This window comes from Symsagittifera roscoffensis, chromosome 4, assembly GCF_963678635.1.
Source record: "Symsagittifera roscoffensis chromosome 4, txSymRosc1.1, whole genome shotgun sequence".
NCBI lineage: Eukaryota > Metazoa > Xenacoelomorpha > Acoela > Convolutidae > Symsagittifera > Symsagittifera roscoffensis.
In genome coordinates, this window is record NC_087065.1 from 78,606,076 (window position 1) to 78,678,164 (window position 72,089).

A 72,089-nucleotide genomic window follows, 5' to 3' on the forward strand; every position below is an offset into this window, starting at 1 on the left:
TCAGAAATTGATAGAAAACGTTTAAATTACAATGAAAACTTGAAATTTATGCCATTTGGGGAAAATTTCCAATTTTATGCCATTCGGGAATTTTGCCATTTGGGAAGTTACCGTTGAGATTATTCTACAAAAATCATCTCAGGTTTTCCACAGTTTTATAAATAATCGCACTCGCATTTAACCCTAGTCTTTTTTCCGACCATTGAAAATGAGAGGAACTTCGTAATTGGACAGGTATTGTTTCTTTTTGAGAAAAAAAGGTGCTACAAATGTTAATCAAACAAGATAACTCTCAATCCTGATTCGATAATTTTTGAAAAATTTTCAACAATTATCGTTTAGAAAAACTTTTATCGAGAAATATTGGTTTGACAATTAGGACTTTTTTTGAGCGAAAAAATGAAATATGCAACCTTTTTATAGGTTCCTTAGGCGGATGCAATTTTTTAAAAACTGAAAAAATAGATTTTTCTCCATCACAACTAGTTTTTCTCCAGTAAACTCCAGCACAGTCAAGAACTTTTGATGCTGATTAATTTTTTTTAGGTTTTCAAAAAATTTCGTCGAGAACATTTTTTGTCGAGAAATAATGGTTTGAAATTTAGAATTTTGAATTTATTTTCCAGCTAAGTTTTGCTTATCATAGATTGATAAGGCGGTTGCAACTTTTTGAACTTTGAAAATTTAGCTTTTCTCCGGTACAATTAGCTTTTGAGGGTTTCTTACCACCATCTTAGGAATGAAAAATTTCAATAATTTCAAAGAATGAATTGAAAAAAGCACCTGCTTCTAAATTTTTAAAAGTTTTTTTTTTAGTTTTGTTCATTAATGTGGTTGGATGATGCTTTTGCTATTTGCCCAGCTACCGGCTACTTTTGTTTTGATTAAATTTTCAATTGTTGGGTTTTCCGAGACGTACTGATTGCAGCGGATGAGATGGGACCGATGCCTCATAGAGTAATTTCAGATAAAAAACACCGTCTCGTTATCTCTAATCGGTGTGATAACTTTTGAGGCAGAGCAGTTTTTTCCACAGACTGTCAGCCTTGATCTTTCGCAGTTCAAATTGTCCAAATATCAGCTTTCGGTTTAAGATTTTCAAAGTTTGCGTCGTAGAACACCAAAAATATAAAGTGGAATGCGGAATCCTTTTACATGATGTCAACAAATTGGTTTTTTAATTTGCTTCTCTATTTTGACCGCCCATTCTGTTCCTTCTTATTTGAATTTGGCTCCATACAACACACTTATTCATCTTTTCTCGAAAAATGTTATTTTCTCTAGCAAGCTCAACTCTTTTTTTACGCCTCACTATTTTCCAGTCATGAGTCAATTGAAGAATATTTTATTTGATTTACACTGAAGACCAGCAACAAGTTTTGCCTGATGGTTTTAGAAAAAGAAATAACTTTTAAATCTCAACAAGACTGCTCGTATCAGGGCGAAGCCCTGAATGTTCCGACTGCCTTTTAAGGTCTATGGAGCATTAATGACATGAAAAATTTCAATGTAATAGAAAAAATATAAAAAAAATTTGAAAAAATTTGAGATTTTATGTAAAAACATCCCTCCACACGTCATATTAAGTACAAACTGATAGATTTTGCGCCTATTAACAAATCAATTATGGCATAAAAGCATCCTTGAACCAATTTGGAACGATTTCTATGACGGATTAAATCTCGCTGACGCGTTAATAGCGCGAAATTTATCGCGCGTTAATTGTCCCAAATTGGCCAAAATGGCAATCTTTAAACCCCCATAACTTTACGAAAAATGATCACAGGTGAAATATCTTTTCAAATTTGAGTTCAGGACAACAATACCTTTCGAATGATATAAAAAAATTCCGTCAAAAATGGCTAGTTAAAAAGTCGAAATTTGTCTGAAGAAAAAAAAACCCACCCCGAGCACAAATATTCCGTTACTTTGGTATCGAAAGTGGGAACAATAACTCTGTCTCTTACAGCAAGTAACTAAAACTGAAAACAAGACTGCTCGTATCAGAATGAAGCATTGAATAGTTTGACTACCCTTAGCATATCTTAAGTACTCTTTTATTATCCTCAAGTGAGTGTCTTTTTAATCCTTAAGTATCTTTTCTTATTATGCCAATTCAAATTTTTTCAGAAACGATTTTTTTTACAAGGTATGATAAAAAATTTGGCTAAAGATAATTATCAGTTATGTTGAACTGATAGAAAAAATAAAATAGCGATGAAAATGCGAAATATGTGAAAGCTCGGGACTAAAGTGTAGAGAGTTTAAATTGCTGAACCAGTTTGTGGCTAAATGCTATACAAGGAAGTGAAGTTGTCGGTTAAAACAATTTGACCTCCAAAAATAGTCTAAGAAAGATTGCCACGTTCACTTTGAAAAAAATTCCTGCAAAACTTTTGCAAAAAGTGCACACCTTTCAAGAGTTGCCTTCTTCTGGACTGTCTTTCGGAATGCAAAAAAAATCTAGATATTTCTTGTAAAATTCTTGCAAAAATCATTTTTCCACCCATGTAGAAAAAATGCATAAAAAATAAAGCTTAGTTTGGTAATACTTTTAATAAAAAACTCTTCTGCGATTAGCAGAGAATCTATGAAAGGATATCAAGCCTGTCTAGGCATGGTTCGCTTGTTTTTCCCCCACATTTCATCGAGATTGAGTTAAACTTTTGGTCAAAATTCTTTCTTTGCCACTCAAGTTCGTTTTTGTCTAAATTTTTTTAGCGTAGTACCTATATTACAACGGCTAGAAGTCAAATGAAAGCTCATCATTGCCGACATCTTTCATGCAATAATCTGAATTCACAGTTTCCTCCAGTTTTCAATGGTATTTTGACTACATAACTGTAGAAAAGCGTCTGATTTCTTACCCAACTAAGATCCGCTGCAAAAATTGCCAAGTATCTTCCAGCAGGAGCAGATCTAGGATTTTCTTGAAGGGACGGATTTTCAAAAAATTTAGAAATTTTTTTTGACCTTTTCTTAGGTTCAAAATGATTTTCTGAGCTCTCCCAAGTCAACAAAAAACCCTATAATGAGCATAATTTCTGCGCCGCGTTCTTAGGCATTTAGAAAAATTATGATTTTGAAATGGCTTTTTTTGGCGCGCGCTCTCTCTTATATATTAGTTTACATTGGCAAAATTGGATATCCCAAAATAGTACAAAGGGTGACCCTTTGGGTCGGCAGGTGGTCGAATCCCTGAAGAAAGAGACGTCCGCCCCCCCCCTCTAAAACAACCCCTGTCTTCCAGATACAACCAAAAACTACGAAATTTACTCAAAATACCAGGAACAACAACAAATGAATAAATAATCTTGCTTGTATTGCTTATTTTTTGCAAATAGAAAGCAAATCTTAGGAATCCCGACAAAAAATAGCAGGATTTTTGTACTCTTTTGCATTTTTTCTCGCAAAACTTGCATTTCCAAGAAATATATGAGTGTTGTCACCAAATAAGATTAAGTATGCTACCGTCAAAAAAAAATTTTGAAAGCAAAAAAAATCTAGATTTTTGATTGATATCAAATGAAAAATTTATGTTATACAGTAAATAAAAAAAATCATGATCGGAGTTTCAGAAATTAAAAATGATGCGAACAGATTTTGCGTCACGGCAGATTGCGTCCTACAAAAAATCAATCAATTTTGTAAATTTGCCCCTATTTTGATATAATAGCATATTTTGTTCCGAAAATTAAATTTAATAGCCTTTTTTCTCGGTAGTCGCTCGGTTACTGCAGAAAACTTAATGCTCATTTTTACACTGATAAGTGTTGAGAAGCTCTAACTTGACCGCTTGAAAGCTGGGAGAGAATTTTCAACATAGGACGAAACCTGCACCAGGACAAAATCTGTCAAAAAAATTGAAAATACATCTGCAGAAGGAATTAATCTGTGCCTACCAAAAAAAAACACATGATGGCATCTGCTTTTTCTTGTTTTAGAACCAAACTGGGTCGAGGTGCTCACTTGGGCTTCGACTATCAAGTCGAGCGCATGTCAGTGCTCGGTCGAAAAAGAATAGTCCAGACAGGGGTTTGGATCGAGCATAAATTCGAAACTTACCTCGAGCACGGTCGAAAAGCACCGTCTGTCCCGCAGTAATTCTTTCAAATATCAACGTGTTTTTAGCTTTTCGACTCAAATTGCAACCATTTTTCCAAAAAATAGAAAAAAAATAGCTCAAAAGTAGTTCATCTCTACAAAGTCATTTAAATTGCAAATAACTCTATTCATTTTAACGAAAAGCAAAAATTATAACGTTTAAATTTGGATAACTCATGTTGTTTGAAAGTCAAAACATACACAAATTGGGTCGAGACTGTCGAAAGATACCAATTTTTGCTCGAGACGGCCGTAACATAAAGTAAGCACCTCAAGCCGGTAATATACCAATTCACCTAACCGGCATTATTCATTGACGTCGTTCAATTGTCATGGAAGTTGGCATGGGTGTGAATTAATCGTTCTCATAAAAACAGGCTCGTCGTAAAGGCATTGGTATTATTGTTTGTTTCATGTTTACAGCTGCAGGGTTGGGGTTACACTAGAAGACCCATTTTGGCTTTTTACTTCACATTTTCCAAGTGCAGTGATTTGGTGGTAAAAAAAAGAACAACTTCAAAATAGATTTAAACATTTTAAACCGTGCTCGAGGTATGTTTCGGCCGTGCTCGAGATTCACGTTAAGACACCGCACAGCGCTCATTTGATAACGAAAATATACATCTTTGACAAAACTTACGTACATGCAATCAAACAAAATATTTATTTTCACAGATGTAATACATAACTGCTCTTCAGCTGTATCAGCAGTAACTGTAAAGCAGAAAACGTAGCTGTAAGATGATTAACTCACTTTCAAAAATTGAGAAATGAAACAATTTTTACGATAGCGTTTGATCTTTATTTATTACGGACTTTTCGAAATGCCGACCGATTCCCCAACTGGAAGTGGGAAAACTAATCCGAGTAGCCAAATAAATTCGGAGTCGGTGCAGCTGAAGAAACAGCAGAAGAACAAAAAGAAGCGTCAGAAAACAAGCGGCCTAGATGGCAATGAAGCTTCCGCTGCAACTGACCTGCTCAGAGGTGAGATTAGAAACTGACTGAAGCATATTTCCAAGTATGGGAACGGGAAACACATGTCATCAATATAGGTTTCAATGTGTTCTAAATTTATGGTGTAAAATTGGAGAAGGTACTTTTTGTAGAATTTACGCTAATTTTCACTCCATACCATTTAATTCTCTGCCAAATTAAACATCTAAAAACTTTACACATTTTCTCTTTTGTTTTTTCTCTTTCTGTTTCTAGCAAAATAAAAGAAAGAGGAAGGTTTGGTTGCCCAATAAGTTTGAGTGAAGACCAGGGCCAGTTACTGGCAAATGCTGAACGTCACTTTTTCTCTAATATTTTCAACACTTGCCATACATTTAAAACATTGCATTACCAAACACTGATAAAAAAAAGAAGGAAGTCACTTTGGCTCAGATGATCTTTAAAAACAGCATCAACAAATATTGAGAATCAATGAACGAGCGTCAAGTAGGCCGAAAACGAAAGTGAAGTCATACAAAAATTCAGGCTATATCAAAATTTTTAAGACCAATCCCTCCTAAAACAGGTAAAATCATCTTCAAACTCGCCCTTGAAGCTAGGCAACATTAGTTGTCTAGGCATATAAAATATAGTTTGAACCCATTTAGCAAAAACAAAGTTGATAAATTATCAACTACTAAAAAATATTGCAAATTTAGTTAAAATGAGGGGAACACAAAAGTTGGAGGTATCTGTTTGATTTTTTTCTACAATATGTTCTATTGATGTGGGATTAAATGCAGAATTTCCAAAAACTTCAAAAACCCAAAACCATAATTATCTCTTTAGTAAAATAAGTGATTAGCCGCTATTGAAGGGACGATACCTGTTACCCGTTCTTACAAATGAATGAAAAAAGAAATTATTCAGTGCAGTGGACTTATTCCGCAAACTGCTTATTTTTGGATCAAACTTGTGACTGCGGAACAATTTATACCGGTAAGATTCCCATAATGGTTTTTTTAACCCTAATTCTCAAATTTTTCAGGGTAATTTTTGAGACATTAAAATTTTCGAAAAAAATATGCGAAACACAAAAACATCAGCATGTGGTTATTTTCAAGGACATAACAGGTTTTTCTACAAGATATAATGAGTTGATGCTTCTTCAGGAAAAATTTAGCAATCGTTGTAATCTATGGAGAGTAGTATTGTATCGTGTCCCGGATCCTAAGGGGGGGGTCCTTCCTAAGGGGGGGTCCTCACGTAAAGCAAAATCCTAGGAAAGGGGTCCTTAATTTTTTGGAGGACCCCTATCCTAGGATTTTGTAAATGATCGCAAGTTCCCACCCCTAAAGTAAAAGACCCCCTCCTTAGGATCTTGTTAAGCTGAGCTCAACAACCGGGACGCGATACAATAATTCCTTCTAATTCCTTTGAAAGCGGTCCCTTTTCCCGCGATAATTAAAATTAATCGTCCTAATTCCTGAACTTTTCTTTTTTCGTCCTAGTTTCATGTGGATATCATTTCCTGGCTTTCTTTCTTTTCGTCAAAGAATTGTCATGCTATTAAAGTTTGTTATTGAAAACAAGCCTACGGATTTCACACATTTGTTTGAATTAACACTTGGTTTGCGTCTACTAGTTTATTTGCCTGAAGCTATTTATGTTAAAACAGTGATTGAGCTCAATACGAGTATTTTATTAGTTGTAAATTGGTAAAAACCAAAACATATACAAGTCGAAGTATAAAAAGGACGAACAGTAAAAATCATCTGAAAATATATGTTTCAGACTTTAATGTTTATTGTTTTGGTTTTCTTTGCGCTGTTTTTTAGATGGTCGTTCTTCTGAAGCTTCAGATAAAATAAATGGGTTTTTTACAGGGGGACGTTCACGGACTCGGCTACTAGAAGCTTTTTCTTCTTCTTGCAGCTCTTGCAGGGCCGCTGTAAAAATCCCCAATCCGGAAGTGTAAAATCGGGAGAACTGTTATCAGTTTCATTGTATGAGTTGGCCCACTCGGTCTCCATGTAAATGTCTTCTAGAAAAGCATTTTCTTCAGCGGCTTTATGGCCAAAGGGCACTGTCGAAATTCCGTCGAAAAGTAGAAAACGTTTTGAGTCGAATGGTGATAATGCAAGTTTGTTTTGTTTCACTGTCATATTGGTGTGACCTTTCGAAACTATATTATAGTTGTACACTCTCATTGTTTTTCCAGTGAATAATGTGTCCCTGAAGGTTTGGTGGACCAGTTCTCTCTGTGCACTCCGTTTAATTCCTTTGGCACTCAATTTTTGAGTGCCTTCTAAACAGAAGCAAAATTATTATTCTTTTCTACAACGTAGGGGATAGCTTCATTTCACTTCAGCAACTCAATTTATACCGAACAAAATTTGATTCATTTTACCAAAAAAGAGCAGAAGACCTTAAATTATGATTAAAAAAGAGGAAAAAAGAGGGAATATGTTGTCAGATAAATCAACGTTTAGGCAACATTGTATAATGTTGCCTAAATCAGCTAAATGCCCATAGTTTAATGCAACAAATTAAGGGATGTAGGTAGGTTGGTGGTGGTAATTTTGTTCTGTAAAAGGTACGAATGGGGGGTGGAAAGGTGGCTTAAATTTTATTTACCATTAAGGACGACCGAATATAGTTTCGGTTTTAGGGCGATGAATTCTCTGATCGGCTTCCCACCAGTCTCGTCTTTGAACTTCAGCACAACTTTCTTGTTGGTATCCTCGAACAAGAAATGGTCCTTATCGTAATTTGAAAAGTCGAAATCAGCTTTTATTTTCTCCAAGTCTCGGTAAACGTCATCAGTTTTTATAGCGTAAATAAAACTATCCGTGTCGGAGTAAAGGAGTTCCAAGTTTAGATTTGGTTTCATTTTTTGATAATGAAACTGAAACATGAAACGCTTGGCGAGGTCTAGGATGGTCGCACCAACTATCATAGGTTTATCCCACAATATTTTTGTTACTGAAAAGCTTATTGTGGCTAATTGATCGTCAATGATTTGAAAACTTTTCATTGTGCTCAGAGCTGTTTTTTGTAAAAGTTCTCTCTCATTCCTTACAATCTCCAGCTTCTTTCTTCCTAACTTAGACTCCATTGTCTTACCGAATGCTGAATTAACAATTAGCTTGTAGAAGTTCTCCTGGAATTTATTTACCGCGGCTTTTCGTAGGCGGGTGTTGAGGTCGACAAAGGGTGCCATCCAGTGACTTTGGCGGAACTGAAGAATTTTTCCGAGGTGAGTTATTTTCATTCCCAGCTCATGGTACAATTTTAGGGTAAGGTAGTGCAAAACATAACCTTCTTTAGGATGCAAGGTCTGTAGAAGCTTTGGCACTTTTGGCAGTGTGGTGATTCCCAATTTTCCCAACATGTCGACTTGCTCGTTGCGCATTGCACCGATGTCCACTACTTCACGAGAGGGGGCAAGGGGGTAATCAGCAAAGAAGTCGTGAAGCTCTTCGGGTATGGTTAAATTGACTTCAACTATATAACCCCACTCTGAGGTTTCGCTGCTGAGCAGTATGTCTGCCAGACTTTTTTCAACTATTGAAAAATCGTTTAATGGCAAAGGGCAGTGTTTCATTATCCCCCCGTACAAATTGTTTGCATCAATATTGAGGATGTAGCTTGATGGTTCTGAGGGCGAAAAATCGTCGAGGTATTTATTGTTTGCTTTGTAAAATCGGCGCGCGTAAACCGACGACATGCCTCCTCGTATCATTCGCTGCACAAGGTCTAGATGTTCACGGTCCGTTAAGAGTTTCAGTTCGGGCTTACAAACTTTTAGAAAGGCGTTACCGGAAAGGTTACTTGCCGTGAAGTAACAGGCGCAATCCAGCCCGTATGTTTGATAGCAAACTTCACGAAAAGCTTCGAAAACGGAAGCAAGCAATAGCACATCTGTAGTCAAGTACAAGTCGTGGTAATCACCAAGTGAGCCACACTTCAGTTCGGTGAAAACTTTAAGGGCATGATTGTACTCGCTTCTTGAAACACTCACATCCCCTCCTGTTAGACTATTTTTCCACATTGCTCGTGGGGGAAGGCGAGTTTCTCGGAATTTTTCGAATGAGTTGAAGTATGAGTAGGGGTAATGCCCTTTCTGTTTCAACAGACTGACTTTTTCACGTGAGTGGCCGAGTTTTTCAAAATAGTTCTCCAGCAGAAAAAACTTTTCGTTGGGCAAATTATCGACAAGTTTTGCCAACGATGCTAGCATGAACCTATACGAATCGATGAATCTCAGATTTTCGTAGAGTTTTTTGATTTTTCCGTTTTTGTCCGTGTACGTTTTAATGTAGACTGAGATTGTCAAGGATATATATTTTTCTTCAGATGCGGGTATTACGGAAAAAGTGTTTTCCGAATCGCTTTTTGCCAGCGCTTTGATTATAAAGTGTAAATCATAATTTGACAAATTATGAGCTACCACTGGATTGTAATTTGTTGTTTTTCTATTAACGTTACACTCATTGTGTGCCCAACCCAGGAACTTGTTGGTGTAATGGCAATGATCAAGTACCACTTGATCATTGTCGGAAAAATCATTCTCGCATATCCAACAAATTGTAGCATCTTCCCGTTCCTGGTCTGTAATACCAGTGAAAGTGTAATATTTCCTTTTTTCTACGTAAATTTGTCTCGCTAACGATTCAAGGGAGCTAATTAGCTTTTCCATCACATTCGGTCCTCTTTTAAGCTCAAACTTTAACAGGTCTTTTTTCCCAAATTCGATTACTGCTAACGCGTAGCCGCACGGTTGATGGATTTCAATTGTTTGCGTGCTAGATTTTCGCGGATCAGGTTGCGGTCCGTATACTGGTAAGAGCAGTGACTCCAAATCAAAGTAGATTACTCTGGGTACGTACCAACGAGGTGTTAAGTTTTTGAACTTGTGGTCATCTTTTCCCGGTTTGGGCATTGCTATGACGACATCTTCGTCTTGGTAGCACAGTTCTTGATGTCTTCTCAGAGTTTCGAATGAAGCGCATGTGTGGAAACATTTGCGACAAATCTCAGATTGAAATCGGTGCACTTTGTGCCGCACGTACTCGACCAGTTTCTGGAGATCACTTATCAACACATAGTGATATTTTGATCCATCTGTCAGCAGCAACAAGTCCAATCAGGCTAGTAGTGAATCTGCTCGATACTCTTATGGGCAACAATTCGCCATCGTTGTACCTGAACAGAAAAATATTTTTTATACCTAGGTTTGGAATGAAATAAAAAGGGTGTTTGAATAGGCGAAGAACATTATTGAATGAATTTTAAAATTTTTAGAAGGCAATTAGAATTTGCTTACCGGAAGACGTTGATTTGACAATTGTTCAACTTTTCAAATCAGTCCATATCCATCAGACCCATTGGCATTTCGTATTCCCCATTGATTTTCACAATTCCTTCTTTGTCGAGATTGTAGGTTGAGACTTTGTTTTTCTCCAGCCACCGTCTAGATGTGGGGTAGAGGGCCGGCTCATTCACATTGTGATATGCGGCAACAAAGCAGTAGAGAAAGCAACGGTCATCATCTTTAGTGTTGATATTTGTGAGCAGAGTAGATGCTGCGCTGAGTGCATCAGGTAGCTCGAGGTAGGATCCTGCTCTTATTGGTGAGAAGGCCGCGAAACTGATTTGCAATTTTTCAATTCTGTCAATAATCCATCCGCTACCATGAGAAGAGAACGAATTGACTTGGTTGACCATATGTTCAATCAGTTCCAAGAATTGAACCCCAGCTATTCCCTCGAAGTACACTGTCAATGTCTTAGTGCTCAGAAACAGCATGGTCCTTTCGAAGTTTCCACTGTCCCCGTCTTGCACAGTGGGAATTTTGATCATTCCCACTTCCACGTGGAATTGCACCTTGTTCGGACCCTCTTTGACCCTTTCCAGTATAAGAGCATCTATTTCCTCCTTGTTTTGCATCATGACTTGAAGCAAATCCATTTCTTTTTCACCAACTTTGAGATCGTATCGACGCAATTTGCCTCTGAACGCGCTTTCCGTTGGGGCAGCGGAAGACGTCGTCTCAATGCCGTCCCAAACTGGCAATGCGTGCTTCTTCAGCAAGTGTTGTCCATAGCTTTCCGCGGTGAGAAATATTGTATGGCAATAGATACAATGACTATTCGAAGTCATGTCATGTACCAGCTCGACGTGCTCTCGGGCTTCCGACAAACTCTCGAATGACTCGAGACACTCATCGCAAACAGTTTGAGGAGGAGGGGGAGGAAGGATCTTGTGAACTTTTTGCTCATGTCTTCTCAAGTTCCTTTTAGAGCTCAGTATTTTTCCGCACTGCTGGCAAGGAACAGGTGTCGCGATAGAAGTAGAGTTCGGCATTGTTTGTTGAGTTACTGAAGTAATTCAGGAAAATTTCAAGAAGCAGAACTGGTTATGAAAAAGCAAAAGCGAGAAGTGACTAGCACCAAAAAACTTTGCGGGTAAGGGCAAGTAGAAGCCACTAACGAGAGTTATACTTCGCCGTCTTGACAATAAGTACTTTCCTTTCCGAAAACAGGGTTTATTCTAGCTTTAAGCTCTAAATGTCTCATCACTCTGCTCAAGTGCAGGGGTTTTGTATACTAAAAACTGATTCATTTACAGCCTCAAACTTTTGCTGTTAATTTTAAGGGTTAGCGATAAAGTTTTGGCATTTTTTAGGGGACTGGTTTAGACATCTAAGCACTAAATTACAAAATTTGAAGCTTAGAATGATTCAGATAGAGCCTAAGACTTTTTCTGACTAATTTTAACCGTGAAACAGTAATTTCCTAATGATTTCAAGCCCACTTCTTGGTTTGCGTAAATAGGTATAATAAAAAGTAGAAACATGAGATAAAAGTATTCAGAAAGTAAATCCCTCAACTAACTAATTAAGTTGAAATAAAATAGTAAACTTGAAAAATGAAAATTTTGCAAATTTGACACCTTGATAGTTACCGATGCATGATAAGCATAGATTGTCATTTGAATGTGTAAAAGATATCGGAATCAAAGTTTCCTTCGTGTCGTTCAGTGTCCCGTGAAACATTTCATATCATGTCCTTCGAAATATTAAGGCATGGCCGTTTGGTTTAAGGCCCGTTCTGTAATTTCAAGTGAAATTGTTTTTTTTCAAAATAAAGGAAAACCTCAAACTTTTTATGTTGTGAAAAAAGGAAAAGTAATGTTTAAAAAAAGGTCTTTTAAATCTATCAACAAAAAAAACAGTAAGTTTTGTGGGACCTCGAGCACAGTTCTACTGGTCAAGTTCGAAATTTAAAAAACATAATTTTTTAACTTCTTTTTTCCTTCATTTTTAGCTTGAATTTTTTTCTCTCCAAATCCATTGAAACTACCCTCAATCAATTTGCCATGAATTTCTGAGCAGGGCTAAGGGTCATGTTCATTTTTCGAAAAAAAAAACATAAATTTTTTTTTTCACATTTTTACCAAAAATTGTCCGTTTTACACCCAAAACATGAATATGAATGTAATATAATGCAGATTTATGGCTTAAAACACTTTGTTACTTTGCGTAAGACCTGACTAACCCCACCGGGCACAAAGTATGATGAGAGAGAGGACAGAGAGTGTGTGATAAAAAAGCCAAATAAATATGGTTGGACTCTACCAACAAGAAAATGTTGGACCCTTCCATATTTATCTTTCTTTTGAAAAGAAAGCAATATCCCGAAAGGATATTCCAAATGGGGTTCACTACTGAGCAAGTGTATTTATCTCTCTCTCTCTCTCTCTCTCTCATTCTTTCTCAAACAACAATTTTAGCGTAAAATTATTCTCGATTTTTGATTTTTTTCTAGTTTTTCTCTAACATTTTGCTGAAAACTTTACGGGGCAAACTTTAATTGATCTATTAAGCAAAATAAAAACTGAGACAAAAAATATACACACAGTAATGTTAAAACAGCTTAGAAGTCAAATCAAACAAAAATTAAAATAGAAATTACAGAACGGGCCGTTTGGTTTAAGGCCCGTTCTGTAATTTCAAGTGAAATTGTTTTTTTTCAAAATAAAGGAAAACCTCAAACTTTTTATGTTGTGAAAAAAGGAAAAGTAATGTTTAAAAAAAGGTCTTTTAAATCTATCAACAAAAAAAACAGTAAGTTTTGTGGGACCTCGAGCACAGTTCTACTGGTCAAGTTCGAAATTTAAAAAACATAATTTTTTAACTTCTTTTTTCCTTCATTTTTAGCTTGAATTTTTTTCTCTCCAAATCCATTGAAACTACCCTCAATCAATTTGCCATGAATTTCTGAGCAGGGCTAAGGGTCATGTTCATTTTTCGAAAAAAAAAACATAAATTTTTTTTTTCACATTTTTACCAAAAATTGTCCGTTTTACACCCAAAACATGAATATGAATGTAATATAATGCAGATTTATGGCTTAAAACACTCTGTTACTTTGCGTAAGACCTGACTAACCCCACCGGGCACAAAGTATGATGAGAGAGAGGACAGAGAGTGTGTGATAAAAAAGCCAAATAAATATGGTTGGACTCTACCAACAAGAAAATGTTGGACCCTTCCATATTTATCTTTCTTTTGAAAAGAAAGCAATATCCCGAAAGGATATTCCAAATGGGGTTCACTACTGAGCAAGTGTATTTATCTCTCTCTCTCTCTCTCTCTCTCATTCTTTCTCAAACAACAATTTTAGCGTAAAATTATTCTCGATTTGTGATTTTTTTCTAGTTTTTCTCTAACATTTTGCTGAAAACTTTACGGGGCAAACTTTAATTGATCTATTAAGCAAAATAAAAACTGAGACAAAAAATATACACACAGTAATGTTAAAACAGCTTAGAAGTCAAATCAAACAAAAATTAAAATATAAAACTTTGGAATAATTTTTGAAACAAAGGAAAGTTTTTAGTTTAAGTTATTAGAAACCTCGAAACTGTAGTTTTCTCTTTTTTGGCGCATAGCAAGCTTTATTTGGAGGAGAGCATCCGAATAGGAAGTTGATTGTTCTGGAGTTGAAACTGCTCCCCTAACAAACGACTCGGGAGACATTGCTGTCGGAATATCCCAGTACGCTTCGCGCTCTGCATAATCACGAATACATCCCTCCTGATTTTCATACAACGGCATTGACTCGCAGTCATACGCGAAGAGAATTTTTCTTGGAGATTGCTCGAGCGAGGTTGTGTCGTTTATCTCCGTCTTTTCTAATGCCGGATAGCTCTCGTGAATAGTGCAACTCTCGTACATTCGTTTTCGATTCTGTCTAAGTAGATCGATGTGATCAAGGAGGTAGTTCGTTAGCATGATATGACTTTTTGTAGTCCATTCCTCGTTTTGATTCTCATCGTTTTTTCGGGGAGCCAAGTCATTGAACAGACTTGCTGTAGACGGAGAGACTCTCTCTTTCTGTTGATGGATGACTGCAATCGACTCTCTCGTGTATGTTTGGTAGATAGTTGTTCTTTCTCGATCAGACACTGAGATTATTTGTAAAGGACTAGTCATGACTTGAAGAGGTTTAAAGTTTTGTTAAAATGAAATGACTGAACTACCGAAATGAAATTGAGAGAATGAAAAGTATGAAAAGTTTATTAATGAGAATGAGATCAGGAAAGGGGTGGCATAGTTCAATTAGGTCAAAGCTAATAACTTTTTAGGCGAGGCTATCAAATTTTATTCATTCTTTTAAGCATGACGCCTGAGGTCATGTTAGGAATGAATGTGAAAACCCGATTTTTTAGATTTATGTGATAGCTTTATTATAGTGGCTACGGGCGAAAGCACTCAAAATCAAGTTTTCATGATAGTTTGCCAGACATTCTTTGTTATGCTGTTAGAAATTCATTACCATGATTCATAACACTCATTAAAATAACCGTCACAATAAATAACACTAGAAGATTTTTAGAGTATAGCCGGGGGAAAAAGTAACTAAATACCCATATAAAAAGAGGTTTATCGTTGAAGAAATTATATCCTTGGTGATTAAGTATTATCAATATGGCTTAGGGCGCTCGTAAACGTTATCACCTAAATTTTTACTTTGGGAGCGCATGATCTGTCTCGTATACTGTGATCAGTCATTCTTCAACGTTCCACACTAAAAACCAGTTAGTTGTTATTCATTTATAATGTACGCTTCTCTTGACACGGATGTAGACTATTTCGATGATTTTAGGGATATATCTTCGAATGATAAACGTTTAGTTAGAGTCGGTGCAAAAACATTCGCACAGACCGGTACTTACATAACTATCAAATTGTACAAAAAAGACGAAGAGGGAACTTTCAAGTATCGACAAGGAATAACTTTGTCAACTGGTGAATTCGAGTCCTTGGCGGACAATTATACAAAAATCAAAAGGTTGACGAAAGCAAAAAACTGCGACGTGACTGAAAAACTTAGAAAAAAGCGAAACAAATCTAAAAAATCTTCATGCTCTGAAAAGGAATGCGAAAGTGAAAACGATGATAACTGTCGGGTTGTGTAACATTATCAACTCGTTATTCGATTGAAACTTCAAAGCAATGGTTGAAGAAATGTATGAGCAATCCGCTGATTATTTCAAACAGTTCCGTAAAAATTACAAATTTTTCATCCTGAATCATGAACCCAACTTTTCAGGCTTCGCTTCAAAAGCAAATTTTGCAGTATCCTCTCATTCGAATAAATTAGATTTTTGCAACCATTCGATTGACAACGAAAAACATTATCATGTGCTGGTCGAATTTACGAAAGAGTCTACCGATTTACTTAACAAGATGACTTCAAAAGCCTTTGTTGTTCCTTGTCTTCTCTCTACATTCAAATATTTAATTTTGGGTTGCTCCAACTATGAATTGTCTGGCCCTCTGATAGAAAAACTGAAAATAGCTGTGAATTATAACTCCATCAACAACTTAGATGTTAGTGGTGTTCCAGTTCGCAGACGATTGCCTCAAGTTTGCTTCGGCTCGCAGACTAAATCTGTTCAAACTCAAACTGACCTGATTACTAACGTAACAATTGAACGCTTTACTAATATTTTGAATGGTGAAAACGCTGCTGAGTTTTCTAAAATAATTGACATAATTTTAAGTGGGTATGGTTGAATGGAAATTGATTCAAACACTTTGTTTGTGAAATTTATCATGGAGAAGAAATTCAAGTTTTAAATATTGGTTTTCTTTCGCTCTTGTATATCAAAAAAAAATGTTACTACACAAGCGGGAGGCATTCCCGAGGAGCGTAGCGACGAGCAACGCCGGGTTAGCTATTGCCCCTTAAACCAAACGGCCATGCCTTAATATTTCGAAGGACTTGATATGAAACTTTTCGCGGTTCTTATAAACTTGCAGAAAAAAAACTTTGTTGTTAATAAGAATGAATTGAAAAAAAAAAACGAATTTATAAATTTTACAAAAACATCAATAAATTAATTTAGAATAACATATGTTTGGCAAATCTTATCAAATCATGATCATTAAGTTTGAAACCTATTGGAAATTTGTTTGTAATTATAACATGAGCAACATAAATACAATAAAGTCCGCATAACACTGAATCAGCTGATTGTATTGGTTTTTTCAACAGTAGTTGATTTCCCTCGTGAATTGTACGTCGCATATTCTTGTACACGAGGGGATAATCACATAATCGTTTACCTAGAGGATCTGCGAAGAATATCTGTCCTCCAGCTTGAGCAAAAAGCAACCAGTGGGTTCCAGGTTGATCTGATGGTGAGGCATTCATAATCATGAACGTATTATCGTTTTTCAGTACTGAAGAGCATGGCAAATCTGCCGGAAAAACACCTCTAAAGCGATGTTTCAAATGTTTACAACGGTTAATAATTTCTACTTGTTGAAGATTATCCATGTCTATCTTAGGTCATAAGAGTGTTTTTGGTAATTTTTCTATCTGAACGCACATAAACTGTTGATGCACGCTCTCCCATAAACAATAACTCGACGTTATTACCGAGACCTGCGTCAAACTTGAGTTCGAGCAAAATAGTGCAATTGGTCAATTCAGGATGAATAAAATCGTGTGAAGCCTCCTGAGTAGACGTGAGATCAAAAGCCATAATATAATGATTATCATAATTAGCGAGACTGATTCCATGACTAGTGTTTAAAACAAAATCAAGAGCCTCAAGCGTATTGTAATAAATTCTTTTATTGTCTGATGTTGAGATGGGAGTTCCGGCAATGGGTAGACCGTTTCTGTACACAATGATCTCATTCAACCCAAATTTCTGGTAATGAAAAGGGTTTATTCTATTAGTACCCAAATATGCTTCGTTTATGCTCATTGCTACTATCATTCTTCGAACAGGTTCTTTTGCAAAAACATCCTCTTGTCGCCAGCTTTGTACTCCTGCAGTTGCGAGAAACGTTTTTGGTACTACTTCGATGTAATTGTAAATTGCCGGGTTCTTCAACAAAGTTTTTTCTATTGATGAGAGAACATAGTCAGTCACAGTCATCTTGCTGACATAGAGGTTAGCTTCGATTATTTTGACCTTGTAGTGTTTAGCTGCATCTTCAGATATGACAACAAAATCATTAGGAGAACATCTAAGAGACAATCTTATTGTCACACCGCTAAGTAGATGCTTGTCACACGACAAAAAGTCGCAAGCAATTTTACCAAATAGCTTCAGCTCGCTCGAGGCCGCAACGAGACCTTTACGCTCCGTAACATCATCAGCTCTCCTTCCAGCACCGTCAATGGCTGATGGATTTTCTTCATAATAATAACCTTGACAAGCCAACCATGTTTTCTTGGCATCATTACCGTATGAAAACTCGGTCTCAATAAAGCTTTTATGGGCAAAATTAGCATTGGTAGTTGATAATTTTTCACCATTCAGAGACAGTGTACACTAAGAAAATAATGAAGATAAAGGATTGTTAACAAAATACGGCGTATCTCTGTTTGCTGCCTCTGTAGCATGCGTTCGAAGCACGTTTCCATTGCTTCGAACAATTCGTGCAACTATTTCCAAACGAGTACGTTGAAGATCGATGAAATTATTTCTGTCGCCGAGTACTTCAAACTCGAGCATAGGACCATCAGGAGAGTAGGAAGGTCCAATTTTTTGGGTGAATGCATTTTCAAAGTGACAAGTAAAGGCGGTTTCTCAAATAAGTCCAAGGAGCTGTGAGTTGCTTCACTCGGGATTAAATTAGAAATCATTTTTAACCCTTGTAAAGAAATCGGAGCGCCTTCTCTGTGCAGTTCGTTTTCTGGGAATGACGCGTCTCGTTTTTCGTTTAAACGCCGTCGTTCTTTTCGGATGACTTTTCCGAGATCTACTTCCTCCTCCTACTTGCTTTTTGATTGTTTTTCTAACGGTGCTTTTGAGTGCCTGCTTAGGACTTTTTCTTTTTGTTGCAACTTCTATCAGTTCTGGAGCTGCCTGAAGAAGTAGTTATTTTCCGATTTTTTTAGCCGCGGGTATCACAAATTTTCGAACCAGTGGAAGTGCGACTCTTCCTATTCCCAAGGCTAATGCACCGAAGCCACTGCCTCGTTGTCTATAATGCCCCGAGAAATGTGGTAGGTTTGCTTGGTTGTGGTAATATGAATCCATTTTGATCAATTGCTAAACTTTTGAAATTTCAAAGTCAGAACAACTTTTCCCCCTCCAGCGAAAGGAACAAGTCCTCCAGTTTCTGTGCGCAAGTTCACAGAAATATTGGAAATATTGTTGACCAAAAGTTTTTTAAAATCCAAGTTACTAAACACTTTACGATGATTCGGTTCAATTGTACATGCGTAACCGTTTTTCACTCGACGATTTGTATCAATGACTCGTAAAAGGGGTGCTTTTGTGTCTCCGACTATTTGATAATGAATTATGTCCAGATAAATAAACATCAGTTGAGTACCAGCGCATACTCTTGGGTAGAGAATGTGCTATGTTTCGTGCTTCCTTGTTTGTAACCTATATGATAACCAGTTCCATCTCTGACGCCTTTGAATCCAGATAGACTAGGAATTTGCGGGCTTGAAAAAGTTATACCTTGCCAATAATGCAGCCATAAGGAAAGATGTTTGGTTATTGGATCTATTACGTAATCCAATTTCTCTAATTCTGTCTTTCGACGAATCTCGTCCAGTATTTGATCAATGCTCGTATATTCTCCTTTTGTTATTTTTGCTGTTTCTCCAAGGTAAGGTCTGGAGATCTTGTCTTTCTCAACTTTCATGCTTGCTATAACCCGATCTTTTTTGTAGTACACAATGTTGTTGTCAGTTACGTTGTTTATCTGAGTAGGGAAGGTAATTTCTGTAACTGCTACTCTCCATTCACCTTGCAAATTTATTTCTTCACTCAGGAGATTTTTGAAGTTGGCCAGAGTGTTATCTTTAAAAACGTTCATTGATGCAGATGAAACTAGGGTAATTGTGAAGGTAGGGGGAACACATGGGTGAAAAGGCTGTTGGAAGTGCCCTCAGTCATGATTGTCCTTCTCCAGAACGCGAATTAGTTCAGACTCGTAAAATTTTCCCTCAATCGGTTCTCTGTTAGAATCAATCAAATTGTATGTTGGGGGATTTCGTGTTGGTAAGTCAAAAACTTCAAACACTTCATCGGTGAACGATTGTTTGTAACCCTTGCGAAAACGTATGTCTACTTTGGCAAGTCTAACATAATCACCAACATAAAGCTTTGGACGTCGAACTAACTTCAAAGACTGTTCTGCTCTTAATGAAATCAGACGAGGAACATCTTTTATAGTTACTTTATTTGGTGCAAGATTTGTGACACGATTTGTTCTCGAATTAATTGCATTGACAAAATCTTGCAATTTGTCAATGTATGAGTAACTCCAAGTACTTATAAATAAGATTTTTCAAGGAACGGATATTTCTCTCAGCGAATGCGGACTTTTTCTCGCTCTCTGTGCTATATGTGTTTATGCCTTTCTTTTTACATAATGCTTCGAAGGACCCTTTAAACTCTGTGCCCTTGTCCAACCATACTTTTTCCGGTTGTTTTGTCGTTATCATTAGTTTGAACGCTTCTGCTGTTGTAGTAGGATACTTTGATTTCAAGGGTTGCACTCTGAGATAGCGGGACATGCAGCCAACTGCAACAAGCAGATACTTAACATCATGGTTGTACTGGGCAAGTTTATCAACAAAGGCCAGATCTAATGACCAGATTTCGTCGATATCGTAAACTATGACCTTGAGTCGCGGCGTTTTTCGGATCACAGTGCGATATTTTGTGTAAGAAGGTTCAGTATGAAGGAAACGTTTAACTTTCTTTCGCGACAAATTGCTTGCTTTTATCAAGTTGTTCACACTACCAAATAACGCGGGACCTTTGTCACTGTATTTAGTTTTCAACAATTTTTCTTCAATCTTGGTAATTTTCCCATTGTTTTGTTTGCGCCTTCGTCTTTTCTGACGTTGGAGAATCTGAATCGTTATGGGGCGTTCCGTATGAGTCAGAGCCTTCTTCCGACTCTTTTTCACGTTTTTGGTTTTGGGTTTTTCTATTACCGCTGAGACTTTTTCGTTTGTGTTTTTTACTTCTCTTAAGGTTTGCACTACTTTTTTCCTGCCAAGTGGGCGACGTTGAGCGGGTTCTTGAGAGTCCGGGTTCTCGTTTCTCTTGAGCGTTATTAGGCGCTGACTGAACCGCGTGTTTGGCATTTCGATTTATTACCAGGTTTTCATTCAAGTTGAGAGCAGTTAAATTGTTAATGAACGCCGGATTGTGTAATTTTTTCGTTGGTTGTTGTATGTCGTATAAAAATATTGTAGCTTTAAGTCCTGTTGGTACTTTATCTACATATATCACCTCATTGTCACGGTTTATGGTTACTCTTTCTGAATTTTCTATGAACGCCTTTTTAAAAGTTTGTAAGCCCGAACTGAAACTCTTAACGGACCGTGAACATCCGGACCTTGTGCAGCGAATGATACGAGGAGGCATGTCGTCGGTCTATGCGCGCCGATTTTACAAAGCAAACAATAAATACCTCGACGATTTTTCGCCCTCAGAACCATCAAGCTACATCCTCAATATTGATGCAAACAATTTGTACGGGGGGATAATGAAACACTGCCCTTTGCCATTAAACGATTTTTCAATAGTTGAAAAAAGTCTGGCAGACATACTGCTCACCAGCGAAACCTCAGAGTGGGGTTATATAGTTGAAGTCAACTTAACCATACCCGAAGAGCTTCACGACTTCTTTGCTGATTACCCCCTTGCCCCCTCTCGTGAAGTAGTGGACATCGGTGCAATGAGCAACGAGCAAGTCGACATGTTGGGAAAATTGGGAATCACCACACTGCCAAAAGTGCCAAAGCTTCTACAGACCTTGCATCCTAAAAAAGGTTATGTTTTGCACTACCTTACCCTAAAATTGTACCATGAGCTGGGAATGAAAATAGCTCACCTCGGAAAAGTTCTTCAGTTCCGCCAAAGTCACTGGATGGCACCCTTTGTCGACCTCAACACCCGCCTACGAAAAGCCGCGGTAAATAAATTCCAGGAGAACTTCTACAAGCTAATTGTTAATTCAGCTTTCGGTAAGACAATGGAGTACAATGAACACTGAAAACTTTCGGTAAAACAGCTCTGAGCACAATGAAAAGCTTTCAAATCATTGACGATCAATTAGCCACAATTAGTATTTCAGTAACAAAAATATTGTGGGATAAACCTATGATAGTTGGTGCGACCATCCTAGACCTCGCCAAGCGCTTCATGTTTCAGTTTCATTATCAAAAAATGAAACCAAATCTAAACTTGGAACTCCTTCACTCCGACACGGATAGTTTTATTTACGCTATAAAAACTGATGACGTTTACCGAGACTTGGAGAAAATAAAAGCTGATTTCGACTTTTCAAATTACGATAAGGACCATTTCTTGTTCGAGGATACCAACAAGAAAGTTGTGCTGAAGTTCAAAGACGAGACTGGTGGGAAGCCGATCAGAGAATTCATCGCCCTAAAACCGAAACTATATTCGGTCGTCCTTAATGGTAAATAAAATTTAAGCCACCCTTCCACCCCCCATTCTTACCTTTTACAGAACAAAATTACCACCACCAACCTACCTACACCCCTTAGTTTGTTGCATTAAACTATGGGCATTTAGCTGATTTAGGCAACATTATACAATGTTGCCTAAACGTTGATTTATCTGACAACATATTCCCTCTTTTTTCCTCTTTTTTAATCATAATTTAGAGTCTTCTGCTCTTTTTTGGTAAATTGAATCAAATTTTGTTCGGTATAAATTTAGTTGCTGAAGTGAAATGAAGCTATCCCCTACGTTGTAGAAAAGAATAATAATTTTGCTTCTGTTTAGAAGACACTCAAAAATTGAGTGCCAAAGGAATTAAACGAAGTGCACAGAGAGAACTGGTCCACCAAACCTTCAGGGACACATTATTCACTGGAAAAACAATGAGAGTGTACAACTATAATATAGTTTCGAAAGGTCACACCAATATGACAGTGAAACAAAACAAACTTGCATTATCACCATTCGACTCAAAACGTTTTCAATTTTTAGACGGAATTTCGACAGTGCCCTTTGGCCATAAAGCCGCTGAAGAAAATGCTTTTCTAGAAGACATTTACATGGAGACCGAGTGGGCCAACTCATACAATGAAACTGATAACAGTTCTCCCGATTTTATACTTCCGGATTGGGGATTTTTACAGCGGCCCTACTCAGAAGCAGAGCTGCAAGAAGAAGAAAAAGCTTCTAGTAGCCGAGTCCGTGACGTCCCCCTGTAAAAAACCCATTTATTTTATCTGAAGCTTCAGAAGAACGACCATCTAAAAAACAGCGCAAAGAAAACCAAAACAATAAACATTTAAGTCTGAAACATATATTTTCAGATTATTTTTACTGTTCGTCCTTTTTATACTTCGACTTGTATATGTTTTGGTTTTTACCAATTTACAACTAATAAAATACTCGTATTGAGCTCAATCACTGTTTTAACATAAATAGCTTCAGGCAAATAAACTAGTAGACGCAAACCAAGTGTTAATTCAAACAAATGTGTGAAATCCTTAGGCTTGTTTTCAATAACAAACTTTAATAGCATGACAATTCTTTGACGAAAAGAAAGAAAGCCAGGAAATGATATCCACATGAAACTAGGACGAAAAAAGAAAAGTTCAGGAATTAGGACGATTAATTTTAATTATCGCGGGAAAAGGGACCGCTTTCAAAGGAATTAGAAGGAATTATTGTATCGCGTCCCGGTTGTTGAGCTCAGCTTAACAAGATCCTAAGGAGGGGGTCTTTTACTTTAGGGGTGGGAACTTGCGATCATTTACAAAATCCTAGGATAGGGGTCCTCCAAAAAATTAAGGACCCCTTTCCTAGGATTTTGCTTTACGTGAGGACCCCCCCCCTTATGAAGGACCCCCCCCTTAGGATCCGGGACACGATACAATACTACTATGGAGTCATAAATCTAAGGTTTGGTAGAGTATTTTTTTGAGAAGTTTCCAAAAAACGTCTAAATTTCTGAGCAAGGATTTTTCCGCCAGCCATATAATTTTCTGATAGATTTAGCATTTGTCCATTTAACCTGGCAAATTTTATCAACTTGTTAGAACGATTGAAACTAAGATCTCTGATTTGGGAGAGTAGTTTTTGAGGCAAGTCAAAATAATTAAAAAAAAACTCAAAAGGAAGAAAATTGACTTTTCCGATTACCATGAAGTCATACGCAAAAAAAATTGGGCGTAGTTGTTTAAGTTGGCGAATTTCGTATAATACATCCTTTTGATTCAACCAAAAATTTTAGATTTGAGGCTGTAATTTTTGAGAAAAAGAAAAACTCCAGATAATTGTGTCAAAAATGTCTCCCACACAATCTTTCGAAGGCTTTAGAAAAATGGTTAGTTATAAAGAGACTAGGGAGATTATGCAGATAAACAGAGAAGTAAATGCATTTTCCGTTGGAACCAATTTTTCAGAAAAGTGAAATTTTTAAGTAAAACGTAAACTATTTACGAAGCCTGGAAAAAATTATTAATAAAAACTCTTATTTTTTCCTAATAGTTATTGTATTCGCATCAACTGTTAATTTGTTCGAATCAAAAAGAAAAAACCAAATCTGTAGAAAAAGACTGCTTCACAAGTGAGCCAGAATTTACAGATAGCAATTTACAACAAAAAAAACGCAAAATCACTCGACAAAAATTAGGACGAAAGCCATTAATCCCGAAAAGTCATCGTTTTTACAAAGCATATAACTTAAAAAATTAAATACTACCTAGTTTGAATTAAGACGTATTTTTGCCTAAGCTTTCAGGAAATTGGGCCTGACATCAGAATTAGACTTATTGGATAAATTGCTAAGAAAAATTTTCTACGCCAAAAAAGAAAGTCTTGTTTGTTCAGGACTTCATTGTTTTAATATTTTGTCTGACTTTATTTCATTTTTTTTTTGGGTTGATAATTTTTGAAATGACTTTTTTTCGGTCTTCGTTTAACTGATCTTTTTCGACGGAAAAAATTTTTTTTCATACCATTTGAACAGAAAACGTTTTTTTTTGGATGCTCATATGCAAACAAAAACACCTGGTTAAAAAATGAGAACTTAAGAATTGCTAATTTGGCCAACTTTGGATAACTAACTCGCGATGTTATTCGTTCTTATAAGACGCGTAAGCGGCAAATTGAATCATTTCAACAAGAAATGAGGCAAGTCATTTGTTAATATTGTTCCAAATTAAGAAGAAGAAATAGAATATTGGTGATTTGTGTGCTTTTTTCCACAAAATTTCAAATTAAAAAGTCTATCTGAACAGTATTGACCTCCTGAGCTCAACGTTTTTCAAAAAAAAGGCAGTTGGCTAAATTGCGACAATTTTTACGCGATATACTTCGTTGTCTTAACGCATCAACAAATTGATCAAGCTTTAAAAATGTTCCAATTTGATATGAGTCGAAAATTTTGAAACTTTTGACAAATCGCTGGACGAAATTTGTACCAAATTTTAAATGTTTTGGATTGCAATCAAAATCAATTCAAAAAATCGACAATTCCTTTTTTTCAGTGCTTTTTGATTTTTTCCTTAATTTAGAATTTATAAATTTAATTTTTTGACAAAAAGGGGCAGTAAGATTATTGATAAACTGCCCTGATACAAGCAGTCTTGTTTTTAATAGGAAAAAATGCACTAAAAAGTCTTTTACATGCAGTCGGAAAGTTCAAGATTTTGCTTTGATATAGGAGCAGTCCAGTCTGGTTAGGCTCTAAACGCAATTGACGAGTAGTTCATTCTCGGCTTTTGCTGCTGTGCGGCATTTTTGCATTACCCGCATCCAAGTTTAGGCGTAAATAATCGATTATAACGGATAATTAAAATGATGTTTTGACAATTATAATTGATTATAATTACCAAAATTAGGTGTTTAAAGAACATGAAATTTTTAAGTAAAACGTAAACTATTTACGAAGCCTGGAATAAATTATTAATAAAAACTCTTATTTTTTCCTAATAGTTTTTTATTCGCATCAAATGTTATTTTGTTCGAATCAAAAAAAAACGAAATCTGTAGAAAAAGACTGCTTCAAAAGCGAGCCAGAATTTACAGATAGCAATTTACAACAAAAAAAACGCAAAATCACTCGACAAAAATTAGGACGAAAGCCATTAATCCCGAAAAGTCATCCATTTTACAAAACATATAACTTAAAAAAGGAAATACAACCTAGTTTGAAGTAAGATGTATTTTTGCCTAAACTTTCAGGAAATTGGGCCTGACATCAGAATTAGACATGTTGGAAAAAATGGTAAGAAAACTTTTCTACGCCAAAAAAGAAAGTCTTGTTTGTTCCAGACTTCATTGTTTTAATATTTTGTCTGACTTTATTTCATTTTTTTTGGAATGATAGTTTTTGGGATGACTTTTTCAGTCTTCGTTTAACTGATCTTTTTTGACGGAAAAAATTTTTAATACCATCTGAACAGAAAACGTTTTTTTTTGGATGCTCATATGCAAACAAAACCAGCTGGTTAAAAAATTAGAAATTAAGAATTGCTAATTTGGCCAACTTTGGATAATTAACTTGCAATGTTATTCGTTCTTATAAGACGCGTAAGCGGCAGATTGAATCATTTCAACAAGAAATGAGGCAAGTCATTTGTTAATATTGTTCCAAATTAAGAAGAAGAAATAGAATATTGGTGATTTGTGTGCTTTTTTCTTCCACAAAATTTCAAATTTAAAAGTCTATCTGAAGAGTATTGACCCCCTGAGCTCAACGTTTTTCAAAAAATTCTGGCGGTTGGCTAAATTGCGTCGATTTTTACGCGATATACTTCGTTGTCTTAACGCATCAACAAATTGATCAAGCTTAAAAAGTGTTCCAATTTGATATGATTCGAAAATTTTGAAACTTTTGACAAGTCGCTGAACATAATTTGTACCAAATTTTAAATGTTTTGGATTGCAATCAAAATTAATTCAAAAAATCGACAATTCCTTTTTTTCAGTGCTTTTTGATTTTTTTCCTTAATTTAGAATTTATAAAATTAATTTTTTGACATTAAGGGGCAGTAAGATTATTGATAAACTGCCCTAATACAAGCAGTCTTGTTTTTAATAGGAAAAAGCACTAAAAAGACTTTTACATGCAGTCGGAAAGTTCAAGATTTTGCTTTGATATAGGAGCAGTCTAGTCTGGTTAGGCTCTAAACGCAATTGACGAGTAGTTCATTCTCGGCTTTTGCTGCTGTGCGGCATTTTTGCATTACCCGCATCCAAGTTTAGGCGTAAATAATCGATTATAACGGATAATTAAAATGATGTTTTGACAATTATTATTGATTATAATTACCAAAATTAGGTGTTTAAAGAACATGAAATTTTTAAGTAAAACGTAAACTATTTACGAAGCCTGGAAAAAATTATTAATAAAAAAAACTCTTATTTTTTCCTAATAGTTTTTTATTCGCATCAAATGTTATTTTGTTCGAATCAAAAAGAAAAAACGAAATCTGTAGAAAAAGACTGCTTCAAAAGCGAGCCAGAATTTACAGATAGCAATTTACAACAAAAAAACGCAAAATCACTCGACAAAAATTAGGACGAAAGCCATTAATCCCGAAAAGTCATCCATTTTACAAAACATATAACTTAAAAAAGGAAATACAACCTAGTTTGAAGTAAGATGTATTTTTGCCTAAACTTTCAGGAAATTGGGCCTGACATCAGAATTAGACATGTTGGAAAAAATGGTAAGAAAACTTTTCTACGCCAAAAAAGAAAGTCTTGTTTGTTCCAGACTTCATTGTTTTAATATTTTTGCCTGACTTTATTTCATTTTTTTTGGAATGATAGTTTTTGGGATGACTTTTTTCAGTCTTCGTTTAACTGATCTTTTTTGACGGAAAAAATTTTTTATACCATCTGAATAGAAAACGTTTTTTTTTTGGATGCTCATATGCAAACAAAACCAGCTGGTTAAAAAATTAGAAATTAAGAATTGCTAATTTGGCCAACTTTGGATAATTAACTTGCAATGTTATTCGTTCTTATAAGACGCGTAAGCGGCAGATTGAATCATTTCAACAAGAAATGAGGCAAGTCATTTGTTAATATTGTTCCAAATTAAGAAGAAGAAATAGAATATTGGTGATTTGTGTGCTTTTTTCTTCCACAAAATTTCAAATTTAAAAGTCTATCTGAAGAGTATTGACCCCCTGAGCTCAACGTTTTTTAAAAAATTCTGGCGGTTGGCATTCTCGGCTTTTGCTGCTGTGCGGCACTTTTGCATTACCCGCATCCAAGTTTAGTGGTAAATAATCGATTATAACGGATTATTATGATGATTTTTTGACAATTATAATTGATTATAATTACCAAAATTAGGTGTTTAAAGAACTTATAATTGATTATAATCTCTTATTTTGCCAAAAATTTGTCAATCAAAACTTTATTATAATTATTTCTTATGGGTTATTATTTTTGTGTCAATAAGAAAATCTCTAAAAAAGATCTCTTTTACAGTTTAGTTCATCTGAATCCAAAGTTTTAACTCGAAACAAAAGTTTCATAGAGATCCTTTCATACTAGTGGAAAGATTCGCGTGGTAGATGAAAAATAAATTTTCCAAATCAGTCATGAAACTAATTCAATTTGCTGATGTTTTGGTCGTTAAAAAGCTTAAAATATGCATCACAAAACAACTCTAATGGAAAAGAAACGAAAAAAAATCTCATACATTTGAAGTGATTGGAAAACTTTAAAACCTTTTTCCTCATTTATTATAGGAACCAACGTCTACAAAAAGCATAGAACATAAGCAATTTAGATGCAACTTCGAAGACAAAATGAACAAACAAAAGGGATTATAATCAATTATAATGAATCATAATGGATTTTTGTACAAAAATAATGAATTAGAAATTTGAGTAAAAATAATGGATTATAGTCAAATAGAGTTGATTATAATTGTATTGAAAAATGAACGAGTAATTAATCGAATATAATTGATTATAATGGATCATAATTAACTATAATTTGATCTTAGAAGACAGGTACTAAAGTAAGAATGGTACTTATTTTTAGTAAGACTGGTACTAAAATTGTAATATCATCGATTTTTAACGCTTGAATTTGGATGCAGGTAAAGATAGTTTGCGCAGCTGCAACTTTCTCATATTTTGGAAATATGTGCCTAGCCGACGCTATACAAGTTGATTTTATTCTTTTCGTGACTGTTGAATCCAATTTGAACCCAAAAAGTTTTTGTTTCAATTCATTTTTCTGCATCGCAGAGTAGCAGTCGTATTATAAACATTTTAAGCCAGCTATGTTGATTATAAAGACTTTCTGATTTCCAACCGATGAGATAATAGATTTGAAAAACGAACTCTGTAGGGATTCTAATCAGCTGAGGAAGTTTTTGGTTGCCGTTATTTGCAATATCAATCACCAGCTTTTCTTATATTTAGCTGTTTTGGTTGTTTAATCAAGTATTTTGCTTTAAGTCTCAGATAAAAACAAAACAAGAGTGCTCGTATCAGGGCAAAACCCTAAGTTTTACGATTGTCCGTTAACTGATCTCGGAGGTTTTTGGTAATTGGAATATTGGCAAACTATGAAATTTAGGCTATCTATTACTATTTTTCTAAGCAATAAAATCTCTATGGAATTGGTTACAATCAATTTGAATCGAATGTTTAAATATAAAAATGAAAGAATTGTTGGTTACTTATAATCCATTTTTAATCGATTATAATAGATTATTGTTCCGACTTTCGATACGAACGTAACAGAATATTTGTGCTCGGGGTGGGTGTTTTCTTCAGACAAAATTTGACTTTTTATCTAAACATTTTTAACGGACTTTTTATATCATTCAAAAGGTATTATTGTCCTGAGCTTAAATTTGAAAAACATTTCAGCTGTGATCATTTATAGTAAAGTTATGGGGGTTTAAAGATTGGTATTTTGGCCAATTTGGGACAATTAACGCGCGATATATTTCGCGCTATTAACGCGTATGCGGAGATTTAATCCGTCTCAGAAATCGTTCCAAATTGGTTCAAAGAAGCTAGTTGGCCATAATTGATTTGTTACAAGGAGCTAAATCTATTCTTTTGTACTTTATATGGCGTTTATATGGGGATGATTTTCGTAGAAAAGTTTCAACTTTTAGGAAAAAAAATTCATTTTGTCTTATTACATTTAATATATTAAAGATAGTTATGTTATTACTGCTCCATAAACCTTAAAAGGCAGTCGGAACATTCAGGGCCTCGACCTGATACGAGCAGTCTTGTTTTTCTTTATATTACTTGTTGCTTTTCAGTGGCTGGAACCAATATCACTAGGGAATAATTTTTCACTAATTTTTTGAGTAATTTTGTTCCAATTGTTTTAAAACAAATTCCTAAAATCGTGGGATCTCAAAAGTAACCAGTTTTTGTTGACAACAGAGAAAATGACAAAACATGACAAAATATGACAAATTATTTTTGTAATTTTATATTTTATGTTTCTCCAGGGATTTTTTCTTTGGGTTGATCTTCTGGGAAATTGCTATTTGAATTGAATGGCTGGGGTGGCCAGCTTTTAATGTTTGTGGTTTTTGAAAACAAAGAAGACTTGTCAAAATCATAAGATTTTAATTCTATTTTTTTTGGGGATTGAATAACGTATTCCAAAAAAATTTTAGTAAGTCTTTTTTTTGTGAAAACGATCTACCATATTTACTGCCCCTCCGACAAATCAGTTCTTAGCTGTATGCCAATTGTTGAGCAAGTTTTTCAAAACCTATTGGGATATGAGAAAGACTTGGAAACCAAAATTTCCGCTAGATTCCGGAGTTCCAAAACTTTTCTGTTTTGCAATGCGAGTGGAAACGAGTTGGGTGACAGGGCGATAAAGCGTATAATATTCTCAACGGCGTGGAAATAAACTGTAGGGCACTCTTTCTGATAAATGAATGTGTCGTTTAAAATTGCCAATTAGGCCAATAAGTGATAGAATGCGGCAAAAATGCATTTATGATTTGGTAGCCGAGTAGCATAGTCTGTAGTTGGCAGTTTCATTGGACTCGAATGTCGGCATTTATGATTGAGTTGAAGTTCCCTAATTGGCATGTGGTTTGTGGAAGTGCCTGTCAAGTGTGTCGTCTGGTAAATCTGAATGAGGGGAAGAAGGGAAACTGCATGCAGCTCTTAACACTTAACAACGGTTGCAACAACAACTCACATTTTGATCCTTTCTTTTGTGAATTGTTTTGAAAATCTTCGTCTTAATGCTATACTTTAGGGGTGATTTAGGGAGGGGGGGAGGGTGGGGTGGATATTAATTCTTTGGTATTATTTCATGACATCCATTTTAAGTCGAACAACCCTAAAAACTTTCTAAAGGCGCCTTTGGCGCCAATAAATACTAATTTTGAAGGGCAGCGGGTACAAAAAAAACACAATTTTTGGTCTGAACTTTCCAAAAAGTGCCCAAAAATGTCTTTTTGACCTGCTTTTTTCTTAAATAGGGTCTTTTTAGTGTTCTGGCAGTGCTCGGAAAATCAATTCGGTCGACTTAAAAAAAAGGTCGACAAAATTTTTGAAAGTTTTTTTTAAATCCACTCCCCTCGAGAAAATCTTAGATCCGCCCCTGGCTATACTTAAAAAATTTTTTCTGTAAAATATAATCAGTTTCTGGAATGAATGAGCTTTTATGCTGAGTTACTTGTCGAAATATTTTGATATGTCGAAGCAAAACTATCACGAAGGTCGCTTGAGTTTAAGAATACGAACAGCGTCTGCAATCTGACGAGGTGGTGTGAATTTGATCTTTTTGATGTTTATGGAGTGTAAATCTCCAAATAATCCTTATGGTCAAGCTTAACGGAGCTGCATAGACCTCCATTAAACACCTAAAACTTTAGAAAGATGAATGGATATTTGGAGAGTTAACAAGTGCTAATTATAACCGTTTCACAAAAGAATTTTATGACAAGCTGTTTCAAGTGCGGCTTAGCTCTCAAACAGGACTGCGCTCGTTTATCAAGGCAAACACCTACATAAGGCTCCGATTGCCCCTTAATTGGCACAGAATAATTGTTGGTAAAAAAATTTAAAAAAAAAACTGTATATTTTGAACAATACAAAATTAACACGACCAAATAGCGCTCTAAAATTTAATTTGAAACACTGTGATGAGGGATAGCTTATGATGCATAAATAAGTCGCGTTACGCTTTTAACATCATAAAAAGAATCTACACAGCGCGCATTAATTAGAACAGAGCAAGGTCGAATCGGGAATTTTCAAATCCCCAGAAGTTTAGAAAAAAACAATTGAATGTAAGGTAATTGTTCCGACTTTCGATACGAAAGTAACGGAATATTTGTGCTCGGGGTGGGTTTTTTTCTTCAGACAAACTTCGACTTTTTAACTAGCCGTTTTTGACGGAAGTTTTTTTATATCATTCGAAAGGTATTGTTGTCCTGAGCTCAAATTAGAAAAGATATTTCACCTGTGATCGTTTTTCATAAAGTTACGGGGGTTTAAAGATTGTCATTTTGGCCAATTTGGGACAATTAACGCGCGATACATTTCGCGCTATTAACGCGTAAGCGGAGAGTTAATCCATCATAAAAATTGTTCCAAATTGGTCTAAAGAAGCTTATTTGCCATAATTGGTTTGTTACAACGAGCGAAATCTATCCTTTTGTACTTTATATGGCATGTGGGGGGATGATTTTTATAAACAATTGCAAATTTAGAATTTTTTTTCATTTTGTTTTATTTCATTGAATTTTTAAATGTTATTACTGCTCCATAAACCTTAAAAGGCAGTCGGAACATTCAGGGCTTCGCCCTGATATGAGCAGTCTTGTTTGTTTTACATTTGAACTGAGGGAGTAGAGTCAATACTTTCTACGGGATATATTTCCATTTTCGAGTAAAGGCTATGATTTCAACCGCCAAAGTTAAACTGACTAGAAAAATCACCCTAAAAATGTTCCGCTTTTCTTCAAAAACCGGAGCAAAAAGAACAACCATTGTTCATAAGAAATAAGCAAGACTGCTCGTATATCAGGGCAAAGCCCTTAATATTGAGATTGCACTTTAAGGTCAAATAAAATTTTTCTTTGATTGAATAGTTAACGATATAATCGACAAAAGAAACAAAAGATTTTTTTTCTTCGTTTTTTCTTCTTTTTACCCCCACACGCTATGCACAAAACGAAATATGTATTCAGAGTCTCATACATTTCTTGATAGCACTGAATTGATAGCTTCATTTCAATTTGAAACGAATTAATTTGTCGCTCACGCGTGTTAAAAGAACACAGTTTATTGCGCGTTAATTATTCCAAATTTGCCAATTAAGCAATTTTTAAAACCTCGCTACAAAAAATGATCACAAGTAAATTTTAAAATTTGAGCTCAAGACAACACTTTTTTTTCGGATGGTATGAAAATTTCCGAAAAACGCAATTAGTAAAAAGAAAAGAAAATGGCTAAAAAAATAACACTCAAAGAATAAACTTTCCGCACTTTCTTCGAAAGTCGGAACAATTACTTTCAAAAAATTATAAAACCAAAAAAAATCAAGTTTCAAAAACATCTAGAACTCTTAAAAAGATTATTACGAGGCCAAACTGTGCATTCCGCAACAAGGACGCTCCCTTTGTTCTTGTTTGGTTTTTTACTTTCCTTTGATCGTTCCGACAAAGTTTTAACATGTTTAAAGTCTTATCTCTGGAATCCAGGAATATACAGATACAAAATTGTGCGCCTGTCCAGTGCACAGTTTAGCCTCGTAATGAATTCGAAAAGACTCAAAAATTTTAGTCAGCAAATTGAGGAACCAACTAAAATTGCATCCAAGTTTTAAATCGAAAGACGAAACTACAATTTGAGGATATAAAATTTACCCAGCCCTTTTAATTAAGGAGACTGCGTATTTTTTGCCAATGGTTATCGAAAAAAAAACAGAAGTTGCCTAGCTTAGTTGATCTTTTTTTTTTCAAAATTCAATACCTTAAAAATTGATTGTCGCAAAGCAGCAAGTAAATTTGAAGTGTTTCTAGATCTTAACAAGGCTGCTCGCTCGTATATCAAGGCAAAGTCCTGAATGTTCCGGCCTTCCCTTAACCCATATCGAATAGGTTTTGGGAAAAAATTGTCAAAAACTATGAAATTTGAACAAAATCAAAGAACAAGTGTAATAATTGAGTCGTACGAAGTTAATACGGCCGATTAATACGACGGAATAAAAGAAAACCTGGAAAACTAAGTCGGCGGTAAATACGACGGTAAAATCTTGATAAGTATACCGGAAAGGCTTTTCTCAAAATATTCATGAATGTTTTGAGTAAAATCTCAGTTTTTTCATCAAGCTAACCCCCTAAAAACAAGTTGGCGCAGAATAGTTTTTCAAATAGACGTCGTAACAATCACGAATTGCAAGAATAACTTTGGAGCTAGTGAGGATGTTTAAAAGTAACGGTTAAAACTAATTGAAAGTATCTGTTCACGGCAAAGTTGCTGGAAAAGCCTTTTTTAATAGTTTTTACATTAACCAAATTGAGTGGTTGAGTTTTTAAGTGCGCCAATTGGAGTCGACAGTGAATGGGAACTTGAGCAAGAAACTCAAAGACACGTCCATATCACCCTCAAGCTCAACCGAAAACCAAGTTGTCACTCCAAAGAAAAAGTCAAAGAAAAAGCTGAAATGTACAAACAGCTTCTCCGCTTTGCCCAAACTAGCCGAGCAGGAGGCGAAAGTAAATGGCGACCAAATTATGAAAGGAGAATTACAGAGCGAAGTTACCGACAGTAAATATCGCAAATTCGGAGTGCAAAAAGAGACGAACCAGAATAATTTCACGAAGAGTGATTTTGAAGAAGAAATGCGAAAGAAGGAGCACAACTCGGTTCTGAGGTGGGAATTCGCAGTAGACGATGAAAGGAAGGAACGTGAACGGATTGAGGAGTATAAACGGAAAAGGCGGGAGAGGTTTTATAATCATATAGGAATAGACGTCCCAAGAACTGGTTCGAATGACGAAAAAATTGATATTGATTTGGTTTTTGCTTAAGCTTTCCGAGAAAAAAAGTTGAATGTTTGCATATGTCTCCTTAGAATTTGTTTTTGAATTGACAAATCCAAGTTCTCATCCGCTAATTTCATTCTAAGTTGACAAATCTAAGTTCTCATTCTAATTTGCTCATCCGCTCATGGCATGTTCATGGCCAAAAAAAACAAAGCGACACAGTGGAACTTTTATCATTTTTTATTCAACAAAGCTCAAGTTTTATTATTTTTTTAATTTTTGGTACAATAAGGGGTCGATCTACGATTTTGCCGATGGGGTATGTTTTAAAATTTAAGAAAATACGGGTCAAAAAATGCCGTCTTGTTCGATTTTTGGAACACTTTGGAATCTACCAAAGTATCAACAGTGGGACCATTTATGCGGCGAGGGGTTTAAGCCCCTGAGGGAAGAGCATCCCCCTAAGTCGGCCTCTGGATACAATGATACAATGCTTAAAACACTGAATCAAAATCATAAGTCTCCTTTAGAATTGGTAACTTTGTTTTCAATTCGGACAGAAAAGATTTCAAGCTCAAACATGTAGTGTGGTGAGACGACCAAGTCTCTAGAGGTGAGCTGCACCCTCCGTAGAAGCTAACTTGGTAGTTGCTCTTCACACCTTGCAATGAGCTAGAACAAGTTACCGCTCTGTTTGATTTCCCCACATCTCATAAGCATCAATTTTATGGTGCAACGGTGGGTTTACAAAGTTAAGTATGATTACCAACTATGTTTGTCATCGCCTAATTAGTCCGCATACCAATTTTAGTAACAATTGGAGAATATGAACGAAAATAATTTTTTATAACACTGCAGGTGGGGGGGGGGGCAAGTTATTCTAAATGCTGAACGCACAACTGCTTCAAGATTTAGTTTAACATTTTTTTGCTTTGACATGTCGCAGCAAAAGTGCAATGAAAAATGAAATGGTGATTGAGCCATAGTGGCAACACAGGTGGCCAAGTGGGCCATGAATTATGCAACTTCAGAGGCGCCTACCAAAATGATATTTTCCTGCCATTTTTCTTTTTGAGCCATAGTGGCAACACAGGTGGCCAAGTGGGCCATGAATTATGCAACTTCAGAGGCGCCTGCCAAAATGATGTTTTCCTACCATTTTTCTTTTTGAGCCATAGTGGCAACACAGGTGGCCAAGTGGGCCATGAATTATGCAACTTCAGAGGCGCCTGCCATAATGATGTTTTCCTGCCAATTTTCTTTTTGAGCCATAGTGGCAACACAGGTGGCCAAGTGGGCCATGAATTATGCAACTTCAGAGGTGCCTGCCAAAATGATGTTTTCCTGCCATTTTTCTTTTTGAGCCATAGTGGCAACACAGGTGGCCAAGTGGGCCATGAATTATGCAACTTCAGGGGCGCCTACCAAAATGATATTTTCCTGCCATTTTTCTTTTTGAGCCATAGTGGCAACACAGGTGGCCAAGTGGGCCATGAATTATGCAACTTCAGAGGCGCCTGCCAAAATGATGTTTTCCTGCCATTTTTCTTTTTGAGCCATAGTGGCAACACAGGTGACCAAGTGGGCCATGAATTATGCAACTTCAGAGGCGCCTGCCATAACGATGTTTTCCTGCCATTTTCTTTTTGAGCCATAGTGGCAACACAGGTGGCCAAGTGGGCCATGAATTATGCAACTTCAGAGGCGCCTGCCAAAATGATGTTTTCCTTCCATTTTTCTTTTTGAGCCATAGTGGCAACACAGGTGGCCAAGTGGGCCATGAATTATGCAACTTCAGAGGCGCCTGCCATAATGATGTTTTCCTGCCATTTTTCCTTTTGAGACATAGTGGCAACACAGGTGGCCAAGTGGGCCATGAATTATGCAACTTCAGAGGCGCCTGCCAAAATGATATTTTCCTGCCATTTTTCTTTTTGAGCCATAGTGGCAACACAGGCGGCCAAGTGGGCCATGAATTATGCAACTTCAGAGGCGCCTGCCAAAATGATGTTTTCCTGCCATTTTTCTTTTTGAGCCATAGTGGCAACACAGGTGGCCAAGTGGGCCATGAATTATGCAACTTCAGAGGCGCCTACCAAAATGATTTTTTCCTGCCATTTTTCTTTTTGAGCCATAGTGGCAACACAGGTGGCCAAGTGGGCCATGAATTATGCAACTTCAGAGGCGCCTGCCAAAATGATGTTTTCCTGCCATTTTTCTTTTTGAGCCATAGTGGCAACACAGGTGGCCAAGTGGGCCATGAATTATGCAACTTCAGAGGCGCCTGCCATAATGATGTTTTCCTGCCATTTTTCTTTTTGAGACATAGTGGCAACACAGGTGGCCAAGTGGGCCATGAATTATGCAACTTCAGAGGCGCCTGCCAAAATGATATTTTCCTTCCATTTTTCTTTTTGAACCATAGTGGCAACACAGGTGGCCAAGTGGGCCATGAATTATGCAACTTCAGAGGCGCCTGTCAAAATGATGTTTTCCTGCCTTTTTTTTAGAGCCATAGTGCTAACACAGGTGGCCAAGTGGGCCATGAATTATGCAACTTCAGAGGCGCCTGCTAAAATGATGTTTTCCTTCCATTTTTCTTTTTGAACCATAGTGGCAACACAGGTGGCCAAGTGGGCCATGAATTATGCAACTTCAGAGGCGCCTGTCAAAATGATGCTTTCCTGCCATTTTTCTTTTTGAGCCATAGTGGCCACACAGGTGGCCAAGTGGGCCATGAATTATGCAACTTCAGAGGCGCCTGCCAAAATGATGTTTTCCTGCCATGTTTCTTTTTGAGCCATAGTGGCAACACAGGTGGCCAAGTGGGCCATGAATTATGCAACTTCAGAGGCGCCTGTCAAAATGATGTTTTCCTGCCTTTTTTTTGAGCCATAGTGCTAACACAGGTGGCCAAGTGGGCCATGAATTATGCAACTTCAGAGGCGCCTGCTAAAATGATGTTTTCCTGCCATTTTTCTTTTTGAGCCATAGTGGCCACACAGGTGGCCAAGTGGGCCATGAATTATGCAACTTCAGAGGCGCCTGCTAAAATGATGTTTTCCTGCCATGTTTCTTTTTGAGCCATAGTGGCCACACAGGTGGCCAAGTGGGCCATGAATTATTCAACTTCAGAGGCGCCTGCCAAAATGATGTTTTCCTGCCATTTTTCTTTTTGAGCCATAGTGGCAACACAGGTGGCCAAGTGGGCCATGAATTATGCAACTCAGGTGGCATAATTCAGAGGCGCCTGTCAAAATGATGTTTTCCTGCCTTTTTTTTGAGCCATAGTGCTAACACAGGTGGCCAAGTGGGCCATGAATTTTGGTTGAAGGAGTGTATTACACCATATAATACGACCATCTCAACGGAGGTTAGGAGCTTAGGAAAATTAAAACTGTGAGAAATATTTTGGTTGAAGAAATGTATTACACCATATACTACGACCATCTCAACGGAGATTAGGAGCTTAGGAAAATTAAAACTGTGAGAATTATTTTGGTTGAAGAAGTTTATTACATCATTTACTACGACCATCTGAATGGATATTAGGAACTTAGGAAAATTAAAACTGTACGAAAAATTTTGGTTGAAGAAGTGTATTACACCATATTCTACGACCATCTCAACGGAGGTTAGGAACTTAGGAAAATTAAAACTGTGAGAAATATTTTGGTTGAAGAAATGTATTACACCATATACTACGACCATCTCAATGGAGATTAGAAACATAGGAAAATTAAAACTGTGAGATTTATTTTGGTTGAAGAAGTTTATTACACCATTTACTACGACAGTTTGAATGGATATTAGAAACTTAGGAAAATTAAAACTGTGAGAAACATTTTGGTCGAAGGAGTGTATTACACCATATAATACGACCATCTCAACGGAGGTTAGGAGCTTAGGAAAATTAAAACTGTGAGAATTATTTTGGTTGAAGAAGTTTATTACACCATATTCTACGACCATCTCAACGGAGGTTAGGAACTTAGGAAAATTAAAACTGTGAGAAATATTTTGGTTGAAGAAATGTATTACACCATATACTACGACCATCTCAACGGAGATTAGAAACTTAGGAAAAATAAAAATGTGAGATTTCTTTTGGTTGAAGAAGTTTATTACACCATTTACTACGACCATATGAATGGATATTAGGAACTTAGGAAAATTAAAACTGTGAGAAATATTTTGGTTGAAGGAGTGTATTACACCATATACTACGACCATCTCAACGGAGATTAGGAGCTTAGGAAAATTAAAACTGTGAGAAATATTTTGGTTGAAGAAATGTATTACACCATGTACTACGACCATCTCAACGGAGATTAGAAACTTAGGAAAATTAAAACTGTGAGATTTATTTTGGTTGAAGAAGTTTATTACAACATTTACTACGACAATCTGAATGGATATTAGAAACTTAGGAAAATTAAAACTGTGAGAAACATTTTGGTCGAAGGAGTGTTTTACACCATATACTACGACTATCTTAACGGAGATTAGGAGCTTAGGAAAATTAAAACTGTGAGAAATATTTTGGTTGAAGAAGTGTATTACACCATATTGTACGACCATCTCAACGGAGATTGGGAACTTAGGAAAATTAAAACTGTGAGATTTATCTTGGTTGAAGAAGTGTATTACACCATATTCTACGACCATCTCAACGGAGATTAGGAACTTAGGAAAATTAAAACTGTGAGAAATATTTTGGTTGAAGAAATGTATTGCACCATATACTACGACCATCTCAACGGAGATTAGAAACTTAGGAAAACTAAAACTGTGAGATTTGTTTTGGTTGAAGAAGTTTATTACACCATTTACTACGACCATCTGAATGGATATAAGGAACTTAGGAAAATTAAAACTGTGAGAAATATTTTGGTTGAAGGAGTGTATTACTGCATATACTACGACCATCTCAACGGAGATTAGGAGCTTAGGAAAATTAAAACTGTGAGATTTATTTTGGTTGAAGAAGTGTATTACACCATATTCTACGACCATCTCAACGGAGATTGGGAACTTAGGAAAATTAAAACTGTGAGATTTATTTTGGTTGAAGAAGTGTATTACACCATATTCTACGACCATCTCAACGGAGATTAAGAACTTAGGAAAATTAAAACTGTGAGAAATATTTTGGTTGAAGAAGTGTATTACACCATATTCTACGACGATTACGTCTCAAATGGCATAATTCCCAAATGGCATAAAAGTGAAAAATTTCCCAAATGGCATAATTTTCATGCAACAGTTGCTTTGGAAAAATCGAGAACAATTTTTTCGTGAACAATGTGAGAAAATTAGTCAAATTGTCAATTCAAATGTTGATTGACATTTTATCGTGAAAAACTTGTAGAACTTTTTATCAAAAGCAAGAAGCATAAGCTTGCGATTATTAATAAGCTGCTTGTGGTCAATTTTTTTCGACAAATCTGTTGCTTAAATTTGTTTGGAAGCAATTAATTCCAAAACTTGTTCACATGCTTTCGTTCCTGACAAAATGATAGAAATAGAAATTGATAGAAAACGTTTAAATTACAATGAAAACTTGAAATTTATGCCATTTGGGAAAAGTTTCCATTTTATGCCATTTGGGAATTATGCCATTTGGGAAGTTACCTCTACGACCATCTCAACGGAGATTGGGAACTTAGGAAAATTAAAACTGTGAGATTTATTTTGGTTGAAGAAGTGTATTACACCATATTCTACGACCATCTCAACGGAGATTAGGAATTTAGGAAAATTAAAACTGTGAGAAAAATTTTGGTTGAAGGAGTGTATTACACCATATAATACGACCATCTCAACGGAGGTTAGGAGCTTAGGAAAATTAAAACTGTGAGAATTATTTTGGTTGAAGAAGTTTATTACACCATATTCTACGACCATCTCAACGGAGGTTAGGAACTTAGGAAAATTAAAACTGTGAGAAATATTTTGGTTGAAGAAATGTATTGCACCATATACTACGACCATCTCAACGGGGATTAGAAACTTAGGAAAATTAAAAATGTGAGATTTATTTTGGTTGAAGAAGTTTATTACACCATTTACTACGACCATTTGAATGGATATTAGGAACTTAGGAAAATTAAAACTGTGAGAAAAATTTTGGTTGAAGGAGTGTATTACACCATATACTACGACCATCTCAACGGAGATTAGGAGCTTAGGAAAATTAAAACTGTGAGAAATATTTTGGTTGAAGAAATTTATTACACCATATACTACGACCATCTCAACGGAGATTAGAAACTTAACTTAGGAAACTTAAAACTGTGAGATTTATTTTGGTTGAAGAAGTTTATTACACCATTTACTACGACAATTTGAATGGATATTAGGAACTTAGGAAAATTAAAACTGTGAGAAATATTTTGGTTGAAGGAGTGTATTACACCATATACTACGACTATCTTAACGGAGATTAGGAGCTTAGGAAAATTAAAACTGTGAGAAATATTTTGGTTGAAGAAGTGAATTACACCATATTCTACGACCATCTCAACGGAGATTGGGAACTTAGGAAAATTAAAAATGTGAGATTTATTTTGGTTGAAGAAGTTTATTACACCATTTACTACGACCATTTGAATGGATATTAGGAACTTAGGAAAATTAAAACTGTGAGAAAAATTTTGGTTGAAGGAGTGTATTACACCATATACTACGACCATCTCAACGGAGATTAGGAGCTTAGGAAAATTAAAACTGTGAGAAATATTTTGGTTGAAGAAATGTATTACACCATATACTACGACCATCTCAACGGAGATTAGAAACTTAACTTAGGAAAATTAAAACTGTGAGATTTATTTTGGTTGAAGAAGTTTATTACACCATTTACTACGACAATTTGAATGGATATTAGGAACTTAGGAAAATTGAAACTGTGAGGAAAATTTTGGTTGAAGGAGTGTATTACACCATATACTACGACTATCTTAACGGAGATTAGGAGCTTAGGAAAATTAAAACTGTGAGAAATATTTTGGTTGAAGAAGTGAATTACACCATATTCTACGACCATCTCAACGGAGATTGGGAACTTAGGAAAATTAAAACTGTGAGATTTATCTTGGTTGAAGAAGTGTATTACACCATATTCTACGACCATCTCAACGGAGATTAGGAACTTAGGAAAATTAAAACTGTGAGAAATATTTTGGTTGAAGAAATGTTTTGCACCATATACTACGACCATCTCAACGGAGATTAGGAATTTAGGAAAATTAAAACTGTGAGAAAATTTTTGGTTGAAGGAGTGTATTACACCATATAATACGACCATCTCAACGGAGGTTAGAAACTTAACTTAGGAAAATTAAAACTGTGAGATTTATTTTGGTTGAAGAAGTTTATTACACCATTTACTACGACAATTTGAATGGATATTAGGAACTTAGGAAAATTAAAACTGTGAGAAAAATTTTGGTTGAAGGAGTGTATTACACCATATACTACGACTATCTTAACGGAGATTAGGAGCTTAGGAAAATTAAAACTGTGAGAAATATTTTGGTTGAAGAAGTGAATTACACCATACTCTACGACCATCTCAACGGAGATTGGGAACTTAGGAAAATTAAAACTGTGAGATTTATCTTGGTTGAAGAAGTGTATTACACCATATTCTACGACCATCTCAACGGAGATTAGGAACTTAGGAAAATTAAAACTGTGAGAAATATTTTGGTTGAAGAAATGTTTTGCACCATATACTACGACCATCTCAACGGAGATTAGAAACTTAGGAAAATTAAAACTGTGAGATTTATTTTGGTTGAAGAAGTTTATTACACCATTTACTACGACCATCTGAGAGGATATTAGGAACTTAGGAAAATTAAAACTGTGAGAAATACTTTGGTTGAAGGAGTGTATTACACCATATACTACGACCATCTCAACGGAGATTAGGATTTTAGGAAAATTAAAACTGTGAGAAATATTTTGGTTGAAGAAATGTATTACAGCATATACTACGACCATCTCAACGGAGATTAGAAACTTAACTTAGAAAAATTAAAATTGTGAGATTTATTTTGGTTGAAGAAGTTTATTACACCATTTACTACGACAATCTGAATGGTTATTAGGAACTTAGGAAAATTAAAACTGTGAGAAATATTTTGGTTGAAGGAGTGTATTACAACATATAATACGACCATCTCAACGGAGGTTAGGAGCTTAGGAAAATTAAAACTGTGAGAATTATTTTGGTTGAAGAAGTTTATTACACCATATTCTACGACCATCTCAACGGAGGTTAGGAACTTAGGAAAATTAAAACTGTGAGAAATATTTTGGTTGAAGAAATGTATTACACCATATACTACGACCATCTCAACGGGGATTAGAAACTTAGGAAAATTAAAAATGTGAGATTTATTTTGGTTGAAGAAGTTTATTACACCATTTACTACGACCATTTGAATGGATATTAGGAACTTAGGAAAATTAAAACTGTGAGAAATATTTTGGTTGAAGGAGTGTATTACACCATATACTACGATCATCTCAACGGAGATTAGGAGCTTAGGAAAATTAAAACTGTGAGAAATATTTTGGTTGAAGAAATGTATTACACCATATACTACGACCATCTCAACGGAGATTAGAAACTTAACTTAGGAAAATTAAAACTGTGAGATTTATTTTGGTTGAAGAAGTTTATTACACCATTTACTACGACAATTTGAATGGATATTAGGAACTTAGGAAAATTAAAACTGTGAGAAATATTTTGGTTGAAGGAGTGTATTACACCATATACTACGACTATCTTAACGGAGATTAGGAGCTTAGGAAAATTAAAACTGTGAGAAATATTTTGGTTGAAGAAGTGAATTACACCATATTCTACGACCATCTCAACGGAGATTGGGAACTTAGGAAAATTAAAACTGTGAGATTTATCTTGGTTGAAGAAGTGTATTACACCATATTCTACGACCATCTCAACGGAGATTAGGAACTTAGGAAAATTAAAACTGTGAGAAATATTTTGGTTGAAGAAATGTATTGCACCATATACTACGACCATCTCAACGGAGATTAGAAACTTAGGAAAATTAAAACTGTGAGATTTATTTTGGTTGAAGAAGTTTATTAGACCATTTACTACGACCATCTGAGAGGATATTAGGAACTTAGGAAAATTAAAACTGTGAGAAATACTTTGGTTGAAGGAGTGTATTACACCGTATACTACGACCATCTCAACGGAGATTAGGATTTTAGGAAAATTAAAACTGTGAGAAATATTTTGGTTGATGAAATGTATTACAGCATATACTACGACCATCTCAACGGAGATTAGAATCTTAACTTAGAAAAATTAAAATTGTGAGATTTATTTTGGTTGAAGAAGTTTATTACACCATTTACTACGACAATCTGAATGGTTATTAGAAACTTAGGAAAATTAAAACTGTGAGAAATATTTTGGTTGAAGGAGTGTATTACACCATATACTACGACTATCTTAACGGAGATTAGGAGCTTAGGAAAATTAAAACTGTGAGAAATATTTTGGTTGAAGAAGTGTATTACACCATATTCTACGACCATCTCAACGGAGATTGGGAACTTAGGAAAATTAAAAATGTGAGATTTATCTTGGTTGAAGAAGTGTATTACACCATATTCTACGACCATCTCAACGGAGATTAGGAACTTAGGAAAATTAAAACTGTGAGAAATATTTTGGTTGAAGAAATGTATTGCACCATATACTACGACCATCTCAACGGAGATTAGAAACTTAGGAAAATTAAAACTGTGAGATTTATTTTGGTTGAAGAAGTTTATTACACCATTTACTACGACCATCTGAGAGGATATTAGGAACTTAGGAAAATTAAAACTGTGAGAAATATTTTGGTTGAAGGAGTGTATTACACCATATACTACGACCATCTCAACGGAGATTAGGAGCTTAGGAATATTAAAACTGTGAGATTTATTTTGGTTGAAGAAGTGTATTACACCATATTCTACGACCATCTCAACGGAGATTGGGAACTTAGGAAAATTAAAAATGTGAGATTTATCTTGGTTGAAGAAGTGTATTACACCATATTCTACGACCATCTCAACGGAGATTAGGAACTTAGGAAAATTAAAACTGTGAGAAATATTTTGGTTGAAGAAATGTATTGCACCATATACTACGACCATCTCAACGGAGATTAGAAACTTAGGAAAATTAAAACTGTGAGATTTATTTTGGTTGAAGAAGTTTATTACACCATTTACTACGACCATCTGAGAGGATATTAGGAACTTAGGAAAATTAAAACTGTGAGAAATATTTTGGTTGAAGGAGTGTATTACACCATATACTACGACCATCTCAACGGAGATTAGGAGCTTAGGAATATTAAAACTGTGAGATTTATTTTGGTTGAAGAAGTGTATTACACCATATTCTACGACCATCTCAACGGAGATTGGGAACTTAGGAAAATTAAAACTGTGAGATTTATTTTGGTTGAAGAAGTGTATTACACCATATTCTACGACCATCTCAACGGAGATTGGGAACTTAGGAAAATTAAAACTGTGAGATTTATCTTGGTTGAAGAAGTGTATTACACCATATTCTACGACCAACTCAACGGAGATTAGGAACTTAGGAAAATTAAAACTGTGAGAAATATTTTGGTTGAAGAAGTGTATTACACCATATTCTACGACCATCTCAACGGAGATTGGGAACTTAGGAAAATTAAAACTGTGAGATTTATTCTGGTTGAAGAAGTGTATTACACCATATTCTACGACCATCTCAACGGAAATTAGGAACTTAGGAAAATTAAAACTGTGAGAAATATTTTGGTTGAAGAAATGTATTACACCATATACTACGACCATCTCAACGGAGACTAGAAACTTAGGAAAATTCAAACTGTGAGATTTAATTTGGTTGAAGAAGTTTATTACACCATTTACTACGACCATCTGAATGGATATTAGGAACTTAGGAAAATTAAAACTGTGAGAAATATTTTGGTTGAAGGAGTGTATTACACCATATACTACTACCATCTCAACGGAGATTAGGAGCTTAGGAAAATTAAAACTGTGAGAATTATTTTGGTTGAAGAAGTGTATTACACCATATTCTACGACCATCTCAACGGAGATTGGGAACTTAGGAAAATTGAAACTGTGAGAATTATTTTGGTTGAAGAAGTGTATTACACCATATTCTACGATCATCTCAACGGAGATTAGGAATTTAGGAAAATTAAAACTGTGAGATTTATTTTGGTTGAAGAAGTTTTTTATAGCATTTTCTACGACCATCTCAACGGAGATTATGAACTTAGGAAAATTAAAACTGTGAGATTTAATTTGGTTGAAGAAGTTTATTACACCATTTACTACAACGATTTTAATGGAGACTGGGAACTTAGGAAAATTAAAACTGTGAGATTTATTCTGGTTGAAGAAGTGTATTACACCATATTCTACGACCATCTCAACGGAAATTAGGAACTTAGGAAAATTAAAACTGTGAGAAATATTTTGGTTGAAGAAATGTATTACACCATATACTACGACCATCTCAACGGAGATTAGAAACTTAGGAAAATTCAAACTGTGAGATTTAATTTGGTTGAAGAAGTTTATTACACCATTTACTACGACCATCTGAATGGATATTAGGAACTTAGGAAAATTAAAACTGTGAGAAATATTTTGGTTGAAGGAGTGTATTACACCATATACTACTACCATCTCAACGGAGATTAGGAGCTTAGGAAAATTAAAACTGTGAGAATTATTTTGGTTGAAGAAGTGTATTACACCATATTCTACGACCATCTCAACGGAGATTGGGAACTTAGGAAAATTGAAACTGTGAGAATTATTTTGGTTGAAGAAGTGTATTACACCATATTCTACGATCATCTCAACGGAGATTAGGAATTTAGGAAAATTAAAACTGTGAGATTTATTTTGGTTGAAGAAGTTTTTTATAGCATTTTCTACGACCATCTCAACGGAGATTATGAACTTAGGAAAATTAAAACTGTGAGATTTAATTTGGTTGAAGAAGTTTATTACACCATTTACTACAACGATTTTAATGGAGACTGGGAACTTATGAAAACTAAAAGTCTGAGAAGTAACTTCGGTTGAAGAAGTTTTTTACATCATTTACCACGACCATCTCAACGGAGATTAGAAACTTAGGAAAATTCAAACTGTGAGATTTAATTTGGTTGAAGAAGTTTATTACACCATTTACTACGACCATCTGAATGGATGTTAGGAACTTAGGAAAATTAAAACTGTGAGAAATATTTTGGCTGAAGGAGTGTATTACACCATATACTACTACCATCTCAACGGAGATTAGGAGCTTAGGAAAATTAAAACTGTGAGAATTATTTTGGTTGAAGAAGTGTATTACACCATATTCTACGACCATCTCAACGGAGTGTGCCAGTCGGTCATGTCTAGGGGTTTGACCTTGAGAAATACGCAATTTTGGAGTGAAATTTTAATTTTGCAAAATTCGAATTGAGCATGTCATGCTCAATTTTCTCGAACCAACTGAAAATGAAAAAGTCAAAAATCAGAACACCCGAATTAACAATTGCGGGAAACTACTCAAGAAAAAGGCAGGAAATTGCTGTTCGCAATTTCTCGATACGAAATATCAAGAGAGTAGAGCTGTCTTATCCCGAAAACAGGAGAAAACAACATTGACTTGAGGAAGGATCACTATTCGAATGGAATAGTGTGGACCTTCAACGGAATAGAGGACTACTCGAGTGTCCTAATGGTCCAAACGAAAACTTCAATTCTTGAGACAGAACTTACTTTCGTTATTGAAACTAATTGGCCTTAAAACTTATTTAGTTATATTAGTTAATTCTCAAGCTGCTCAGTTATAACTTACTCCTCATACTCAAGTGCGTCGATATGTAAGTTCCAATTTAAATTTCTCGAGTGCATTTTATGATAATTATGTTGAGATAAGGCGAGTTTTAGGTTGATCCATCTGAAATGGATCAAAGTTCCACTGTCCAATAAAAAGTAACTAAGCGGATTGTTCCGACCCGGTTTTTAACGGCGTTCATGTATTTTGGGTATCCCGAGACCTAAGTATGGGGACGTTTTTATTTCTAGAGTGGGGGGGTATTTTGGTAGTGGCCTTTAAGCTGTAATGGGTTCCAGTCTCATGTCGCAAGCGAACCGAATTGGCTCCGACCGTTCTTGAGGCGGAAAAACACAAGAGATAGTGTCCCTGACTCTTGAGCCAATGGTTATAGGGCCTATTTTTCTTAAGCCTCATATGTGACTAAAGTAGGCGACTGTTACATAGTGTTTTTATGGCGCTCCTGGGTGTTTTTACGACATCATGACTACGGAGTCGAACCCACTTGACACAGCTCCGGGCTACATGCCCATTCTAGAGTACCGGTGGTACGGTTCAGCGGGAACGTGTAAACCTTCCGGTTGTACCGTGATAGCTTTTTAAGAAAACTCAAGAAAACTTCCTGGTACGCTCTCCGAACGAGGCTTAGCTAACCGAGTAAAGGGGGGCAACGAGGGGGACAAAAACACGAGCAAAAAAGGAAAACAAATAGGAACAAAAACTATAAAACGAAAAAAGACAGTGACTTTGATACCAAATTAGTTGGATCGAACCTTTGTATTAATTAAATAGTATACACATACTGTTTTACAAGACCGATCGTTTCGATCAATCTAGCAATTTAAACCAGTGACCTTGGTAGGGTGCCCGAGTGGGGGGCGTTGTCAAGGGTTTTTAGATAGATTGCGACCCAACCGGACCACTAGGAGACTTGACTGGAAAGGGTGACCAGTCGAGTGGGAAAGAGGTTCACAAGGATCGAAACGGACCACCAGGAGGCTTGATTGGAAGAGGTGACCAGTCGAGTGGGAAAGTGGGTCTGCTGTCAAGGGCAGAACAGAGACAACCAGCACAGGGCCACTACAAGAGGACGCACAGGGGTGTTCTCAAGTCGGACAACGGGTATCGTTAGAATCCACATTACATTATAGGAAATAAGTGTAAAATTGGATAAGCGGAGTCCCATCGTTTTGAAACAGTTTTTACTCAAGCAGACCTGGAAACAGGTCTACGGTTTTCTCAAGAGAGGTTTAGCACCCGGCGCTTAAGGGATTTTTTGGCTTAAGAGGGGGGCTAAACAGGGGGGAGGTTAGCAGGGGGGCTGGTTAGGTTAGAGGTTGGCGGTTGTAAATTGTAAAAAGGGGGGAATTAGAGTAACTAGTTAATCGACATCGTTGATTTAGTTACATTAACCATCAACACGCGTGATAACAATAGGTGGACATCCAAAACTTATCTCGAGTTAAGATTGGTACGCTGGTTGGATCGGTAGGGGGGAACGGATATAGACAGTTTTCGTGACACCTCATAAGACAACTAGTGGGGGGAGGAAAACGCGTGGCAATTAGGTACCAGACATTTTTTTTGAAAGAAGGTTGACATTTGTCTCCTTTGAATTTTAGGTGGGTCGATTACTCTGTTTTGTTATTTTTTCGGTACAGAATTTTATTTTTTCTATAGACATTGTTGCGTTTTGGGGAAGATTTGCGATTGGTTTTTAATACAAACAGGTGATCACAAGATACCTGCACACAAGTTGTGGCTCCCAATCGCTGGGAACATTCAAAAAGAGGTAACTAATAAAGGGGGGGCCAGATTTGGCAACCAAGAGAGGGTTTTTGGGAAAATTTTCACTAGAGCTTGAGTGGTGGTACAAGGTACAGACAACCAAGGAGTCCCTACAACGAAGAAGAAAGAAATCCTATATCCAGACACTCCGTAACGAGTCTTGGGACAGTACCGAACTAGTCTAGGGACATTGCAGTCTGGGGACAGTCTTGGAGCAACACAGTCTTGGGACAGTGCAACTTTGGGGCAGTCTTGGACCAGAGCAGTCTTGGTACGAAGCGGTCTTGGGACATTGGTCTTGGGACATTGGTCTTGGGACGTTAGTCTTGGGACATTAGTCTTGGGCCATTGGTCTTGGGACATTGGTCTTGGGACATTGGTCTTGGGACGTTAGTCTTGGGACATTAGTCTTGGGCCATTGGTCTTGGGACGTTAGTCTTGGGACATTGGTCTTGGGCTATTGGTCTTGGGACGTTAGTCTTGGGACGTTGGTCTTGGGCCATTAGTCTTGGGACGTTGGTCTTGGGCCATTGGTCTTGGGACATTAGTCTTGGGCCATTGGTCTTGGGACGTTAGTCTTGGGACGTTGGTCTTGGGCCATTGGTCTTGGGACATTAGTCTTGGGCCATTGGTCTTGGGACGTTAGTCTTGGGACATTGGTCTTGGGACGTTAGTCTTGGGACATTAGTCTTGGGCCATTGGTCTTGGGACGTTAGTCTTGGGACATTGGTCTTGGGACGTTAGTCTTGGGACGTTGGTCTTGGGACGTTAGCCTTGGGCCATTGGTCTTGGGACGCTGGTCTAAAGGTACCAACGAGAAGTACTGGGACAACGCTGAACGGTCTTGGGACGGTAAAGAGAAAGTCTTGGAACAGCATTAGGAAGGGGGTACTACAAAAGTAATAGGTTAGGTTGAAGCACCAAGTATAACAACACGTTCCCTATCCTAACCTAACACGAAAAGAGCTTACAAGAGTTCAAGAAAAATTGTTTTTAGCGAATTATTAATTTCTTTTTCCTTGGAGTTTTTAAACCTTAGAATAGAATTTTTGTAGATAATAATATTGTAAATAATAACAATTGTAAATAATGAGGCGGAGCAGGGTACCGGTAGCTGAAAAAAGATCGACCGAAGCAAGGTATAATTCGTCGCTACGCAAAGCAACACCAATGGGTCCGAAGATAACAAAGAAGAACTTTTCAGTTAACATGGTCAGCACAAGGAGTACAGCGGAGAACAGGACGAAAGAGGGCACGGAAGGGGAGAGAGTAGGACCCACCATCGAGATTGATCTAGAGACACCCGATCAAAGTGTGGATGAAACAGGGAAGATGGCGACAGAGTCAACTCCAATGCCCAATACAGAGGAATCGAACCAGAAACCCATAGAGTTCTCACCGATAGATGACGCGGAAGATGCAATAGGCAACATCGAAGAAACGGTAAAAGAAGACTCTCAAGTAAAGAGGACATCTTTTACGGAAAAATTGGGAATAATGTTCGGAATAAAAACGAGAGAAAACGTGACTGAAGAGCCAAAAGCAGAAAGAGCACGAACATTTGGTACAGTGAGCACGAAAGCGACAGAAACCGGCCAGAATGAGGAACAAGCTAAAGCAGAGGCTATGGCCGAAGAGAAACCCACGGCTGACCCTGAAGAGACTACCATTGAGCTGGGCGATTTGTTGGCGAAATTAAATCAGATCGACAAAAGACTTAAGAACAGTGAAGAAGACAGAGAGGTGATAAAAAAGGAGATAAGATACAACAAGCACGAGTATCTAGACAGTTATTTTAACCTTGCTAAAGCAACAGAGGAGAGACTCAAGGAAATGTCAGACAAGGTAGAGGCCACCAATGAAGAACGAGAAAAGAACATCAAAACAGACATGCAACAGTTGAAGAACCGATATGATGATGTTAACAGCCAATTAGGGAGCCTGGAAAGGAGAATGGACACAATGAGCAAGAGTCAAGCAGAGAGTTCGTGTGCAATACAGGCGAAGTTGGATGCAATCTTGAGAGGTTCTACACCACAAGAGAGACCGGCAGCGGATCGCACGCAAGGCACCAGAGTTGATTTTGTAGAACCACAAAGAAACAAACGGCAATCGACACCGTTGCCCATACCCAGGGATGCGATAAGCATAGCACCAACAGCTGCGAAAACAATAATGAAGAGTGGAACGTCGAACACGACGACTGGTCCGGGAGATTCAACAGCCAACAGCAACTCAGGACCGGATGCTATGACATGGGCCAGCACTTGGGAGATGATGAACAGGACTCTAGAGGCCTTCGCCACGAGGAACACTGACTCGAGCGACAGGAGAGAGGGAAAATCAAGAAAAACATTCAAGAAGCCAAAAGAATTCAAAGATGACTCCGATGGATGCATTGACACTTGGGTGGAAGTGATGAGACTACATCTAGAGCAAGATAACTTGAGTGACGAAAGACAAGCGTGTACAGCCATACTCAGCAATTTAGAAGGCACGGCATTAAAGTGTGTGGTTGCGAAGAAAGAAGAAGAACGCGACACCGCGGACAAAATCTTTGAAATACTGTTGAACAGATTCGGCTCAGGCATGAAGGGTCATCAAGCGATGATGCGATTTGAAAAAAGGAGACAGAGGGACGACGAGTCAATAGATCGGTTCCTAGATGACCTCGAGAGCTTGAGAAGGAGGAGTGACCCAGAGGAGTCGACAAACAGACGGAACTTTAGCATTGCCTCGAAGTTCATTGATGGGGTGAAAAGTGATGACTTAAGGACAATGTTAGCAACATACTACACGTTGTCGAAGGACAGCGCACCCACCCCAGAAGAAATGAGACAGAAATCAAGAGAATACATGCTGATGAAACCTAAGAAATACTCATATTCTGAAAACAGGAACACGCAAGGGGGAAGCCAACCCCAGAGGTCATCATGGTACAAACCTAGAGATGATATGGATAAGCGCAGATCATGCGCGAACTGCGGGTCAGCGGATCATCATGTGGCTGACTGCACAACGTACAAACAAGGCATGAAGAGCCTAGGTTATGCACCGGATGAGGAGGACATGAGTCAGATGGAGGAACACGAGTACTATAATGGCTTAATCATCAAGATAGGCGCCAGATGTTTTTTCTGTAACCAGGAGGGGCACTTCAGAATGGATTGTCCCTTGTTCTGGGAAGCGGTCAAGGACCAGAATCACCCCAAACATAAGTTAGCATTAGCGGCGGTGCAGAATCAGCGGAACAGGCAAAACGAGTTCGAATCTAGGAACTTAGGGGCACCAAACACCGAATTGCCGACGAAGACAGTGAAAGCTGTAACACATGTTAGCGGTGCGTTAGAGTCCGCGGCCGGGAGCTCTCTAGAGATAAATTATGAGAGAGCGGCGACGGAAGCAATTGCCAAAGTGAAACAAGATCTGGCTGCGAAAGAAATAGAGCAACGACTAAAGTTGGAGATCGAGAGACAGAATTTTAACGAAGCATTAACCGGAACGAACGTAGTACCAGAGGCTAGAACGGGCTCAACAAAGAACGGGAATTGTAACACCGTGAAAATGGTGACAGGTAAACCCTTTGGAATATCGAAAATCGGAGCAAGAATAATGTCGATAATCACAGTGGGCGGCCACGAGGTGACTAGAAACTTGAGCGAGCCGAGCGACCAGACGTTAATGCACATTGAGGTGTATGCAGACTACTTGAGTGGAATAAGTCCACGAACTACTTCTAGAGCGCTCAGGGCACTACTCACGAGAGGGGGCAGCAAGTCGGTACGTGTTGATAACAGATACACTGAAGCTTACGGTCCACACGAGGTTATGCTAAACATAGATGGAATCAACATCTATACCAAGACGATGATAACATGCGACGAAGACCTGATTGGACAAATCTATGTAGGGAAGGAGGAATTGAAAGTAAGATCGATTGGACACTGTGCTATGCTTGAAGAAGATGCAATGCACATCGGAACGGAAGCAGACGTGACAGGGCACGTGTTGGACATAAGTGGAAAGAAGACTCAGTTACGTGGGTTACTTGACACGGGAGCGGTCTTGAGTGTCATACCAATTGAGACTTGGGAGCGAATGGGCTTCAACAAAGATGATTTGATAGACTCGAGAATACGGCTGTCAGCTGCGAACAAAGGGGCCCTTCGGGTGCTAGGCAGGACGCCGATAATAGCCCTCAATTTGGGAGAACGTAACCTGTGGATGAGCTTCATCGTGGTAGAAAACCTGGATGAATCTGACCAATTCATTTTGGGCAGAGACTTCATCAGGAATTTCGACGTAACGATTGATCTAAATAATGCAATGTTCAGGATACGGAACCCGGATAGGAGGTACGCAATCAAACCGGTAAATTTAATAATGGCAAATGAAAACAAAGCACCGGTATTCTTGAGTAGGAGAGTGAGGCTAAAAGCTAATGAAGCAGCAATCGTGAGCTTGAGGATGAAAAACTACAATGAACTAAGTGACAATAAGCAAGTATGTATAGTTCCAAACCCTAATAGTCAAAGTGCTGCTGTTTTAGGAAGATCATTTTCGATAACGAAGAGTGGTCTCTGCGTCAGTGTCTTGTTGAATACCCTTGACATACCGATCACGATACAGAGAGGGAGGAAACTGGGATATGCTTTGCCGGTTAAAACTCGATATGAAACGATTGAGAACTTAAAACAAAATGAAGTTGTTGATTGTCCCAATCACAGGGATAAAATTTGTATCTTGAGACGATTGCAAAAAATTAAATATTCTTCAGGCCTAATTAAATCACTTAAGTCAGAAACGGACGATGGGCTGTCGAGCTGTTCAAACTTTCCAGAGCGACCCACACTAGCTGAGATGCAGACAGATAAACCGGTTCTGCCGGAGATTGAACATTTGAGGGGCAAACTGAAAGATGAACAGCTCGAAGCCATCAAAGACGTACTAGAGCGGAACGAAGAAGTTTTCTCGAGGCATAAGGCGGATATCGGGTGTTGTAATTTTGTGGAGCATGAAATAGAACTAGAGGAAAACGCGGTACCGCACAGGGAGGGGGCGAGGCGTATGACCCCACACAAATCGGACGCGTGTAGAAAAGAAATCGAGACGTTACTAGAGTATGACATGATAGAACCATCCAAGTCACCGTGGGCGTGTGGAGTAGTGATGGCCAAAAAGAAAGGCGACCAGTTGAGGTTCTGTTGTGACTTTCGATACCTGAACTCCGTCACGGTGAAGGATGCCTATCCCATACCTAGAATTGATGAAAGCCTCTCGAAGTTAGGTGATGCAAAATTTTTTACGACTCTTGATTTAGGCTCGGCTTTTTGGCAGGTACCATTAAGGAAACAAGACAGGGACAAGACAGGGTTCGCCTGCGAGTTAGGTCTGTTTCAATGGAAACGGATGCCGTTTGGACTCTGCAATGCCACAGCCACGTTTCAACGGCTGATGGCACACGCGCTGATAGGCGTGACGAAGAAGTACGGCAACCTGGTAATGTGCTATGTGGACGACGTGGTAATAGCAACGCCAACACTAGAAGACCACATTGAGAGACTTGATGAGGTGTTCGCGTGCATGAAAAGATCGGGGCTGAAGTGCAAACCATCAAAGTGTGAAATACTCAAGGACTCAATAAAATATTTGGGCAGGATGGTAGACAAGCACGGCATCAGACCTGACCCAGACGCCGTGGAAGCAGTCCTAACCTGGAAATCACCGAAGACAGAGCACCAGTTGATGAGCTTCCTGGGCTTCGCTAACTATTACAGGGAGTTCATCAAAGGCTACGCGGACAAGGTATACCCGATGCAACAATTAATGAGACACAAGGGCAAGAAGTTCACGTGGAACAACGCAGCAGAAGAGTCATTCCAGAGAATAAAGAAAGAGCTATGTGAGGCACCAGTACTGGGTATGCCGACTGAGAAGGGGATGTACGTGCTGGACACAGATGCGTCGGTAGTCGCGATTTCTGGGGTTCTCCATCAAGAACAAGAATGGAATGGGAAGACAGTCTTGAGACCAATAGCATACGGGAGCAAAGTCCTAAGTGACACAGAAATGAAGTACGGAGCACCGAAAGCAGAGATGTTCGCAGTGGTCACCTTTGTCGAGAAATACAGAGCGTACCTAGGCAGTGAACCTTTCAAACTGCGAGTAGATAACCGAGCATTAAGCTGGCTGAAAACGTACTCAATGGACCAGAGCTACATTGGGAGATGGATAGTTCGCTTGGACGGATACAACATGATAATTGAACATAGAACGCGAGACAAACATCAAAATGCCGACAGCTTGAGCAAGAAGACGGAGTTCTACGAGAGACAAGAACAAAGAGAGGCGGACAGACCTGAGATCAAAGATGGTTTCTCCTTTATGGACAAAGAAACATACGACAGTCTTCCACTCACGAGATGGCTGGACAAATCAGGTAAACCGATTGAAGATCATCCCGAATTGCCAAAAGAGTCTCTTGAAGAGACCATCTTGAAGAAAAACAGAGGGATTCCGGTAGGAATAATGCTCAAGTCCAAAATCGTGAGGGAAACACTCAAGGCAAAAGGTCACGATCTCACCCAGGTAGAGGAGGGAACGGTCCAAATAGATGAAGACTTAATGAGGTTGCTTGAGAAACTATCGGATGACAAACCCGTGATCCAAGGGAAAAGTCAGGAGGCACCGGAACTAACCATACTTCGGAGAGAAAAAACAGTGAACAATACTGACGTCTCAAAAGGGATCACCACTGATAGCAAGGAAGTTGTGCGATCACTAGTTGAGAAAATCCCCGAAAAAATTCTGGAGCAAACAAAAGTCAGGGATAAGAAAGTGACATTCAGAGAAGAAATTGAACACCTGGGATTAGATCAAGAGTCCGGGGAGTGGTCCAGATTCATGAAAGAAGACGAAACCGGAGAAGGAAAATTGTCCGGGGAGCGTAAAGAATGGGATGAAGACTCGGACGAGAGCAGTGAGGATCAAGACAGTCTATGCATGATACTGGCGGAAGAGAAGATGAGACAGCACGACAGGGAATTACAGACAGATCCATCTTCAGGAACGTACAATCTGGAAATGCAAGAGGTACGAGGTGGAACAGAGCTCGAGAAAATAGCAGTTTCAAGAAAGCCTCTTAGGGAACTATCGTGCAACTCAAACGTCAGAACGAATCTGGTACCAGAGGACGACATGAAGATCATGAAAAGGATAATATGTGTGAAACTGAGCGATGACATCCACAATCCTGGTGAGATGAATGGACAGATCATGGCGTTAAAGGAGCACGTTAAGGCGAGATATAGACTGTCTGACCTAATAAGGGCCCAGAAGAATGACAAAATGACAAGTAACCTCTCCAAATGGATCCATTCTGGAGTCAAGGAGAAGGGGGAACTTGAGGAAGACAGCTACAAGATCTTGAGCCAGTTCTACAAAGAAAAGAGAGACTTACTTTACCACACAGCGGAAGGGGTGGTAGCGTGCAAGAGAAGAGATGAGGAAAAGATATTACACAAACACAACCTCATCATACTACCACAACTGTACCAAACGGAAGTGCTCTTCAGATCACACGACCAAATGGGCCATCAGGGGATAGATAAAGTACAACAAAGGATACTTCACAGGTTTGACTGGCCGGGAATGAGAAAAGCTTGCGAGAGATGGGTGAATGCCTGCCTAGCATGCCTTCAAGTAAAAGACCCAAGGAAGATGAAGTTTCCCCTCAAGTCTGTCGAGAGTTCGGAATTCAATGAAGTGGTGCAGATAGACCATCAGAAAATCTGCATGACGGAATCGGGTTATAACCAAATACTAGTTATAATAGATCACTTCACCAAGTTGGCGGAAGCAGTTCCGTGCCAGACAGCCTCAGCAGAGGAAACATGTGATCACCTGATAACGCATTGGATATCGCGGTATGGTTGCCCAATGACTTTCCAGTCAGACAACGGCAAGGCTTTTGTGGGGGACTTAACAAAAGAATTGATGAAGAGGTCACACATTGCTCAAGCACACTCGACGACCTATCATCCACAGACCAATGGGTTGGTAGAAAGACAGAACAGGACACTAGTCAACATGCTCAGGGTGTACTGCTCAAGGTACATGACGGACTGGGACAAATACCTGCCACAGGTAGTAGGAGCCTACAATAGTACCCAGCACTCTACAACGGGTATCAGCCCTTTCATGATGTTGACGGGCAGGGAAAGGGCAATGCCTCTGACATTCTTCTATCCGGAGTACGAGGGGAAGAGGACGTCGCCTCAAGCATACGTGAAGGAAGCGATCAAAAGACAACAAGAGCTGAACGAGCTATGTCGGAGAAACACGGCACAAGCGCAAACGAGGCAACGCAAGAAATATGACGAAAAGATACTGAGAGCAAAGCCATACGAAGTGGGCCAATACGTGTGGGTCTTTCAAAACGTCATACCGCCCAAGGGAACAAAGAAACTACTCAAGAAATGGAGAGGACCATTCATGATTACGGAAGTACATCAACAAGGAAGGTTCTATCGCTTGAGTACAGGGCGAGCAGCACATTACGAAAATCTGAAACCTCACGTTCCGTCCCCGGAGGATTGGTGCCTGCCGAAAGACATGGAGGGTCTTGACTACCTGGTGGTGGAACCAGCGTGCGAAGTGAATGAGAAAGGCACCAGAGAGAAAAATGATGGTAATGAGAACTTGAGCTTGGACGACAACGAAAAGATAGAAGTGGAGTCGGATGCAGGTTCATTTGTAGAAGAAGACTGGAACGACCCAGAGCAAAACGAGGTACCGAAGTGGATGGAACCGGATCGACCAACACCACCGGAAACCAGGACGGGCAATCGTAAACGCACAGGCATGAGGTACAATAGGTACGGGGATGACTTCTTGATCGATAAGATACAGCCAGAAAAGTTAAGCGAGGAACTACTAGGCGTAGGCGAACTGGAAGCTGGAGAGGAATGGCAGGTCATTGACGATGGTGGACATTATCCGCAGGATGATTACTCAACGCCAGAAGTGGAGACGGATCTCGAGCAGGGTGAAATAGAAAGGAGGGAGAATACGAACTTGAGGATTCTAGAGTGGATGCGTGATGTCAAAGACGAGGGTCACGAAGGACAAAGCATGCAGCAAGTCGATGTATCAGCAGCAAAGTACATGAAGACAGCGGAGCCTCTTTTCGGATGGACAGCAACAGACAGGCCACTGGACATCCCTAAAGACAATTCAGACCCGACGACATCGACGGGGACGTCGATAAATATTTTTGTCCGGGGAGTGGGGGTAGGACTTACCCACACCGAAAATTTGATGATAAAGAAGCTCAAGGAAGTGAGGGAAACAAGCGGATTGGAACTGGAGGAAGAAGAACCAGAGCCTACCATAGGAAGGAATTTCAAAACGAAATTCGAAATACCCAATGAATACTCAGAGAACATCATGATAACGGATAGCGACTTCATCCTGTCAAACAGGACCAGCGCGATCTGCATCACGGCGGACATGAGTTTCAAATCAAGGTTGGAGGCTGACTTCAAAAGAGAGTACCAGAACGTAGAGTTTCTGTTCAGACAGAGGCCAGGACTGGGAGGCATAGCAGCGCTTCCACCGTCAGTGGCACAAGTCCCGGGCAAATACCTCTGCTTCCTAGTAACGAGAGTCAACGACAGAAACACAATTGATCCCGAACACGTGATATTGGCACTGACAAGACTACGTGACTTCATGATTGAAAGAGGAATAGTGGAGGTCTCGATGCCGGTGTACGACCCAAACAGGGGCAAACTGAGCTCGAGGGAATTGTATGCTATCCTACATGTGGTCTTTGCAGAAACCGAGATAATGGTGCATCTTCACAAGAAGTACTACTTGAGCATCGCCTGAGTCGGGTACATGGAGGTATCGAGTCGGGTGTGAGGGAGGAGTCTTGAGTTAGGTACTGGGGTGCGGCGCAGGTAAGGGGATCTTAAGATGTGATTGGCATGACAATTATCATTTTAAATGAATGATGGTGCTAAAACATAAAATGTGTCTGCATGTTTTTTAGAAAATTTAAATTGAATCATTTTAGTAGGGCGAAAAGGGGAGGGTTTTTAATCATAAAAGTAATGGGGCTTTCTGGTTAGGAACATAGCTTGTCGGTCTAAATATCGGGTGTTATTTTCAGATTGATTTGTTGATCTCAAATTGACTACTCATCTTAATCAAAAGAAGAGAACGACATCTCAAGAAAACTCAAGTTGCTCAGGTAAAACTCAAGTTGCTCAGGTAAAACTCAAGTTGCTCAGGTAAAACTCAAGTTGCTCAGGTAAAACTCAAGTACTAATACTCAAAGAGTCAATCGAAGTCACAGAAATGGCCGATCGATACTGGAAGTCCATGCCATCGGCTCTGAAAAAGCCCACACTTGACGAACTGTACAGACGGCTGAGAGATCTGGATTACACTCAAGTGAACGAGAGAATGGCAGTGATGCTGAACGCCATCCTACAATTGGAGGATGAGGGCGAGTGTCGAGAGTCTGCGACGGAGGCGGTCTTGATGGTAGGCTACACCACTGAAGGGGTGTCCGATCAAGCACAGACCAGATGGCTGTCCTGGAACGTGGATGGAGCGATAAGGGGGTTCGATTTGGCGAGGAACCCTGGTCTAAACAACAACACAGAGTATGGCGCGGGGGAATTCCCACTGCCGGCCAGACCATCAGTCAGGCCTGCGAGCCAGAGTACGAGTAAAGTACCGTCGATGTCACGGGCACAGCAGACGGGGGAGGCTTATCCGGACGTCAGTGCCATGAAAAAAGAACTCGAGAGAACCCAGCGGGAGAAGAATAAGGCTAACCTCGACCGGGATCAAGCGGTGCTCGAGAGGGATCAAGCGCGGAGAGAATTGGACATAATGAAGGCGGAACGGCTGCAGGCAGAAAGGGTGCGGGAGAATGCCGCGAATTGTGAGCAGCTGAAGCAGGCTCTCGAGAGAGACCAAGCAAAACTTGAGAGGATCCAGCAACAACAGCGCGAGCTCGATATGCAAAAAGGGGCTAGGCCCAAAGAGCGGGTAGTGACTGTCTCAAGGCCAGAGTCACGCATGGAGGTGGACGAAGCTCCTAGGTCAAAGGGACGATTCAACCTCGATCGTGCGGCGCAAGAACATATGAATGAGGGGCTGGAGGTATGGATACCACCCGAATCAACGTCCTCCCTGCGTGGAATGGAGACTCAAGTAATACGACCATTGATGGACGTCGCGCTGCCTGGATACACACCGAGTTCGACCCCAGGTAGTAGTGGCGGCTCGTCACGGCTGAAAGAGTTGCAGGAGAGGTTACAGCTGAGGAATCGCGAGAGTCCGGTAAGAGTGGATTTACCCTCGACTTGGGGGGAACAGCCTGTCAGGAGTGTGATGATCTCGAGCTACAAGAAGAATACGGATGGGAGATATCGCAAGCACAATCGTATAGACTGGAATCCGGCGCAGAGAGAGAGAAGAGATTGCTTCCACGATGCGACTTGGGTGGAGTACTTCACGTATCCTCGAGTGCCTGAAGGCTCGGTTCACTTGATTATTGGAGACAGCTTGCTGCGGGTGCTGACCCGGATCCAATCCCATTGGCAAACGGGAATCTTGAGCTTCGCCGGAGCCGCAACGCCGCAGATGTTAGCGACTCTTGAGATGCTAGGGATGGTGAGCGTGTACACAGTCACCCTGATGGTCGGGACGAATGATGTGTCAAGGGGGGAAGCGAGGAAGGTGACAAGGCTGCATGAAAAGATGAGCTGCATTCTCGAGGAGATACGGATCCAAATGGACCCGTCCATTCTCACGGTGTGTACTGTTCCCTACAACATGGGAGCGGATCAACATGCGGTAGAGATGAATACGAAGGTGCGCAGCCTGAACGAAACAATCAGGAAGATTCATCAGAGGAGTGTCCTTCCCCTTAGGCTACTGGACGTGGCTGAGCAAATGGAATTAACCTCTTTCCCTGACAATGCATCTGCGGATGGCATTCACTTTGACAGGCCCAAAGGGGTGGAATGGTTGAACGACGTCTTTCAAAAGCATATATGCGCGCTAGAGACGGATTTGCTGGAAACAGCACAGGTCACGTTCGGGCCACCCCCAAACCCACCCTTCTTCAACCCGAGATCTTTGTCGAGTCGCTTGGGCGAGAGGGCCGATTCTAGAGATAGTGAGAGGAATAGCCGGGCCAATTTGCCGAGCACCACGCCCATGGAAGCTGATGAAGTGACATCAGCAACTCCCCAGGGGTCGGTAATGTCCTCAGTGGTGGTTGCGGAGAAAAAGAGGTCAGAGAAGCCACTGGAGACCAGCAGACAGAAGTATGAGGAGAAGGTCAAGGAACTGGATCTGGAAGACCTAGAGTGTAGACAGGAGCTAGCGAGGGCTTTGGGTCTTGAGCAGGTCTCACATGAAGACTTGGGGAGGCACAAGTGCGTGGACTGGTTGAAGGCTCATGAAACGCGTTTCTCGAGAGCGAAGTTGACAGAGACAGCAGACCTGAGCGGAATTCCCACTAGGTCGATGATGGGACCAATTAATTACAGACCTCTCAAGTCCTTGGGGAGCCCGGGACTGGTGGTGGAGCCTCCCAAGCACCGGACCAGCATTGCCAGAATTAGAGTGGCCACTCCAGCACAGTTGAGAGTGGTCGACAAACTGATGAACCCAAGAGAGATGGAGTTACCAGACGCCGAATACGAAGGCGCAAAATTGGCCAATGACCCCCGATATGAGAAACCCTGTGGGCAGGCGCAACTGGCCAAAACCTTAGCGGTCTACGACATAGCAGACCCAGCTGCAGCAAGGGTGGTGATCGTGGCAGGATCAGATTTCGAAGGTACGTCTCCCAAGTTGTTTTGGCCAGAAACCCTGATATACACCTTGCCGGGTGCGGAACTGAACCAGATGTTGACCCTGGTAGTGGCAATAAAGTCAGAAATGCCCTGCGAACCTGAGTTACTGCTGTTTGCGGGGATGAACGATCATCTGCACGCAACGGGATTTCTTGAGCAGCTCAAGGGTGGTGAACCTACGCCAAAGAGGATCTGGGAGGCCATCCAGACCTTATTCGCGGCGATTAATGAAGTACAGGAGAATGTTGCCTCAAGATTCGGCGCCAAGACAAAAGTGGCGTTCACAACATCCCCAGGGTACTCGAGCATGCCGCTGGCTCTGCAATTCGTGTACGCGATCTTGATCTTGATCGCAGAGGGGAATGGGTGGCGTGTCCTGATGGCAGCTCCCAACCGAGAATTGGAACCGACGAACTTGAGGCTGTGCAAGTCAGAACTCGCGGCAGCGTGGGCGGACGTCTCCCATGCATTGAGAGGCTTTCACGAGTTGGCTGATATCCTCATCGTATTGGACGAGGTCCTCCTACTGGAAATATCTAACTTTGCCAGGCAACTTAAGCTCAGCCCGATCCTTAGGGATGATCACCCAGTGATAATTCACCTGACGGCTAGTCTGTGGTTTCGGGACATGGAGTTGACCATTACGAGCTCGACCAGCAGATCTAGAGGGCCAAACAACGAAAGGCAGAACGTGGCCACATCGGAAAAACAACTGGAGTCGATGGGGAATCGGTTGGCGCAAGAGGGAGGCAGATGGCCCTTCTTAAGCCCAAGGTTGGAAAATGCCACGAGGAAAACAAGAGAGGATGCGCCGCCTCTGGTGAAGCAGATCTGGGAGTTTCTCGAGGAGCAACTGGGAAAAGCTGAGGAAAAGGGGATGACGGTTGGCAGGTTCGTCACGGCAGCCAATGAGGTCACAATTGGAGGATTTTGGAGAGAGCACGCGTGGGGTGAGCTGAAGACGAGGAGGGATCATGAGATTCTCGAGTTCTTGAGTCCTTGTTGGGGAAGAGAGTTCCTGACTGAGGTGTACAGTGCGAAGGAGACGATCTTTGATGCGTTTATACAGGAGATGTTGAATATGCCGATCAGCCTGTTGCTGGCGCTGTACCTGGTCTACCCAAGATACTTGTTTAATATGGGCCCCGCATACATGTTCAGTCGTGGTGTGGACACCCTCAGAATAGATGGATACTTGACGTTAGTACTCCTGACCCACGGTGAACTGGCGTCATTTCACCGATTGATGAGGTATGGGGAGCCCCTGGCGATGGGAAGGACACACTCGAGTATTGAGACCTACTCGTACAAGTGTGCAGCCGGGCTAAGGACGCTGCTCGTGCAGTATCTACTGATGCAGAACAGGCACCTGACTGGCGAAGAGAAGAGCCCGAAGACCAGAGAGGAGTGGAGGAAAGTGAATGGAGGCATGCCCCTATTAACGGATCTATGCCTAGCCATGAGATCGGATCCCATGGGGATTATCCGGGGGCTGGGGGAGGTCGTGACTTGTATATATGGACCGGCTGTCACGTTCGCATTTCCAGATCCCTTGGTGACAGCTTATCGATACTCCGTGACCCACGTGAGCCTCATAAGCGTACTGGATGGAACGACACTGAACTGGTGCCAGCAAGAGGTGCTAAGGGCACAAATGAGCAACACGGTGCTCTTCGGAAAGGTAAAGGATCCAGAGTTGATCGTGTACAATTTCCGAGGACAAATGCAATGCCGGATGGGAGGCAAGCGCGAGGGCCCCATCGAAACTTACCCCAAGTTTTGGAACTTGAATCCCTTGGCAGCCAATGGACAAGAAATCTTGAGAATCCCTGCATGGACAAAAAGTTTCGAGTTGGTGAAAAAGGAGCTGGAAGCGATATTGGAGAGAGAAGCCCTACCGACGAGCATTCCCGAGTTCCCCATAGTGAGGAGAATGACCCTAGGGATGAACAGTTCCCTGGTTGTCCCATCCTCCTACGCGAGAACCACGACTGAAGAACGGCAGAAGGAGTTTACTGACGGCTGGGATCCGCTCTTCATCGGCTATACTGCAGCAATTTATTTCCATACTAGCGATGTGAAGATAAACTCATGGACGACTCAAGCCAAGAAGATCAGAGGGTCGATGCCCCCTAAATTCGACGTGCAAGATACCTTGAGAGTACTTAAGCGGGCAGGCCTAGAGAACCAGCGGCCGGTATGGGACGACGGCAGGATGATAGTGGAAGAAGGGCATGTAGCACTGAAAGCAGACGCGATGCTATTTGCCACAAGGAAGTACCGGGCACCTTACGGACTTGAGCTGATGGAGCGTAATAGAGAAGGAAAGAAGTTAGATGCAGCAGGTCCATTGTACGTGGCACTGACAAAAAGTGAGGCGACGAGTTCAGCGACACCATCACCCCTTCCAGTAGACATCCCTGGGGATAAAAAGAGTGGCACCGTGGCAGATCGATTCAAGAGGATCTTTGAGAGAAGGGAAGCAGAGTCAGGAGACGAAAGCATGGATGAAACCCTCAGTGAGGCAGGAGAGGATATGGAAGTGGGAAACACACCGGAGCAAAAGCCAACGGAAGTGGAATTCACAGCGCAGGAATTGTTGAAAGACCTGAGTGAAGAAAACTGGGCAGATACTCCCACGCCACCTTTGACCTCGTCCCCTCGCAAGTACCCGGAAATGTCGTTGACAAGCGAGAATCCCAACATGGGAATGATCTTCTTGAGTACGGAGAGGAGGGAGAAGAATACCTTCGAGGGAAACAGAGACGCCTTCCTGGGCACTCTGGATGGAGATGCTTGGCAAAAGTTCTTGAGCGAATTCAATCGAGAAGTGGATGAAGACACCACGTTGGATAATTTCAAAGAAGAACTGTGGGACACGGTGGTGAAGTTTGGTGAGCCTGTCCTGGTGGGGACGGGTTTAGAAGAGAAAGCTAGAGTGGAACTACTGAACAAAATGGTCGAGTTGAGAAAGTCAAGAAAGACCAGAGAAGACAAATGTAAAGACAGCTCTACTCCGAAACAGAAAACTGACAATAAAATAATTAAGTGTACAAGGGGGGATAAGGTAGGAACTAGTAATACGATTAAAAGTACTAATATCCTTAAGGCTCGAGCAGGGGGGAGGCAAGAGTTGGCTGGAGAAAAGGAAGTTGAATCAGTGATGATACCAATGACGCCCCCAAGCAAAGACGTGAAGTCTCGCAAGAGGAAGAGAGACGTGGAGGGAATGGGCAGTCCTTCAGCTGACGCGGTCTCGGAAAAAGACTTGAGAGAGACGGCTCCCATGGTTCTGGCGCGATGGAAAACGGCAGCCTACAAGAGTAGCTACGAACCGAGGAAACTGCTCGACATAGAAAAAGAAATGGAGAATCCCACTAGTTCAGTGACGGAGGAGGATTTCAAACCTCAAAGAATAAAAATGAAGCGAGGTTCGACGAGCGGGCAGACCTGGGAAGTAGATGTTGGCAAAGAGTGGGTCTCAAGTGAACATCACGCTGTCGGGAAGCAAGTGACCAGTGATCCACTTGAGAAAAGTAAAACCAGAAACACCTCCCGACCATGGTGGATAGCTCTCGAGACATTGAAGGAGATGGAAGGCTGTTTGAAGAAGTTGAACAGTGGAGTGGCTCGCAAACGATACAGCTGGGCCACCCAGCAGAAGGCTGAGGTCAACAAGATAGAGTTGGCAAACCAGCTGAAGAGATCCTGGCAGAACTTATTGAAGGATCATTTTGAAGAGGCGATGAGGACATCCTCATCGGCACCACCACTGATGGCGAATCCCTTTATCAGGACTGCAGGACAACTGATGTTCGCGTGGAGCCTGTTGGGGATAGAGCTGGAAACGCTGACTTCATACGACAAGTTGAAGCTGGGAGGAAAAAATCTAGAGATATACCGAATGTTGATGCAGCACGTTGCCAAGGACAACTCAGGCTTGAGTCTGGCAAGGAGGAAGGATGCAACCTGTTTCTTGAGGTGGACGATGTCGATGATGACTGACAGTACCATCCTAGCATGTCATCAGAAAGCAGTCGCAAGCAAGACGTTGGAAAGGAGAGTCTCCACAGTCATCTTGAATGTGTATCAGAGCACTGGGATAGAGAGGGAGGATGGTTCTAGGCAATCTCTGGAGAACCATAGGAAGTTGGATGAGATACGGAGGTTCTACAACAAGAAGTTCGAAGAGGAGCACGACGTTCACCGCAACCTGGCTTCGTCAGGGGAGTACTTGAAACTCAACAGAAAGGGAGAGTACCAATATGTTTCTGGAGTAATGGGAATGGCGTACAACCCCTTCTTGGACCTGGAAGCTGGAGGAGCCAACAGAAATTATGAAGTGGCGGAGCTGTTGAAGTTCTGGACAGAGAAGATAGTGGAGATAGACGTTGTGGAGAGAGAGAGACCTAGCCTGGGTCTGGTTCTTGAGGGGATGCCGGGAGTGATAAGTGTGCCACGCTCAAGTAAAAGAGTGGAGCTAAAAATGGGTGATGGGAGTGGCGTGTTGATCACGAACCTGGGAGTGGTATGGAAATTACTCAGACCTTCCTGGTGTCCACATCCCCATGCAAGTATGATTGAGGAGGTCACTGAGCGAGTGAGATTGGCACCGACAGAGGATGAGGACTTGGCGATCTTGAGCATAGTACACAAACTGATCTTGCCTCAGGTGAAAGAATCAAGTGAGGTGACAAGTGGAACAGAGCCGGTGAGGAGGATGGAGCCGGGCAGTTGTCTTGATTCGACATGCAGTAACGGCGAACATATTTGTGATGGACGATTATGCGTCAGGATACAATCTTTCCAGAAAGAGGACCTCACTACCTGGTTTGAAGATATCACTGAAAGGGAGAAGAGTGAGGTACAGATAGTGGCTGAATGTTACGCGAGGACCACCGTGAACCTAGCGACAGCCTTGGGATTCTTCTCAAGAATGTGCAGTCTCCAGTCACTGGAGAGGCTAGAGTCAGAACATCACCTGGTGACCGCGTTAAGCGTGGAATCATGGCCCGGAGTGCTACAAGTGAACCAGAAGCACATCAAGAGTTGGAAGATCGGACTCGAGGCAGAGATGGGATTTCCCATGAGCGAAGCCTATGGATTGCCTCTAAATGCAAAATCCTTAGTGGGATCAGTGTTGGCTAACCTATGTGGGAGCCACTATCCACTACACATGGCGATGGTGGAGGTGTCCAGCCAGAGGGTGATGATAGACAAAGCCTTCTCAGTGCCCAAGTGCGTGAGACTAGCTCGGATGTCACACCACTCACACAAGCTATTGAGGAAGATCCGAGGAGCAGTACCAAAGGAGCAAAGAGATGACTTGAGTGAAATCTGGGGTGAAGAACTTCTAGGCTTGGAGAGCGAAAATGCAAGTGATCATGGGAAGCAGAACGTGGTGGGGAAACCCGCAGTAGGTGCCTCAAGCTCGGAAGAAGTCGACGTGGTGCATGAGAAAATGATGGAACTTGAGCCTCTCCTAGAAGCTTCGGGAGAACGCAACCTTAGAAGCATCGACCTCACGCATGGGGATTGTCCATGCCACTGTCTGGCGCAGACAGTGTGGTACCCGGACCACGCCAATCTCTGTCTGATCTGGGACGTAGAAGAAATTAAGTCGCTAGGACTACCGGAGTATCGACAAAAGGTGACCATCTTAGTGGTAAGCACGATGCTGGCTCTGAGATGGATTGAGGAGAATATAGCGAAGTACAGAGAATCGAGAGCGCCAACAGCTGAATCGATTTATGCGATAGATTACAGCAGGAGACTGGAGTTGTTCGAGACTGCATGCAAGGTATTCGCCATACCAGTGCAAGTCAGACACATATGGAGCCGCCTGAGATTCTTTCCTTGGTTTCGTGCGACGTTAACATCCTGGTTGTATGCAGTGACAAAGAACCACATGAGGAAACATCAGAAGGAATATCGACAATTCCAAGCTGAAATAGGGCCAGATGCCTTTAAGAGACCTCTGCTAACCCATCGAAACGCAATCACGGCGGGGTGGAAAAGAGTAGGCAGAATATCCAGAGACAATTCTAGAGCGAGGGAAACGATACTGGAGGAGGACCTGGCGAGGAATGTGAGCTTGAGTCTTCATAACTCCTTCTGCTTGAACCGGGAGTCGAAGGTGAAAGGCCTACCAAGTCAATTGAAAAGGTTGCAAGAGCAGAGAGAGTGGATGCGAGCCTATGAACAGCTGAAGGCCTGGGAGGAAATTGTGATTAGCTCCGATGACGAAGAGGCACTATTGGAACAAATTACAGTGCCAAGAACACCGGTATCAGGTACCTCGAAGGCGAAGAACATGAGGTGAGCCAGTGGCTCGAAAGGAAATTCTAGAGTCTTGAGTCTTGAGAGGGAGGGGGCTTGAGCGTGAACTTGGATAAAATCTGGGTTCACGGAAAAGAAATTTTAGACTAATAAGATATTGTTATTAATATGATAGATCTAATATATAAATCAAATTGATGCATGACAATTCTCTGACTGAAATAGGACAAAAGAAATTTTAAAAATTACCAGCTTAAAAAGCGGGGATTCATGGGTGCAGGTGTGTGCAGATTTTGATTGCTGTTTAGCGATAGTGTGAAAATTTTATATGGTCGTGAATTTTGCAAGGTAGATAAACTTAAGTCCGATGCAAACTTCTGTAAATGACCACTGGCACTGTATCTTGAGCAACACTCGGTTCTCTGGGACTTATTGGCAGATGACAACACACGATGAGGACATCGATCTCGAGTCCGGGGAGTATGTGCCAGTCGGTCATGTCTAGGGGTTTGACCTTGAGAAATACGCAATTTTGGAGTGAAATTTTAATTTTGCAAAATTCGAATTGAGCATGTCATGCTCAATTTTCTCGAACCAACTGAAAATGAAAAAGTCAAAAATCAGAACACCCGAATTAACAATTGCGGGAAACTACTCAAGAAAAAGGCAGGAAATTGCTGTTCGCAATTTCTCGATACGAAATATCAAGAGAGTAGAGCTGTCTTATCCCGAAAACAGGAGAAAACAACATTGACTTGAGGAAGGATCACTATTCGAATGGAATAGTGTGGACCTTCAACGGAATAGAGGACTACTCGAGTGTCCTAATGGTCCAAACGAAAACTTCAATTCTTGAGACAGAACTTACTTTCGTTATTGAAACTAATTGGCCTTAAAACTTATTTAGTTATATTAGTTAATTCTCAAGCTGCTCAGTTATAACTTACTCCTCATACTCAAGTGCGTCGATATGTAAGTTCCAATTTAAATTTCTCGAGTGCATTTTATGATAATTATGTTGAGATAAGGCGAGTTTTAGGTTGATCCATCTGAAATGGATCAAAGTTCCACTGTCCAATAAAAAGTAACTAAGCGGATTGTTCCGACCCGGTTTTTAACGGCGTTCATGTATTTTGGGTATCCCGAGACCTAAGTATGGGGACGTTTTTATTTCTAGAGTGGGGGGGTATTTTGGTAGTGGCCTTTAAGCTGTAATGGGTTCCAGTCTCATGTCGCAAGCGAACCGAATTGGCTCCGACCGTTCTTGAGGCGGAAAAACACAAGAGATAGTGTCCCTGACTCTTGAGCCAATGGTTATAGGGCCTATTTTTCTTAAGCCTCATATGTGACTAAAGTAGGCGACTGTTACAGAGATTGGGAACTTAGGAAAATTGAAACTGTGAGAATTATTTTGGTTGAAGAAGTGTATTACACCATATTCTACGATCATCTCAACGGAGATTAGGAATTTAGGAAAATTAAAACTGTGAGAAATATTTTGGTTGAAGAAATGTATTACACCATATACTACGACCATCTCAACGGAGATTAGAAACTTAGGAAAATTAAAACTGTGAGATTTATTTTGGTTGAAGAAGTTTATTACACCATTTACTACGACCATCTGAGAGGATATTAGGAACTTAGGAAAATTAAAACTGTGAGAAATATTTTGGTTGAAGGAGTGTATTACACCATATACTACGACCATCTCAACGGAGATTAGGAGCTTAGGAATATTAAAACTGTGAGATTTATTTTGGTTGAAGAAGTGTATTACACCATATTCTACGACCATCTCAACGGAGATTGGGAACTTAGGAAAATTAAAACTGTGAGATTTATTTTGGTTGAAGAAGTGTATTACACCATATTCTACGACCATCTCAACGGAGATTGGGAACTTAGGAAAATTAAAACTGTGAGATTTATCTTGGTTGAAGAAGTGTATTACACCATATTCTACGACCAACTCAACGGAGATTAGGAACTTAGGAAAATTAAAACTGTGAGAAATATTTTGGTTGAAGAAGTGTATTACACCATATTCTGCGACCATCTCAACGGAGATTGGGAACTTAGGAAAATTAAAACTGTGAGATTTATTCTGGTTGAAGAAGTGTATTACACCATATTCTACGACCATCTCAACGGAGATTAGGAACTTAGGAAAATTAAAACTGTGAGAAATATTTTGGTTGAAGAAATGTATTACACCATATACTACGACCATCTCAACGGAGATTAGAAACTTAGGAAAATTCAAACTGTGAGATTTAATTTGGTTGAAGAAGTTTATTACACCATTTACTACGACCATCTGAATGGATATTAGGAACTTAGGAAAATTAAAACTGTGAGAAATATTTTGGTTGAAGGAGTGTATTACACCATATACTACTACCATCTCAACGGAGATTAGGAGCTTAGGAAAATTAAAACTGTGAGAATTATTTTGGTTGAAGAAGTGTATTACACCATATTCTACGACCATCTCAACGGAGATTGGGAACTTAGGAAAATTGAAACTGTGAGAATTATTTTGGTTGAAGAAGTGTATTACACCATATTCTACGATCATCTCAACGGAGATTAGGAATTTAGGAAAATTAAAACTGTGAGATTTATTTTGGTTGAAGAAGTTTTTTATAGCATTTTCTACGACCATCTCAACGGAGATTATGAACTTAGGAAAATTAAAACTGTGAGAACCATTTTGGTTGAAGAAGTTTATTACACCATTTACTACAACGATTTTAATGGAGACTGGGAACTTATGAAAACTAAAAGTCTGAGAAGTAACTTCGGTTGAAGAAGTTTTTTACAACATTTACCACGACCATCTCAACGGAGATTAGAAACTTAGGAAAATTCAAACTGTGAGATTTAATTTGGTTGAAGAAGTTTATTACACCATTTACTACGACCATCTGAATGGATATTAGGAACTTAGGAAAATTAAAACTGTGAGAAATATTTTGGCTGAAGGAGTGTATTACACCATATACTACTACCATCTCAACGGAGATTAGGAGCTTAGGAAAATTAAAACTGTGAGAATTATTTTGGTTGAAGAAGTGTATTACACCATATTCTACGACCATCTCAACGGAGATTGGGAACTTAGGAAAATTGAAACTGTGAGAATTATTTTGGTTGAAGAAGTGTATTACACCATATTCTACGATCATCTCAACGGAGATTGGGAATTTAGGAAAATTAAAACTGTGAGATTTATTTTGGTTGAAGAAGTGTATTACACCATATTCTACGACCATCTCAACGGAGATTAGGAACTTAGGAAAATTAAAACTGTGAGAAATATTTTGGTTGAAGAAATGTATTACACCATATACTACGACCATCTCAACGGAGATTAGAAACTTAGGAAAATTCAAACTGTGAGATTTAATTTGGTTGAAGAAGTTTATTACACCATTTACTAGGACCATCTGAATGGATATTAGGAACTTAGGAAAATTAAAACTGTGAGAAATATTTTGGTTGAAGGAGTGTATTACACCATATACTACTACCATCTCAACGGAGATTAGGAACTTAGTAAAACTAAAACTGTGAGACTTATTTTGGTTGAACAAGTGTATTTCACCATATTCTACGACCATCTCAACGGAGATTAGGAACTTAGGAAAATTGAAACTGTGAC

At 39.3% G+C, this 72,089-nt stretch overlaps 2 protein-coding genes across 2 annotated transcripts; one reads left to right on the forward strand and one right to left on the reverse strand.

The window, feature by feature from the left end:
• Positions 1–4,734: 4,734 nt before the first annotated feature.
• Positions 4,735–34,713, forward strand: LOC134844641 (uncharacterized). The gene is made up of 2 exons (XM_063861431.1): positions 4,735–5,091; positions 34,107–34,713. Exons 1-2 carry the CDS (start codon positions 4,929–4,931, stop codon positions 34,598–34,600), a joined length of 657 nt encoding a protein of 218 aa, XP_063717501.1. The 5' UTR covers positions 4,735–4,928; the 3' UTR covers positions 34,601–34,713.
• An 879-nt stretch (positions 34,714–35,592) lies between these two features.
• On the reverse strand, positions 35,593–37,293 carry LOC134845041 (foot protein 1 variant 1-like). The gene is made up of 4 exons (XM_063861870.1): positions 37,210–37,293; positions 36,702–37,031; positions 36,192–36,647; positions 35,593–35,976 (listed from the first exon to the last, which is right to left on the reverse strand). Exons 1-4 carry the CDS (start codon positions 37,291–37,293, stop codon positions 35,593–35,595), a joined length of 1,254 nt encoding a protein of 417 aa, XP_063717940.1.
• Between the last annotated feature and the right edge of the window lie 34,796 nt (positions 37,294–72,089).

Coding starts and splice junctions, on each gene's coding strand:
- LOC134844641 (XM_063861431.1), top strand. CDS start 4,929: ATGCCGACCGATTCCCCAACTGGAAGTGGGAAAACTAATCCGAGTAGC. Junction 5,092..34,106: donor TGCAACTGACCTGCTCAGAG/GTGAGATTAGAA, acceptor TGAGTTTTTAAG/TGCGCCAATTGGAGTCGACA.
- LOC134845041 (XM_063861870.1), bottom strand. CDS start 37,293: ATGGCCCACTTGGCCACCTGTGTGGCCACTATGGCTCAAAAAGAAAAA. Junction 37,032..37,209: donor TTTTGACAGGCGCCTCTGAA/GTTGCATAATTC, acceptor TCATTTTGACAG/GCGCCTCTGAAGTTGCATAA. Junction 35,977..36,191: donor TATGGCTCAAAAAGAAAATG/GCAGGAAAACAT, acceptor TCATTTTGGTAG/GCGCCCCTGAAGTTGCATAA.